Here is a 60,948-nt window from a genome sequence, read left to right on the forward strand (position 1 = left end):
TCTTTGAACTTGAATCCATTGAGGATATAGTTGGGAGGGGAACAGCCTCACAGGTGCCCCATCCCTCGTATAATATACATAAGATGATGTGGAGTGAGGGCAACAGACACATTTGCAGAAAGAAACGTCGCAACCATTTTGAGATGCCAAGAGATCTACTGGACAATGAGCAGAAGAAAGAACTCTCCTTCACTGCAGATCCCTGACGTTTTTGTCATTCTGATGGGGAAGCATAACTTTTAAAAATGTGTGCATGCCTCTGCAAATATGCTTCAGTAATAAATACTCCTATATTGCATCCGCCTCAGTGGCTTCTCTGTCATTTGTGCACCCACTTCAAAGTGCTGGATAAGACCTTTGGCACATTGGCAATATGGTGCCCTGAGGGCAATCAACTCCTCTATAAGCTTTGATGTTCATGGAGGCATCTCGGGGAGTCTCCCCTTCACTTCCTGGTCCAACCAGACTTCTCTGTGACCCTTCCCCTCTGCAGGGAGGTGGGACCAATTCGGATGGTCCGCCCCCACCACTTAATGGATCCAAGTGGTTTCCAGAGAGTGGTAGGTGATGTTTTATCCCATGTTGATGGCCTTTCAGCTGATTCCCTGGTGGCCCGCTGGAATGCAGAGTTAACCAGGGCTATCGACTGTCTGGCTCCGAAGCGCCTTCTCCAATTGCATGGAGCCCAGACAGCCCCATTTTTTTCCCTGGAGCTGAGGGCGATGAAGCAATCGCAGAGATGGCTAGAGCGCCGGTGATGGAAAGCTCATTTTGAATAGGACCAGACACAGGTTAGTGCTCAACTTCGAGCCCACCAAGTGGTGATAGTGATGGCGTAGAGAACTTTCTTAAACTGCTTCTTTTAAAAAACAAAACAAAACCCTCATTAGACCCAGCCTATATGGGCAAGCAGCCCAACTGCTTTTTTTGAAACAGTCAGTATAAAATAATGAAATTGAAGGCTGTTTCTAGGAACATAAATGGATTAAATAATAAAAAGAAAAGAAATAGACTCAGTCATTTATTGAAAAAACAAAATTGGGATGTAATATGTCTCCAAGAAATGCATATTAATAAAAAAAACATGAAAGGATATTAAAAATAATAAATTGGGATTGGAATTCATTGCGGCAGAAGAAAGGAAAAAGAGAGGAGTTTTAATCTATATTAAAGAAAAATGGGAACCAGAATTGGTATGGAGAAATGAGATTATTATTATTATTATTATTATTATTATTATTATTATTATTATGGAAGGAAGCTGTAAAAGAATACTGCCGAAAGATCAGAAAGATCCCACATTCAAAACAACTTCCCCATTCAGTTGATTATTAATGCGACGGATGGGTTTCATGAAGTGATGTAAGTTTCTCATTGTCTGGTTTGAATTCACTAGGCTTCAGTGCTCCCTCCCCCCTTGTTCCTCTTTGTACCCCCAGGTAATCCCACTGCCCACCACAAGGGGTGCTACTGCCCACTTTGGGAATGACTCCTTTGTGGACCAATGACTCCTTTGTGGACCTGGTTCCCTTCGGAGCAACTTGTGAGAGATACTCATCTCTGTGGGTCTGCCTCCAATTAGCTTCCCAGAGTGATAAAAACATCTATTACTTTTATGCAAGAAGTGAAGTATCTCTGCGCTATTTGGACGCTGAAAGGAATGGACATGACAGGAAGCACAAACAAATTTGCATTAAAAAAAACAGAGGTTCTGGTGGAGCATGAATGTATGTAGATAACCTTTTCCACCTTCTATTATATTTCCTAAACATGCACCGAAGCAACTCATGACCCAACCCAGGGTTCCATCAGGTGGGTGGACATCATTGCAATAGTCGTGGTTATCTGCAATCTTTTGTTCATTGCTCAGATACTTTATTCCATAAGGAAAGTTCTCCCTGTACCAGAAGGCAGAAAACAACTTCACAGTCAGATGGCCAGCTTCTCGGAGCAAGCCAAAGAAACACACATTTAATAAACTAGCAGCCTGCAATAATACAGACTGTCTCGGCAGTAGCCTTAAGAAACACCGCAACCTGCCTGTTAGGTTTAATGGAAATATTTCTGATTTGAGTAATGCAGATAATGTTCACAGTAATCTTCTGAGGCTGTTGGAAGAACCAGCATATTCCCCGATGGTGGGAAATGCTGGTGGTGGCAGAAAAATTGTGTGAAAAGCTACTCTGGCAGCTTCTTACTGCTCAGCACAAAATGGACTGTAGAAGTGGACCCAAATTCCGCAGTCTTTTTTTTCGGTCCCACCACCGAAATTCTCCATCTTTTTCTTAAAGCCAAGTGCCCCAGTGTGAAGTAGAGGCTCCCCAAGAGTGTGTCTGACAAGCAGAAGGGCCCTGAGGAAAGTGGGGTGAACATAGATACTGATGGAATCGTAGAATTGTAACATGAGAAAGAACTCCAAAGGTCCTCTAGCCCAACCCCTTGCAATGCAGAAATCACAACTGAAGCATCCAGGACAGGTGGCCATCCAAGCTCGGTTTAAAAAGCTCAAAGGAACGAGAGTCCAACAGGGAGTCTGTTCCATCGTCAAACAGCTCTTACTGCCAGAATTTCTTCCTAATGTTGAGTCAGAATCTCCTTTCTTGTCATTTGAATCTACTGGTTCAGGTCCTCCACTGCAGACCATCTTCCATGTGAGGGCGCTTCAGATTTGTGAAGATGGCTATCTCATTCAAAGCAAAGTGGTTTAGTTGTGTGCAATTAGTTAACGTTTCCAGGAAGTTATTAGCCGAATCCTCTGGAGGATGGAGAAATAATATTTATGTACAAGGAGTACAAGATGTGGTATAGCTTTAACTATACGGACCTGGTACATCCTGCTTATCCATCCTGCTTTCTATATTCTATTAGCTGGTTCAATAGTCCCTCTATCTTTATCTTCAGAATCAAACAATCTCTTTACCTTTATCTTCAGAGTCACATACCATCTGGTTTTGTTCACACTCCAAACATACATATCTCCATTCATACTCTGAGACACTCATAGGCCTCACACAAGTAGGCCACACACAAAAAACAAAGTTTAGTTTCTCAGGTGCACCCTCAATATAGAACAACTGTATGAAAATTAATGAATTCGATTGCTGACTTTCTGAATTGGATAAACACACATCAGTGATTGAGGATTTAGACAGAATGCCTAGTAAGATTTGCAGCCTTCTCTAGATTCAGTTCCAGTCTTTGGCCTTCATTCAGCCCAGTGTTGCCTCCAAGCAGCCGGTCTTGATTCAGATTCATTTCATGGACAATTAGTGGCCCAAAGTCACCCACTGAGCTTCATGGCTGAGTGGGGATTTGGAACATGGGCTCTCCCAGACCCTAGTCCAATGCTTTCTCCATAATTTTCTAACATTATAGAATTTCCTGCACTTTCTGCTGCCTGGATGGCTGCTCATCCATAGAGCTTTGAAAGGAAAGTGGTCTGGGTGTGCTTTTGGCTTGAGTGCATCTGTCTGATTATTACAAACTCATATGCATATGACACGCCCACCCCCCACAATATTATCTATAAAGCCTCTGAAACGATCGCAAACAGGAGAAGTTAAAGTTGACATGATTTTCAGCAACTGAAGCAGAGAAAGAAAGAAAGACAGACAGACAGGTGAGTAGCTTTCCCAGATTGATGTTTAGTTGGCCAGTCCTTGGAGAAGTGCTCAGTGGTACCAGATTCTCACAGCAGTTTTGAAGTGGAACTAAAGGGGTTTAAAAAAAGGTAAAGGACCCCTGGACAGTTAAGTCCAGTCAAAGGCGACTATGGGGTTGTGGCACTCATCCCGCTTTCAGGCCGAGGGAGTCGGTGTTCGTCCACAGACAGCTTTCTGGGTCAGCAGGACTAAACTGCTTCTGCTGCAACGAGACTCTGTGACGGAAACCAGAGTGCACAGAAACGCTGTTTAGCTTCCCACCACAGCAGCACCTATTTATCTACTTGCGCTGGTGTGCTTTCGAACTGCTAGGTTTGCTAGAGCTAAGACAGAGCAATGGGAGCGCACCCTGTTGTGGGGATTTGAACCGCTGACCTTCTGATCGGCAAGCCCAAGAGGCTCAGAGCTTTAGACCATAGCACCATTGCAGAGACTAAGCCAAAAGTCAAAGCTGAGGAGGTGTTTCAGGTGGGGATGGGGTACATTCAACACAGTCATGAACGTTAAATCTCAAACGTTGATGGTACATTTCATGGCAAAGAAATTAAGAGTCAATAAAACACATTCTTTTCAAATGAGAAAAGAAAAATCCCAAACTGTCAATGCAAAGCAAACATCTCTGGACCATCAATTAGATTTTTTAATCTACGAGAGGGGGAAGGGAGGGGGAGAGGGAGAGATGGTGGGGAGGGAAAGGGAGAGAGAGAAGGAAGGAGAGAGAGAGAAGGAATGGAGAGAGAGAGAAGGAATGGAGAGAGAGGGGGGAGAGGGGGAGAGAGGGAAAGAGAGAGAGGAGGGAGGGAGGGAGAAGGAAAAGAGAAAGGGAGAGAAGGAAGGGAGAGAGAGAGGAAGAGAGAGAGAGGAGGGAAGGAGGGAGGGAGGGAAGGGGGAGAGAGAGGAGAGAGGGAAAGGGATGGAGGGAGAAGGAAAAGACAGAGGGAGAGAAGGAAGGAGAGAGAGAGAGAGAAGGAAGGGGGAGAGAAGGGAGGGAGGCAGAAGGAAGGAGAGTGAGAGAGAGAAGGGAGAGAGAGAGAGAGAAGGGAGAGAGGGAGGGAGAGAGAGGGAGTAGGGAGCGATGGAGAGAGAGAGAGAGAGAGGAGGGGAAAGAGAGAAGGAAGGGAGAGGGGAAGGGAGGAAAGGGGGGGAGAGTGTGGAGAAGGGAGGGAGGGAGAAGGAAGGAGAGAGGAGGGGAAAGAGAGAAGGAAGGGAGAGGGGAAGGGAGGAAAGGGGGGGAGAGAGAGAAGGGAGAGAGGGATAAAGAGATAGAAGGGAGGGAGGGAGAGGGATGTACTGTATTAGGAGAATATGTTTGAAGTCTTTTTTCCAGCTTTGTTTCAGCTTGGATCCAGTGCTGAATTATTATTATTATTATTATTATTATTGTTATTATTATTGTTATTATTGTTATTGTTATTATTATTTATTTTATTATACTATCCCCGCACGGCATAGCTCATAGCTGTGGACCCTTTGCTTGGAAATTAAACAAAGGGTCTTCTGGTTTCTCTTTAAGGTTTCCAGACTCAAAAGAGAGCAGGGCAATTAAAGGCACAGAAGTCCTATCCTCGATTGAGTCTGGCAACCCTAACCACATGCCATTGCCCATCTATCAGACTATAAATGACACAAAAGGACCAGCTTCCCACCCAGGTGTAGGTCAACTGGCACACTTGAATAAGGAAGAATGAGAGAGAGAGAGAGAGAGAGAGAGAGAGAAGTTGATAAACCAGGTGAGTTATCTTCCCCCTTCTGATCTCTTTGACTCTCCATGCTGGTCTTTGAATGGCAGCTATATCTCCAAAATGAGCAGCAAACTAACAATGGGGCACCTTTGCATCTCATGAACCAGCTCCCCAACAAATCATAGTTGATAAATCTATAAAGTAAAAATGATTTGGACTTGAGGATTTGTAACTCCTTGCTTTGTTCTATGTGGGTGAGATAATGTGTCTTCTTTCCAATTAGAAAGAAAGAAAATGCCTCGCCTTCTGACCAATGGATACAGGAAACTCAGCCTAGCAATTGTCTGTTTTGTGTTTTCTGTCTCCAGATGCAGCCTTCCTCCGACCCCAGGCTCAGCCTCCTTTGCATCAGCCTTGTTCTGATATGCCAGCTCTCTCTTGGCTTCGCAATGAGAATAAGAAAAGCAGAAAATCCCTATGGTCCATCTGGTAAGGTATCATTTCATCTCGGAGGTGGTTGGTGTTTCCTTGCAGCTTCTGGCATCATTAGAAAGTCCAGTGTAGATCCATTGGCATTTCTGCCCAAACTCTCGTGTGCCGTTTTGGGTTAAAGCATCAGAGCAGGCAATTCCAGCCAGTCTTGGATGATATGTATAAGAGTTTTTTCTGCACTAGTCCAGTAAAACGCTTCTGCTGCGCAGACCAGAAACAAAATAAAAAAATTCCATCAGTAGCACCTTAAAGACCAACTAAGTTTTTATTTTGGTATGAGCTTTCGTGTGCATGCACACTTCGTCAGATACATGCATGCACACGAAAGCTCATACCAAAATAAAAACTTAGTTGGTCTTTAAGGTGCTACTGAAGGATTTTTTTTTATTTTGCTTCGACTCAGACCAACACGGCTACCTACCTGTAACTAGACCAGAAACAGTTCTCTTTGCAGAGAATTAATCAAGCACAGCGGCTGGATTCTTGTTGCGGTAAAAGCCTTGTAGCTTTGCCAGTAACAATCCACGGAAGCCCAACTTTCGAAGACAGTTTTATCGCACACAGATAACACAGACACCTCCAGAGCTTTCAGGCATGGCTGCTCCACACCCCACAGGCAAACCAAACAAATGCTCTATATATACTGAGCATCTTAACAACTTAATGACTTAAAGCCCTAACAGTGTATTGTGTTTAATCAGCTTGCGAGGATAAAAATAGTAGCACCCCTTTCTGAAGAGGTGAATTTTAGCCACTGTGATCCATGTGCTGGTCATGGTCCAGGCTAGACTACTGTAATGTGTCATGTGTGGGTCTGCCTCTGTAGACTGTTTGGTTCAAAATGCAGTAGACAGAATCCTGTTCTGTTTACAGCACGCAGCTTCAATAGCACTTAGATCGTACCAGTTTTAATGTCTCCCAGTGTATTTTAACATGCTGACCTTGAGGCCTCTGAATGGGATGGACCCATGCAAACTGTGGACTTGTTTGTGCCTGTATCCTCTTCCCTGCACACAGATGTTCCATTTGGAAACTTGACTGTCCACCACCTTCATCTGTCCGTAGGTCTTTTCTGTGGTGGCTCCACACCTTTGGACCCCCCCCCCAGTATAGTTGCAGTGAACAGCTACACTTTCTTGGTTTAGTAATATTTATTTCTTCCTGGTTTTTATTATTGGTTGAAATAAGGTTATTTATTGCTGTTAGTCTCGTTAGCTTCTGTTGGCTGGAAAATTGGCAGGTAAATAATTTAATGCAATACAATAAAAATATATTCTGTTATTTGGGCAGAAAAAAGTGGTGGACCCCATAACTAGGCACCTCTTTGTGGCTGCTCAATTTCCCTTTGGCTTTTATGACACCCCAAAGATATTTCTTATTTCCACTGTTTCATATGCTGACACGACCATGTTGAATGCTAATGTTCTCCCTCTCCGTTACCTCAAGGATGCCTGCAGAACTGGATCAGAGATGAGAGAAGCTGCTATCGAGTCTTTTCCAACCCACTGACATGGCACGAGGCAGTGGTAAGAGGGGCCTCCAGGTGCTTTGAGTGGGTCAAGAAAGAGTAAGGACACAAACCACAAGATATGCTTGTGAGTCTCTGCAGAAGACCTGTTATGAATCTCAATCCCATGGCCATGTTTTTCATCTCAAGAGCTGATGAGATGTCATTTATGGATCTGAAGTGAGGTTTTCCTTCAGTAGGCCTTGGGCAACCAGCTCAGTTTATCTGTTTATCTTTCTTCTCAGATTCAGATGAGGCTGAGGAAGCTGTGGAAGCACTAGTGGGCTGGATGAGGGTCACCAGGCTGAAACTCAATTCTGGAAATATGCAGGCTCTGGGGAATAGTGATTGGATAGATACGCTGTTCATAGGCTGGAAGTAGGCAGGTCTTCTTTAAGATGGCTTGAGATGGTGGGCTCATCATCCCAGAAAAGACCCTCTTGCCCCAAAGGTTGGAGCACTTACTCAGGTTTGAAGAAGGCTCCAACATGTTCTGCTTTCAGCTGGGCCCCCAGGGACAGATAGGTTCATAAGCAACATCATTTTATCAGGAACAACTTGGAAAACCCACCATATCTTAGAGACGATGCGAGCAGAATCCACAACCGCCATTGAACACACATTTGAGGAACATGAACTTCCCCTAAGAATCCTGGAAACTGCAGGTTACTGTCCACAGGGCTACAGTCCCCACGTTTTTTGGGTATAACCTACATGCTCTGAATGTTTACTAAAGGTGCTTGAAATGTATGTTGTGGGAGTCACCGAAGCCCACCAGGAAAATAACAGCCGTGTCAGCGCCCTGAGGGATGCACTCTGATGCACCAGCTAGTCTGCTTGCACTGCTCTGAACTCAAGGCTGCCCTGTCGCAAGCCTGCTCTGTCAAATCAACAGCGGAGATGCAGCGGCGGAGCAAGCCAATAGGGTGCCTGGGGCGTAGCACATGCCCTGCGCCCAGGGTCGGGACCAGCTGCCCACGGGACGGGTCCAGACGGGGCAGGACTCTCCGCTGGGCCTCCGAGGAGTCTGCCTGCTTCCTCCCACTTAGCTGCCCTACAGCTGAGGGAGAGGCGGCAGGCGGACCCTTTGGGGCAGCACGGAGCCTGCGGGCAACCAAGCCACCACCTCACTTCCAGGAGAGACGCTTGGCTCTGGTGCGCTGCAGGCGCCAGGGTGAGTGGGGAAGCTATGTATATGGTGGAACTGGAAGAAAATAAAGGAATTTTGGGAGGTAATCTACAATGAGCTCAAAAAGATCTTTAAGATTTCCTTTATTAAAAAACTGGAAGCTTGGGGATATTAGGTTCAGACATACCTAAGAAAGCGAGGTAGATATTCTTGTATGCCACGGTAGCTGCCAGAATGCCATACTGATCAAACATTTATTAAAGATTGGGACATGTACCAAAAATACCTTAAGGGACATTGTAATAACATGATGTCAATGACAGGCCTTGAATGACTTCTGTGGTATGATGGATAATTATAGGAGAAGAAATCATTAATGAAAATTAATAAAAGAGAATGAATAGTATGCTGGATGGATTAAGTGGTAGATACAGGATGGGGTGACGAGAAGTCGACATAGATATAAGAAGAATTTATTCTTATCTGAGGTAACAGTTACTACTATTGTCTCTTTTTTCTGGATAATTTTTTGTTTGTTTGCTGTTTCTTTTTAATTTCAATACAGCATTAAAAAATTAAAAAGAAAATAACAGCCAAAGCTGCAGTATATCAGGGGAAATTGCAAACAAATGTTTTTGTACTGGGGCAATGTCCACTCAAACGCTGCTCAATTTTCCTGAGAACTTTTCTTTTTATAAACAAAATCACAAACTGAAAGTGGTGAATCTAATTTAAAATCAAATAATGAAGAAACTGAGCAAGACACAAAAGGGGATACTGCACCATGCTGGACCTCAGGTGGCCAAACAAAGCTTGCATTTCAATCAGTCACATGTCTGGAGCTGGATTTCCATGTATTGCAATTTCCAATATTCAACCTTGAGGACAATTCAAAGGTAACTCTAGTTCAGGCATCCCCAAACTGTGGCCCTCCAGATATTTTGGCCTACAACTCCCATGATCCCTAGCTAACAGGACCAGTGGTCAGGTATGATGGGAATTGTAGTCCAGAACATCTGGAGGGCTGACGTTTGGGGATGCCTGCTCTAGTTGCATAAAACTCATTCTTTTTTCCACCTCTCAGAAAGCCTGCCGTGTATTTGACAAGACTGCTGAGCTTGCCTCTATCCATGATGAGGACGAACTGGGTTTCTTGGCTGACAACCTTAAACAATCAATGGAACTACGTGTGTGGATTGGCTTGTCAGATGAGGATAAGGTGAGTCTCCTCCTCCTCAGTCAGGACTGTTGGAGCTGATAGTCAATGAATTCAGTGGGAAGATTCTTCTATGGTGCTTCCCCAGCTGATGTCCTTGAAATGTTTTGAGAAGGTTCTCTGGACTCAACATACTGGAGGTGCAAACAGTCTTGGTCGGCTCCTGGCTGATGTCCTGCAGCTCAAATAATGTTGTCTGTGGTTCGTTTGGGTGGAATCATCAAGGAGTGTGTTGTGTCCTTGGAAGTGTCTCCCTGTGATGTGTTCTTTCTAAAGAGCATACCAACTCTCTTGTCCGTACAGGATGGAAACTGGAAGTGGACAGATGACTCTGCAGCTGAGTTCATACCGTGGGCTGAGGGAGAACCTAATGATAAGGACATCAACTCATGTGCCACCTTGTTTCGTGCGGACGGTAAGCATAGCTGCCAAGTCTCCCGTATTCCCCGGGAAATCCCCGTTTTTCCAGCTGTTCCTAGCTGAAAAAATGGATTTTTTTGTTTTTCCCCAGTTTATTCTGGCACGGTGGCCATTTTGGAACTGGGCACAGCAGCATCAAAGGTCACTTCTGAGCATGCTTCGCCCAGTACCAAAATGGCGACAGCGCTACTTCCGGTCTGCTACTTCCACCCGGTCCCTTATTTCTCTGACAGCAACTTGGCAGGTATGACGGTAAGAAGTCTGCTCTCAGAACTGGTACTTTGCAGCAGCTGCACTCCATGCAGTGCGGGTTGCAGTGTTTTCTTAATTTCTACTGTGGCTATGAGATGTGCTTCTTCCCTGCTCTTTGGCCAAGAAGTCGGGAGTGAAGGGCTTCCTTTAGAGCCCGTTCATCTGTTTGGTAGAGGTATTTCCAAGCTGCCTTACAAGAATCTAGCCTTCCCAAAGTGGCTCAGACTGACAGGGAACACCATCCTAATCCACTTTTGCTTTCCACTCAAGGTCCTCCCCATAGATCCCACCACCCGCCTTGGCCAATTTAAAATTGGGTTTCTTTTGAATGGAATAATAAGAAAGGACATTCTTTGTGGCCACCGTGGGGTGGGGAACACATGTATTTTGAGGGTGTGGGGGTCTCACCAGCAGCAGCAGCATGCCTAGGAGCCCCTGATGTCACTCTGCCTAAGCCCATTTTTTCTGTGTTTTTCCAGGTTTTGAGAAATTTAGAGCTGAAACTTGCAAAAATGTAGAGTCCTATGTTTGCAAACATAAGCCAAAATTGCCATCCTCCTGACCTCTTCGCTCTCTCTGGCTGACCCCGTCAAATCTCAGAGGCTTCCATCCAACGCTGTCTTTCTACCTGCACCTATTTCAGAATATGAAAACACCAGAACTGCCCTACTGCCCCATTCCAGTGCCTCATCTATTCCAGCATCCTGCTCTCACTGTAGCCGGCAATATGTACCTAATTGAATCCTGCAAATAGGATGAAGAACCTTCCCTAGGATGAAGAACCTTTGTGGCCTGTCAGGTGTTTCTTGAGGACCACTAGCATCATCCTAGACAACTGGCCATGATCAGCGGGGATGATGAGAGTTGGAGTCCACCAAGGTCAGGAGGACATCAGTCTCCACATCCCTAATAGCCTCAGCCCATTGTGAATTTAAACACTTCCCCCTGAAACAAGAGTCAATTACTTCCCTTTATTACTTTCTGCCCCTCCCAACTCACATGTCTCCAATATCCTGATTCAGATTGCAAGCCATCGAGGACATTTAACTGGTCTCTTTTACTTTGCCAATGCACTTTTATGGCAGTGTCTACTAGAGCCCTGGTAAGGGTGAAAGTCGATTAATGAAAGCAAGCCCTCTGCAGAGGAGAAATGACTGTTTGCAGGTGCGGCTTGAATCCAAACCACACCTGCAAAAAGACAAAATGGGACTAGTAGCCAGCCCCCTTGCAGCTGTGCTCTCAGCGCAAACCAGCTGCTTTTGCTAAAAGGGTGTCTCCAAAGGGGCTTGGGTCCAGCACTAATTAGATGAGAGCAAACACCACCACCACCACCCCGGTGGCAGTAGGATGTTCCCAATGGGACTTGCTCTTAAGCACCAATCAGTGGGGAAGAGGAGGGCCTCTGAGATGCACTTTCCAATCAATTTGGAAGGGAAATCTATTGGGGGGGGAGGAATACCATATGTAATGCAACCAATTCAAGGAGTGCTTGCTGTCCCCATTCCTCTTTGCAGAGGATTAATCAGGAGCTCACTTTCAGCTCCCCGTTGTCCACACCTAATGTTACAAAGAATCATAAAATTGTGGAAGTGGATGGGACCCTGAGGGTATTCTAGCCCAATCCCCCTGCAATGCAGGAATCACAATGAAAACATCCCTGGGAGATGGTCATCCAACCTCTGCTTTCTAAGCTCCAAGGAAGGAGAGTCCACCACCTTCTGAAGGAGTCCATTCCACTGTCCAATAATCCTTACGCTCAGAAAGTTCTTCCTTGTCTGTAGCTGGAATCTCCTTTCTTTGAACTTGAATCCATTGAGGATATAGTTGGGAGGGGAACAGCCTTGCAGGTGCCCCATCCCTCGTATATTATACATAAGATGATGTGGAGTGAGGGCAACAGACCCGCTTGCAGAAAGAAATGTCACAACCATTTTGAGTTTCAGTGCTTTTTTTCTTTAAAAAAATGTTTAGGGGTTCTCTCATTTTCCTACTCATATTGAAATACTTCCCCTCAATGAGGCCACAAAATATTTAGGGGTATTCATCCCCCTGCATCCCTCCAGAAAAAACCCACTGGATCTACTGGACAATGAGCAGAAGAAAAAGCTCTCCTTCACTGCAGATCGCTGACCTATAAGTCATTCTGATAGGGAAGCATAACTGTCTATAATGTGTCATGCCACTACAAATATGCTTCAGAAATAAATACTTCTATATTGCACCTGCCTCGCTGGCTTCTGTGTCATTTGTGTACCCACTTCAAAGTGCTGGTTAGAGCCTTCAACACGTTGGCCTTGAGGGCAATCGACTCCTCTATAAGCCATGAAACTCGTGGAGGCATCTCAGGGAGTCTCCCCTTCAAGAATCCCCAAAATCAGAACTGTATTTGTTTGGGAAGCCAGTGGGGCCATGGGGATAGGCACAGCTCTTCAGCTCTTGGAAGATAGCTATCATCTCTCAGTCTCCTCTTTTCCATGCTAAACATACCCAGCTCCTTCAACCGTTTCTCATAAGGCTTGGTTTGCAGTCAGGTCGTTGTTTATTTCCTTGACATTTGATGGGAGGGCAGAGAGAGAGAGAGAGAGAGAGAGAGAGAGAGAGAGAGAGAGAGAGAGAGAGAACTGGCTGCAGAGGTGCAGAGAAGTGAATTCAAGAATTGAAAAATGAGAAATGCAGAGAACCAAACCATCCCTACCTGAGGGGGCTACCGTACATTTGGGCCTCCCAGCTCCATTCACACATTCATGTTCCCTGCATTCTCAGAATCTTCCTTGAGCACACCTTTCACTCCCTAGTCATCCAAGGATCCAACTACTTCTCTAGCTAGTCCCCTGCTCCTCCTAATGTATTTAAAGGTTGCTTTCGTTTGCGATCTTTTCTGTTTCCAGGAAAGTGCTCCTCAACTTCTATCAGCATCCTTCCTTGTCTGCTTGCATTCCCTTTGCCAGATTCTATGTTCCTTTCTTGTTCTCTTAATTTGGACAAGACTTCACTTTTAAAGAATTTAGGATGAGCCCAGGGCCGTAGCTAGGGGGTAGTGAGGCGGGCCCCCACCAGGGGCGCAGGCAAGGAGGGACGGGTGCAAAATCGGCTTAAAACATGCTCATAAATATGTCTATCAATAAAAATATCAATTATTGCCTCATAAGAAAAGGTTTTTCATAGAGGGTGAATTGAATGGGTGAAGGGGGGGTTGGAGGAGAGGCAGAAAGAAGAGCTAATTTGTTCATGGCTAGGGGGCGCTATCTGGACGGTTCTGCCAGGGGCACAAGATCACCTACCCTGTTTCTCCGAAAATAAGACGTAGCCATAAAATAAGCCATAGCAGGATTTATAAGCATTCAAGGAATATAAGCCATACCCTGAAAATAAGCCATAGTGATAGGCAGTTTAACCTTGTAGGTTAAACTGTACCATACTTAATAAAAAAATAAGACACCCCCTGAAAATAAGCCATAGTGTGTGTTATTTTTAGGAAAAAGAAATATAAGACGGTGTCTTATTTTCGGAGAAAAACAGTAGCTACGGCTCTGGATGAGCCTGCTGGATTAGGCAAATGAACCACCTAGTCTAACATCCTGTTCTGCCAGTGGCTGACCACATGTCCTAATGGGAAGCCTGCAATGGGAAGAATTGTAGAGTCAGAAGGGACCCCAAGGGTCATCCAGTCCAGCCCCCTGCAATGCAGGAATCTCAGCTAAAGCATCCATGACAGATGGCCATCCAACCTCTGCTTAAAAACCTCCAAGGAAGGAGAGTCCACCACCTCCCAAGGGAGACCGTTCCCCTGTCTAACAGCTCTTGCTGTCAGAAAGTTCTTCCTGATTTAATTGGAATCTCAGATGGGAGCAATCTTAGTTGACATGGCCCCAAATTGGACTGCCTGGGAGAAGAGAGAGCATATTTTCTCGGGAAAGTGATCACCGACACATCAGTCGGTGTGTGTCTCCTTCAGACGCACTGGAATGGCGGGAGGGGGAGTGCCCAGTTTCCCCCTCGTTCAATTGGGCAGCATTTGGGAAAGGTCATAGTGTCAGTTTGCATTTCTTAGTGTGGAAAGTATTGATCTGATGTATAGAGATCTTTCCTAGTCTACTTAATTCAAGAGGGTTCTGGAAGCTTCTCTGTGTGAAAGAAACAAGCAGAAGGTTTGTGATATTTGGGTTATTCCTTCAGAGAGTGCAGCTGGCATAAACTGGTCCTGTTATCTCTTTCAGTCAAGGTTAGGCTGACTATAAGAGGCCAGAAGGAGCCTGGGTTTCACTTTCTCTTTCTGTCTCTTTTCCTTCTGGCGTGGTGTTCTGTACATAGTATGCTTAGTGTTAAGGTTTAGTCTTATTATCATCATCAGCCCTAAATGGCCTCGGCCCAGTATACCTGAAGGAGTGTCTCCACCCCCATTGTTCTGCCCGGACACTGAGGTCCAGTACTGAAGGCCTTCTGGCGGTTCCCTCGTTGCGAGAAGCCAAGTTGCAGGGAACCAGGCAGAGGGCCTTCTCGGTGGTGGCACCCACCCTGTGGAACGGCCTCCCATCAGATGTCAAAGAAAAAAACAGCTACCAGATTTTTAGAAGACATCTGAAGGCAGCCCTGTTTAGGGAGGCTTTTAACGTTTAATAGATTATTTTATTTCATTTTTCTGTTGTAAGCCGCCCAGAGTGGCTGGGGAAACCCAGCCAGATGCGTGGGGTATAAATAATAAATTTATATTTATATTTATATTTATCATCATTCTTTATTCGACCGTCAGTCAGAAAAAAACAATTCTCAGTACAAAGTTAAAACATCTAAGACATCTAAAAAACTAAAATATAACATGGGCAGCACTAATAAAGGCTATACAGATAAACTCGCATCAATGCAGTCGATTTTACTCTTACGACGCTTGAGAGCTAGGAAGAGAAATTTGGCCACCAAGAAAGCTGTTTTCCCAGTGGGATTATTCAACAAATGTACAACCCGACTTTCTCTGGATAGACAGCTAAGCTGAGATAGGCATAGGGCTATGAGACATTGTCTTAAATCTACATAGAAAGGGCAACTCAGGAGGATATGTTGGGTGGACTCTACCTCACCCAAGTCACAATGGCAAGTTCTCTGATCGTATGGAACTCCCCTGTACCTTCCCCATAATACCGCGGATTCGAGGACGTTCAGTCTGGCCGCAGTGAGGAGTCTGCGGTATTCCACATAGTGCATTACCGCGAGATAAGGGGCTGGTGTAACCTGATAGATCTGCTCCCCCAGGAACATCCCTGGTTTCATGCAGGCTATGTCCTCTTGTCTAGAGGTATCGCCCAATCTCTGAGCAATCACGGCTCTAGCTTGACTGTATGACATAGACTCCAAATAAAGATGTGACAGTCTAGTCTTATTATAAGGTAAAGGGGAACCTGACCATCAGGTCCAGTCATGTCCGACTCTGGAGTTGCAGCGCTCATCTCGCTCTATAGGCCGAGGGAGCCGGCGTTTGTCCGCAGACAGCTTCCGGGTCATGTGGCCAGCATGACAAAGCTGCTTTGGGCAAACCAGAGCAGCGCACGGAAACGCCGTTTACCTTCCCGCCGGAGCAGTCCCTATTTATCTACTTGCACTTTGATGTGCTTTCGAACTGCTAGGTGGGCAGGAGCTGGGACCGAGCAACGGGAGCTCACCCCATTGCAGGGATTCGAACCGTCGACCTTCTGATCAGCAAGCCACAGCACCACCTGGGTCCCCTTAGTCTTATTATAAACTATTGTAAATTTAAGTTAAGTCTGCTGCAACTGGATTTCTTAAGGCCAGCACCAGTCCTGAATGTATTGGATTTGTGACCATTATGCTCATTTGCCTTCAGTAGCAGTAAAGCTCTGCTGGATGAATTGCAATTGCCTCTGGTCTGTTTTTGGGGATCCTGGCAACGTGTTAAAGTTGTTACTCTACTAACTATACGCCGGAGTTCCGCTCTGGATCTTACTGAGTAGAATTTCAGTGACACATAGCTCAGTGGCCGAGAATCTGCCCTGCACTCAGAAGCTCGCAGGTTCAGTCCCCACAATCTCCCAGCTGCGACTGGGAGAGAATATTGCGTGGAATCCTGGAGAGCCCCTGACAGTCAGCGTAGAGAGTAGTGAGCTTGATAGACCAATGGGTCTGGCTCAGTGCCTGGCAACTTTCTATGGTCCTTCCTACTTGTAGGTGTTCATTTGCAGGCCAGTCCTTTTTCAGGGAAGTGTCATCAGCATGAGGTCACAATGTCACCAAATCACCTCTCCTGGCAAGCAGGCAGGCACAGGCCAGAGTGGACGGGAACAGTCTCTAAACTGAGGTGGGCAACTCTAAGAGCACGCGGCCATCTTCTTTGCTGTGACAGAGGTTGGATTTTTTTTTATAAAAAAAAGATGTTGAAGGTTTCCCCCCTCCCTTTTTAAAAGAAATATTCTAACACAAGCAAGAAAAGGGAAACAAAATATTATGTACAAAAAGGGGGGGTGGGGAAGAGAAAGCTGAATATTTCATACCTGCCAAGTTGCTGTCAGAGAAATAAGGGACTGGGCCGGAAATAGCAGACCAGAAGTAGTGCTGCCGCCATTTTGGAACTGGGCGGAGCATGCTCAGAAGTGACTTTTGATGCTGCTCTGCCCAGTTCCAAAATGGCCTCCACGCCAGAAGTCGCACTGCAGCCATTTTGGAACTGGGCAGAGCAGCATCAAGTCGCTTCTGAGCATGCTCCGCCCAGTTCCAAAATGGCCGTCATGCCAGTATAAACTCGGTGGGGAAAAACAAAAAAAAATCCATTTTTCAGCTAGGAACAGCTGGAAAAACGGGGATTTCCCGGGGAAAATGGGAGACTTGGCAGCTATGATATTTTAACCTTTTGCTTAAACCGGCAATGAAGCCAAAGAGCTTGAAAAGGCGGGCAAAGTGCCCATGTGAATCTCTTCTGAATAACTGGATTTGGAATAAATGTGCAATTAGTTGTTATCGCTTTGGACCCAACTTGCACAGGCATGTGGCTGGCTGGCCCCTGCGAGAATAGGATGTTGGGCTAGGTGGGCCATTGGCCTGATCCAGAAGGCTCTTCTGATGTTCCTCTGTTCTGCACAGAGCAAAACCGAAGTGGAATCCCAGCACTCTGTGGTCCTCTGGCCGATTGGTGGTGTGTGACTCTGGACCACAGCCTAAGCTAAAGATGATTCGCAGATAGCACTACCACCATCCACGTATATGGGACAAATCAAGAAATCCCAAAGGCATGTTTGGAATAAAGATGGGTCCCACCGTCTCTTTCAGCAAGCATTGTTAGTCAAGGCTGTTTCATGAGAGTGTGGCCTGGAGTAGAAACTAGACTGGAAGCAAAATCCAGCTCACCTCCTTTTCCCCATCTCCCTAGCTTGCAGGATGTGATTAATTACTACAACACTCTGGAGACCGTCTTGTTTATCCCCCCCCCCCCGAAAGCTTTTTGAGTTCTGGATCAGCATAATTCAGGACAAGTTGATTTGGGTCCATTCATCCTGCCTTGCAGCAACTGTAGCTGCCTCAGAATGATACGCATTTGACTCAAATTGATCAGATTCAGTTCAGGATTTGCATCCATTAGTTGCACAGCCCTGCTAATCTCCTTTCTCCTTTCAGGGCAAAAAGAATCGTACAAAGCTTTGAACATGTCTGCAGATGTGTGGGTGGGGACCTGGCGCCCTCACCGGCCCAGAGGGCCAATCGCTTCCCTCTACAGCAGCCCCGGACCCAAATATGCTCTCCCAACAAATGTAGGTAAGTGAAAAGCAAGGACTCCAAATACTGGCTCTAGCCCGTTTCTGCAAGAGGTGATATAGTCCAGCATCAAAATCCTAGAATGGGAGAAGTTTGGGTTGCTGCTATGGCAGATAGTAATATTGTGCAGCTTGAAGCAACTGGATGCATTAAAAAACAACTCCTTTGGGGATAAAACATTGTCCACTTTGATTCAAAGCTTTACTTGCAGAAGTTTCTTCCAAACAGATCAAAAAGCAGTAAATGATACACCCAAACAGTTCCTTAATATCAAGAGCAAGTCCAGCACAAGCTCATAATTTTATAAGAAATAACTTTATTTCTTCCAGAAATCAAAATTGTGCCTCTCTCCCGTTCTAGCCTGCATTCACCTGCCTAAGGCTGTGTATCTCCTGGAGAGCTTCATTTTCACATCTTACTCCCACTCTGACTGGGAGAAAAAGCCCAAAGACCAACTCCCCAAGATGCTGATTTGCAATTGAACACTTTAATCACCTGATCTAAGGTTAAACACTCACATGTTAGTTGGCAGAGAGCATTAACAGTTAATTATCAGCCCATCTAGGTGCACAGAGAGCTCTTCTTGCTCTTCTTTTGCTCCAATGGAATCTTCCCGTTAAACCCTTTCAGCAAAACACACAGGCACTCTCCATTTCACTGTAAATTAAACAAATATACTTAACAGCTGCTTCTTTCCCCAGCATCGAATCAACTTGTGGAACTCCTCACCACTGGGTGTTGTGATGAGCAGGGGTGTAGAAGGCTGAACAAAGACTAGAGGGTGGAAAGGTCTACTAATTGCAAAAATGAAAAGATTGTCCCTGCTCTGAGGCAGTATAGCGCTTTTTCATCCATCTCATGGGAGAAAAAAAGGGGGGGGTTGGAAGTTGCCATTTTGCCCCACTTGGTTGCTGCTTAATGGGCAAGATGCTGTGCAAAATGGAATACAGGATCCTATCCATCTCAAGTTATCTTCTTCCCTCTCTGTGCTCGCTCTTCCTTGCAGGCTATCCGCTACACGACCCTTCTCGCTACCGGGCTCCCGCATATAGCTTTGGGATCCGCCGGCCACAAGAGCTAGTGGGCTGCTCCCCCGGGCCAGGCTACCTCATCCCAACCAACATGACCATGAGAGGCAAGGACGGGATTCCGGCATTCTCCATCTACGGACGCCCCAGGGATGTGATGTCTTTTATGACTCCAGGCCCAGGTCAGTCTTGAAATCTGGGCATGAAACGCCTCCCCCGTGGAGCCTGAGACCAGTTATATCTTTTAAATAAAAAAAAACCCCTCAAAAGACGATAAGTGAGTTTTCAGGATTTACTCGAAACGTAGCTAAAGTTGAGGGGCTATCCTGGCTTCACACAGGAGGGAATTCCTTAAATGGGATACACCACACCAAGAAATCCCCGTCTTCTCTCTCTTTCCTAGTCATGCCTCACTAAGGCAGGGACCGGAGTTTGTGGGGAGGGCCAGGGGCATCTTAGCCATAGAGGCTTCTGGCGCAAGGCGCCACGGTGCCAAGTTCTGGAGGGCGCTTTGGAGGGTGCCATGCCGTGCCGTGCCGTGCCCAGAGCCTCCTCCCTGCGGGAGGAGCCGCCCTCAAGCCCTGCCGACAGCACCGCCCTCACCCGCCTCTTCTCCCGTCTTTGGGGCCGGAGGGAAGAGACGGGGGCCGGATTCCCAGGCTGGGGACCTCCTGTTGTGCTCCATTGAGGCGGCGGAAGGAAGGGAAGGGGGGTGCCCGAGGGATCCCTGCACCACAGCGCCAGATAGACTTAAGACGGCCCTGGGGAGGGCACTCCTTCCCCCATGGTGTCATTTCATGAGGGGGAAATGGGGAGAGAGTAACAAGACAACTCCCCAACTGGTCTCCACATTTTCATCTGGGAAAGCAGGGCCATTCCACTTCTAGAACAGTAGGGATGTTGGGGGAAAAAATTAAAGGGGTTCCTAGACTTGACGTATCCCTCCCAGAAACCCCCCCCCCAAAAGGATGCAGGCTCCAAGTGAAAAGAGAGTTCTTTATTGAAACACAAATGTGCATAGGGACAGCCTCAAAAAAGGGGGGGAGGCTGCAAGGAACCACATCCAAAGCCATGTTTTTAATACACTTCCAGATCACACACGTCATTTCCATAGCTGCCAAGTATCCCGTATCTGCCGGGAAAACCCCTTTTTTCTTACCGTTTCCCGGCGGTCTCCCATTTGGTGAAAAATCCCGGTATTGTCCCTTAAATTGGCTTCTGCCCGGCGGCCATATTTCTGGTGCCGCTTTGCCCTTCTATGGGCACCAGAAAATGGCGGCGCCGGCGCCGGAAGTCGCTTCCGCGCATGACCGGAAGTTGCGTGACGCAACTTCCGGTGGCGATTTGCCCTTCTATGGGCATCAGAAAATGGCGCCGGCGGCGCCGGAAGTCGCTTTTACGTGTTTCCGGTCATGCGCGGAAGCGACTTCCGGCACTGGCGCCGCCATTTTTTGGTGCCCATAGAAGGGCGCCGCACCACCGGAAGTTGCATCACGCAACTTCCAGTCATGCGCGCGCTGCCGATCCCGGATCTTTACGACCCGGACTTGGCAGCTATGGTCATTTCATTTGCCCAATCAAAGGACCACAGCAAGCTTAACAATTGCAGCCCAATGTCTTCATCCTGCACCCATCAAAATCATTTATTTCTTCAGTTGCCTCATCATAATCTCATGCGGTTGATTATATATTTTTAAAATTCCAATGTATTTCTTTATTACGACTAATTTTCATATTCATTAATGTCTCCTGATGCCCTGTTTCATCTATCTACAAAACAATTCAAAATTAATCACAATGGCCATGCCAGGGACCAGGTAAGAGCATTCCTCTTCTCCCAGGCCTTGGTCTAATTAAACAATTTATGGCCTTTTAAATATGTTGTACGGGATGCAGGTGGCGCTGTGCTCTAAACCACTGAGCCTCTTGGGCTTGCCGATCAGAAGGTCGGCAGTTTGAATCCCCGCAATGGGGTGAGCTCCCGTTGTTCGGTCCCAGCTCTTGCCAACCTAGCATTTCGAAAGCACATCAAAGTGCAAGTAGATAAATAGGTACCGCTCCGGCAGGAAGGTAAACAGAGTTTCTGTGCACTGCTCTGGTACGCCAGAAGCGGCTTAGTCATGCTGGCCCACATGACCCGGAAAAACTGTCTGTGGACAAACGCCGGCTTGGCCAGTAAATTGAGATGAGCGCCACAAGCCCAGGGCCATTCACGACTGGACTTAGCTGTCAGGGGTCCTTTACCTTTACCTTCTTAAATGTGTTGTGGGGGGAAGTTATTGCTTTGTTCATTGTTATGTTATGCGTGTTTGTGTTTTTGTACTGTAAACTGCCCTGCGATCCTAGGATGAAGAGCGGTGTATAAATGTAATAAAAAATTGTAACAGAAATGCAGGATGGTGTTGTGAATTCAGCCTCCCCCTGTGTGCTTTGCTTTTTGCAGGCCGGTATTCGCCAGAGAAAGCAAAGAATGTGGCCTACCCTTCTGCCCCCAACTACTCTCTCGCTTCCCGGACGAAGAACTTCGATTACGACCAGTCACCAGGTGAGAGAGCAGCACCTGCAGAGAAGCTCCCTCTATCTGGCTGCTGATCTCCTGTTATACTAATATAGGGTGCATGTGCATCAATGATCTATCAATGCATATTCCCTAAGCTTAAAAGAACAAGATCTATTGCAAAACAGCCCCATCTACAGGCTCCAACAAGATCCCTTTGCAAAGGCAATCTGCAAAAGAGCTCAGCTGAGCTGAAACTTACAATGTCTCCACTTATCTGTCAGTCGCTTGCAGATACTGTTAATCCAGTGTTTCCCAACCTTGTGCCTCCAGATGTTTTGGGACTACAACTCCCATCATCCCTAGCTAGCAAGACCAGTGGTCAGGAATGATGGGAATTGTAGTCCGAAAACAGCTAGAGGCACAAGGTTGGGAAACACTTTGTCATACAATCCCTTTTTCTCAATGAAAGGGCCAATTTATCAATAAAACAATACTTTACTCGATTAAAGCAGAAAGCAAGCAAATATACAGATGTACAGCATAGCTTCTAGTTGACCTCAGGAAATTCTTCCTGAGCCTCCCCTCTCTTAAGCTAGTTTAACATGCATCAATAACTATCCAAGCAGACCAGTCTAAAAGGGCAGATCACCGCGTACGAATGAAACCTGTCTTTGTCAACGGATTCTGGAGCCAGGTTGTTCAACATTTCTAAAGGATGTCTGGTGGTGCACCAGCCAGTACTCCCATCACAGGTACCGTTGTGCAAGGTACAGTTGGAGACAGTGGTTCAGTTGACGGACCGAATGCAGGGACTGTTGCGACAGATTCCGCTGGAGACGCGGGCTGGATGCTCCGCGCTGCCCAGAGTACTGCACAGCAGGGAGGAGTTTCAAAGCAAGAGCCTAGGAGCACTCTCACACCTCCAGTGCCAGGCACTGGTAGGCAGGCCAATAGGGACAGGTTGTTCCCGCGCCAAGATTCAGGAGCTCAGAGCAAGCGCAGTAGTTCACGCAATGCATCTTCTGAAGCCAATGGTACTTGAAATGTACTCGGAGTCGAGAGTGAATTTCATGCTCTTTATTCAGCTCATAGTCATCAAGGAGAAGAGGAGAAGAAGAATGGCTCTTTTCCCAAAACCATCTGCTTATATACATTATTTACACAATGGGCCTTGCGTGATTGGCTACTTCAGGGCTACACCTGTGGGCCAATTATATTGTGGATTGACTTCTGCCTGCAGCCTGATTGGCTGCTCCTACAGGCCAATCAGGTAGCAGATTCGCTTCTGCCAGCCGCCTGATTGGCTGCTCCAGCAGGCCAATCAGGTTGCGGATTCACTTCCACCTGGAGTTGGATTGGGTAGCTCCCGCTGATTCTGAATCCTATTGTTCTAGGATTCAGCTCAGTACATAACAGTACTCAAGCAGGTTCCATCGTGACAAGGTCAGGTGGGGATGAGCTATTAACCCTCTCAGCTCACAATAATATCACAAAATACTGTGCAGGCATTCTAGTTCTCTGGAACTCTTCCGGATACAAGATAAACAGAGCAATTTGCAGGGGGTTGTGGAATAGGATAATTCTCCAGTCGGAATGCAGATGCCATATCGCACTGAATCCCTTCTCTCCTATTCAACCTCCCATTTCCCTCCTCTAGGGCCTGCAGCCTACGGCCTCCCTCCCATGCTTGGGCCCAAGGTGATCGGCAAGAGCACCGCCCCCAATTACTCCATTTTTGGACGCAGCATGGTTGGGAGTTTCTATGAGGACCTCAGCAGGGTAAGCAGCATAACAGCCAGGAGTGGGAGATTTAGGAGACCCTGAAACGATTTGATGAAAGCAAAATCAAGAAAACTGGGGGAATTCTTTAAATATGTGCTAAGCCTTCTTCTTCTTCTTCTTCTTCTTCTTCTTCTTCTTCTTCTTCTTCTTCTTCTTCTTCTTCTTCTTCTTCTTCTTCTTCTTCTGCGATCCCTCGTAGCCGAGTATGATTGTCTTCCATAAACACAGTTTTAACAGTGAGTCCGTAAGTGACTGTGGAGGCCAACTCTGGATCCACACGTCCTTCCACAGTGGGGACATTGGTTTCCGGGTGGGAGTTGATCACGGTGTGGATTTGCCAAGTGTGCCTTCCTCTTAGCACATTTCTCCCTTGCGTTCTGAGTTCAAGTGTCTTCAAAGTCCATGATCACGGTGTCTTCAAAGTCCATGATCACGGTGTGGATTTGCCAAGCATGCCTTATACAATCCAGTGTGGAGACTCCAAAAGGTTGCAAGGCCCCTGGCACGCATCCTTCCGGCAACTCTTGCAGCCAAGCTGGGGCCAAACGTCTTCGGACCACATTAGCGAGGCTGAGGGAGGGTCTTGTCGCCTGGGCAGCCCAGGACCTCCAGACACACACCCCAGAGCGGTCCTTTGGGGCTGCTAATGGAGTGGTTCGGCGTTAATGTTTAATAGATTACTGTATTTTATCTTTCTGTTGGAAGCCACCCAGAGTGGCTCAGGAAACCCAGCCAGATGGGCGGGGTATAAAGATATTATTATTATTATTATTATTATTATTATTATTATTATTATTATATACCCTGAAAGGTTCACTCCATTGTCTCTCAAGACAGTTGGATGGCAACTATGATGAGAAGACCCTCCCTCAGGGGTTCTGCTGGATGGCTTTCACATGTCCATAATCAGAGGACAGGGAAGCACCCTAGAAGGGGCTGGAGAGGCGCAGGGTGTGTGCCTGGGACTGTTCTTGGGCATGCCTGGCCTAGTGACCCTTTCCCCCTCCTTGCATGACAGACGCCAGGGCCCTGCAACTACCGCCTGGTGGATCCCAGTGTCTACAAGAACCGCCCACCCCACTTCAGCATGCTGGCCCGCAACATGCCTCCAGGAGACAACACTTTGAAGCCGGGTCCAGGAGCCTACAGCCCAGAGAAGGTGAGGGCAGGTGGTAGCAGAAGGCCTGGTATTGTTCCGGGGCAAGGGGTGCATTGTCCTGCAGTAAAGATATGTGTCTTATAGGATGGTGGGAGAGGTGGATAGCTCTTATCCCAACATTCAAACGGGCAAGGGCAAGGTGATCTTCATTGGCTTCTCCCTCCTTGCAGAAGCCACAATCTCTGCAAGCATGAGCAGGCGTGTTGACAAGCCAACCAGAAATTAAATATACCCTGGGTCACCCTCCTCTGCACATGTTCCAGCTTGTCAACACCCTTCTTAAACTGCGGTGCCCAGAATTGGACACAGTATTCTGGGTGTGGTCTGACCAAGGCAGAACAGGGTGTGATGTGAGATCTTGGCCTGCCAAGAACCTTCCACGCCCCCACCCCTTCCCTTCCGCTGGCGGTGCCTAACCCTGCCCCTCCGTCTCTCCTTCCTCCTGCAGCACACCCCACAACGTGGCTTGACCTTTGGGATCCGCCACTCGGACTACGTGGCTCCTCTCATTGTGGACGTGGCAGATTAAGCTGGCCCCACCGGTGGAGATGGTCTGGACAAGAAATGTTCCTTTGGAAACACGTGAATCTCTCGATGCTCTGTGTTGTTGCTTGAGACTGGTGCCTGGGGAGGGAAGAGGGGTGGGCAGCATCCGAGGCCTGGGAGGGTCCTCACAGCTGGGGGGCTGGGTTTAGTGAGGCGGCTGCACCTTTGGGTCTTCCTGTTCCCAGATTCCTTGGCTGGATTCCCCTGATTGAATCACCCCTTAGTCTATCCAAGGTGTCTTAAGTGTGGGTGAGTTGAAGCAGGGCTGGGAAGTGGGGGTTTTCCCATTTCTGTGTGGTGGGCTTTATAGGGGGCAGGGAGGCAAAGATCTCCATAACTGTAATATTTGCTAATTTCCCTGTTTTGTGAGCTTGAAAGAAAAAAAATCAAAATTCTTTGCCCATAAGGGCGAAATTCTGCAACCTGTATAAATTCTGGAGCCTGAGAAAACTGTACGTACCTTTCCCAGTTTGCATCATGTGCTCTCCTTCTGCCAGTCATACAGGGCCAGATTTTGGTTTGATGACTCCCTAAGATACTGAAGGTAATGGGGCCCTTGATATGTCCAGCTGTCCTTTGTCAACAACAAATGGCCACTGTTTTTTGTCTTGAATATATGCTATATGGTCATTGATGGATGATGGACCTAATAGGTATCTCAAGCCATTTGCCCATGTTGCCATGCAACCAGTCCATGCAGAATGTAGGCACCCCATATATAGAAAGGAGCAAACCAGGGATATTTGAGGGAGCAGGTGAGCAGGCGGGGACCATGACTTACATCCTAGGAGCCGACACAACACAAGACACTGTTGCTGTATGTAGGTTTTATTGTATTTGGTTTTTTTATCTTATATTTTGGAAATGTACATCCAGGTATTTTCCCTTTAAATTTTTTGGGGGCCCCCAAGAGAGTGGGGCCCCTAAGCTATAGCTTGTTTACTTTATACGTAAATCTGGCATTGCAGTCAGATGTCCCGCCCCTCTGACTGCAGGAAGCCTTAATCAGCCAATCCTCTGGCTTCCTACAATGTACTTGCCATGGCTCCAGTGCTCCCAAAAACATCTACACCATCTGGACAAGGCACTCGGGATCATTTCAAAGGGAAAGCAAGTTTCTTAGGAAGCTGAACCATGTGCCTAAGAGCACCATCTGTTCTTTTTGCTCTGTAGAATCTGGGGCCTAGGCGCAACCTTGGCTAGGAAGACCTTTAAAGTGCACAACCAGAATTTGTCAGGATATGACTCATTTCCACCCGCATAATAGCAGAATTCTGAAAGTGCCCCTAATTACGGTTTTCTTAAGCATACACAGCAGAAACTTCTCAGATATTAAATGGACCTGAGTGCCATTCAAGAATGGGCATTATGACAACACAGGGACATGGAAGTATATTGCAAATTTCAAAACATGCAACAAAAATTGCATTGTGCCACTGCTATCAGGGAAGGGGGGGGAGCATTGCAAAACTCACATGTTCTCTTTTTAAAAAAATTTATTCGGTTTTACACTATACATTTGAATTCAAACGGTAATCATAATCCTCAACATTTAGGATTCCCTAGACTTCCCTCCACCCCTCCATGGTTCCCATCATCAAACTTTGTCTGCTGCATCATATAATTTCTCCATTTTTTCTTAAAGTAATCCATTTTTACCTTAGTTTTTTAGTACATTACAAGTATTACTCAAATCCTGCCAAATCAAAACTCACATTCTCTCATCCTGCCATGGGTTCAGTAAATAAAGAAGAAGTTCCCCCATTCCAAGGCTATGGTTGATTCAAGAGCTAACCACAGTGATCATAACGTGATTGGTTCCATGGCCAGTCTCGTCCTGACTTTGTTCAGCCCTCTTGAGTCCTGCTAATCTTTATCTGCCCTGGCCCACTGGCCCTGTGGGAGAATAGTCCTTGCCACCTTTGAACCAGGAACGAAGGGCTCAGAGTCTTCCAGGATCAACGCCTCCTGCAGCTCATGCCGGCCAGCGTCGCCCAGCTCTGGGTTCTCATAATGGACCCGGATCCACGGATCCCCTGGAAGGGAGGGGGAAGAAGCAGTTGTAAGGAAATAAGAGGAGCCTGCTGGATCAGGCCAATGGCCCACCCAGCCCAGCATCCTGTTCCCACTGGGGCCAAACAGATGCCGCAAACAGGATTCGAGCACAAGAGCAAATCTCCTATCCTGAGGTTTCCAACAACAGATGGCAGAGAATAGCAATTGTGGTTCTAACAGCATTGATACCCCTTTCCTCCATGGATTCGTCCAATCCTGTTTTAAAATGTGGTTACCAGACGTCCCCGTTTCCCAGGGACAGTCCCTGAATTTACACATCTGTCCCCGGACAAAAATGTCCCCGGATTTCATTTAATGTCCTCAGATTTATCATATGGGGACTTCCGGTGAGGCAACATGGTGGGCGCCACAGCAGTGAGCAGCACCGGAGGTCCTGGCCATGTCACAGTTCCAGCCAGCCAATCTGCTGGCTGGGGGGGGGGCATTTAAACCGAGGTGCAAGCTGGAGAGCTTCCTTCTGGCTCGCTTCCTCGATCTGCTCGCATCACTTTTCCGCTCCAACAGTGCTTCCTTGGCTGCTGAGTTCCAGGAGAGCACTCAGCTTCGGGGAGAGCCCTGCTTGAATCCGGCACTGCAGCTGGCCCACACTTTGGGGGGAGTGATTTTACACTCTACAGCTGATCGGCCCCATCAGGAAAGCTGTGAGTGACAGGGACTTCCCTTCGTTCTTACACAGGTACATTGGACACTCAGGTTGTGAACATGATCCATAAATTTTCTTTATTTCTTCACATAAAGAAGGCTGATCGCCAAAGAATTGATGCTTTTGAATTATGGTGCTGGAGGAGACTCTTGAGAGTCCCATGGACTGCAAGAAGATCAAACCTATCCATTCTGAAGGAAATCAGCCCTGAGTGCTCACTGGAAGGACAGATCCTGAAGCTGAGGCTCCAATACTTTGGCCACCTCATGAGAAGAGAAGACTCCCTGGAAAAGACCCTGATGTTGGGAAAGATGGAGGGCACAACATTGTTGTTGTTGTTGTTGTTGTTGTTGTTGTACTCATCACCATTAATTACATACCCTTTACCAACATGGAACGTGTCCAGAAGAGGGCAACCAAAATGGTCAAAGGCCTGGAAACGATGCCTTATGAGGAACAGCTTAGGGAGCTGGGTATGTTTAGCCTGGAGAAGAGAGGTTAAGGGGTGATATGATAGCCATGTTCAAATATATGAAAGGATGTCATATGGAGGAGGGAGAAAGATTGTTTTCTGCTGCTCCAGAGAAGCGGACACGGAGGAATGGATTCAAACTTCAAGAAAGAAGATTCCACCTAAACATTAGGAAGAACTTCCTGACAGTAAGAGCTGTTCGGCAGTGGAATTTGCTACCAAGGAGTGTGGTGGAGTCTCCTTCTTTGGAGGTCTTTAAGCAGAGGCTTGACAGGCATATGTCAAGAATGCTTTGATGGTGTTTCCTGCTTGGCAGGGGGTTGGACTGGATGGCCCTTGTGGTCTCTTCCAACTCTATGATTCTATGTCCCAGATTGGGTTACAATTAAAAATTCAAAATTTAAAACAGGTAGCAATCAAAGGAATAGAGTGGGACCTGAAAACACACATCTCAAAGGTGGAGAGGTCCATCTTCATCTTTTGCCAAAAGCTGAATAGTGAAGAAGCCAAACAAATAACTGTGAGGAGGGAATTCCACAATTTAGGGGATTCCACAGAGAATACAATCTGGGCCACCTCCCCCCCAAATTCCGAGGGCTGTGAAACTCCCAAGAGCTTCCCATCTGTGAGGTCTTTCAGCTATGTGAGCCCTAAGTTATTTAGGGCTTAAAACACTAAAGGGAGTACTATAAAGTGAGTACTATAAAATGCAGCTCTTGGAATAGGGCCTACCGTCTATGAGGGCCTGGGGGGGACCCAGAAAAATGGGAGGAAAAACAGTTTTCCCCCCATTTTCCTCCAAAGCAGTTTTTTAGAAGTCCATGAGAAAAATGACAAAAAGGAAGAGGAAGAGAAAATGGAAAATGATAGCAGTAGTTCAGAAAATGAAATAGAATAAACTGCATGTATATGTTGTGTCTTCTGTTTCTTTCTTTTTAAAAACACTACTCAAAGGGTAGACCTTCTATGTAGCTTAAATATTGAAGTGGTGTCAGCTCCCTAAAAAAAAGGTCAACAACTCTGGGGAACCTTTCTTTAAAAAGTCAAAAACTTTGGGGTTCCCCCCCTTAAAAAAGATGACGAGTGGTTGTTTGATCTGGCTTTCCTTCCTGATTTCACAGGTAAACTTAGTGATATGAACCTTGAGCTACAAGGTAAAGGTAAATGCATTGGCGACATGATTAAAATAGTTTCATCCTACAAAACAAAATTTAAGCTAATGATGGCTGACCTTACAATCAAAATTTTTGATTGCTTTCCTAATATGCAGGACCATCTGGGGGGGAAATCCTGACTTTGTTTGTCAAACAAAGAAGTATGTGGCTGAAATTGGTTCTGTTATTCTGGAGTTAGAAAAAAGATTTGGCAACTTCCAAAAAATTGAATTAATTATAGAGTACATGTCATTTCCATTCAAATCTGATTTGGACATTTAAAAAATTGCTGTCACTATCAGTACAAATTACTCATTGTGGAAAATATCTTTGAAAATGAGATATTAACTCTGAAAAATGACATTTTTCTGAGGGCCCGTGCAGAAGAAGAATCATTTTGGAAGTTTGTGCCCAGACAGAAATTTTCAAATTTGAGAAGATGCAGTGAAATTTTACACTCATGTTTTGGTTCTACTTATTTGTGTGAATCTGCATTTTCATATTTAAAAATGACAAAGAGTAAGCAACGTTCAAACATGACAGATGAGCACCGTAAGGATTCCCTGAAGCTGGCCCTGACACAGCACTCATCTGATATCGAACAGTTGGTTACCAAAATGGTGATGCAGGTGTAACACTAACAATGGATGAAGGCATGTATTTTTTAAGAAATCTTGATAGGTAGGTTAATGGAGTGGGTAAAGGAGTTTGTGCGGCGTACAGTTTTGTGAGTGCTTTTATGCAACTCTCTCAAGAAATCTCTAAAAGTTTCTGTTGTCTCCCATAAGAAAAGTATTTGGGCAGTGCTCCCCCCCCCAAAAGGTTACCAAATCTGGTCACACACACCCCTTTCCTTCTCCCTAAAAAAGCTCAACAACTTTGAGCCGAACCCCCAAAAATGGGGGTAGATCACCGCCAGATTTTAATTCTGAAAGTAGATCACAGTCTCTTGGGAGTTTTGGACTACAAATCCCATCATCCCATCATTCCCTACGCACACTGGCTAAGGCTGATGGAAGTTGTGATGCAAAACATTTGGAGGACACCCTATTGGCAGGGCTGGACCAAGAAATTCTGCTGCCTGAATCAAGATGGTGCCTCCCCCGTGTTATGAGAAAAAAATGCTCCTTTTCCCTTATGGGGTATCCAAGAGCCCGTATAGAGTCCTTAAGTGAGTTCCCTATCGGTAGGAGAAAATAACAGAGGCCAACCAGAGAATGTTGAGAAGAAAAGCAGCTAGTGAGCCTGATCTTTATTAAACTGTTGCAACAGGGTCCCCCACTCACCACATGCAGGAGGGAGGAGAACCCCAAACAATGGTGTGCAAGCCCTTATATAGACTTTTGAAATTGCCCACCCTGTAGCCCAAGACCACCCCACGAAACATCATGCATACATCACAAATGGTCTACAGCAGAAATCCTGACATCAGGAACGCACAAGACAGAGAAACCAGTAGGAGAACACTTCAATCTCCCAGGACATTCTATACAAGATCTCAAAGCAGCTGTTTTATTACAGAAAATTTTCAGAAACAGACTGGAAAGAGAAGTTGCTGAATTGGAACTCATTACCAAGCTTAAAACCATCGAACCACCTGAGATGAACAAAGACATTGGATTCTTATCTCATTATGCATGATCAAGCTTTCTTTAGCGCCTCAGCCCTTGCTTTTCCCCCGCAGGACCAATTGCATCAGCAGTCGTTAACAGCCATCAACAGGTTTACCACTCCTACCAGCCCATCACCCATTCCCACCCACCCCCACCACCCTCTGTATATATATAAGGGTCTGGCTCTTCTGTTTCAAGTGTATCTGAAGAAGTGTGCATGCACACAAAAGCTCATACCAAAATAAAAACTTAGTTGGTCTTTAAGGTGCTACTGAAGGATTTTTTTTATTTAGCAGAAATCCTGTTTGTCAGGATACCTGTTAATGGTCACTGATTGCTTTACCTGGGCAGTCTGGCCATTCTTTTGTGATGGTTAATATTTTAGTTCCTGAGTCCAGGTCACAGGCTCACCCTATTTATACACCAATACACCCTTAAGACAGATAAGCAAAAAGACAATGGAGAGGCCTTCCCATTGCCTTCCTCCTTACAGAGAAATATTTTAGGTCAATTTGGGAGAGTCAAAATGGCTTTAGGATTGCTCTCCTGTACGGGTGGCGCTGTGGGTTAAACCACAGAGCCTAGGGCTTGCCGATCAGAAGGTTGGCAGTTCGAATCCCTGCAACGGGGTGAGCTCCAGTTGTTTGGTCCCAGATCCTGCAAACCTAGCAGTTCGATTAGTGCAAATATGTACCGCTCCGGCGGGAAGGTAAACGGAGTTTCCATGTGCTGCTCTGGTTTACCAGAAGCAGCTTTGGCATGCTGGCGACATGACCTGGAAGCTGTACGCCGGCTCCCTCGGCCAGTAAAGCGAGATGAGCGCTGCAACCCCAGAGTCATCTGCAATTGGACCTAATGGTTAGGGGTCCCTTTGCCTTTACCTTTCCTGTTTCAGACGTGTGGTTTATCTGCTTATGTATGTGTTTGCCTTGTACATTTAGGAACGCTTATTTTATATTTGGGACCTTGGAATTCTTATAACACCCGACTGCCCCACCCCATGTACGAAAGCAGACCTAGAAGATGAACATGAGCACTTGGTTCTCTCTCTCTCTCTCTCTCTCTCTCTCACACACACACACACACACACACACACACACCGCTTGAAGTTCTTACCTTTCCTAACTTTCTGCCCCACAGAGACCAGCACCTCAGCTCCCACTCTGTGATTGATCATTTGCCCCTTCTGGCTGCGGCCGCCTCCCAGACCGTGTATTACCCGGGCAATGGGGAGGCCGAGGATCTGCTGGACTGTCCCTGCAGAGGAAAGTCAGGAGGAGGGTTAGCATGGAAGAAGGAGAGCCAGCTTGTTTTCTCCTACTCCGGAAAGCAGGACCTGAACCGATGGATTCAGATTCCAAGACAGGAGATTCCAACAGAAGCAGGGCAGTCTCGAGCAGGTCGGGCGCCCTGGCGCGGAGATTGCTCCGGCGCCCTCGCAGCGTGCAGTATAGCTTCCACGCCACCGGGACTATACCTAGAGCCGGCCCTGAACAGACATTTGGGTAGAACATTCTAAGAGTGAGAGCCATTCGACAGTGGACCAGACCTACAGGGTAGCAGGCTCTCCTTCCTTGGAGGGTTTAAGCAAAGGTTGGATGGCCAGCTGCCAGGGATTTCCCCATTGTAGGGCGTTGGGCTAGTTGATTGTTGGAACCCTTTGCAACTCAAGAGTTCTATTATTCTAAGAGTGGCAAGCAATTGTTTCCTGTGTGGTGCTTGGTATTAGGGCAGAGTTAGCAGGTAGCAGCCACGGCGCTCAATCTAGCTCATGTGCGCTTGACCAGACATGGTGGCATTCTGGCTCAGGCTGATGGGAACTTTAACCCAAACATCTGGAGGTCATCTGGCTGGGGAAGGCTAGGCTCAGCACACTGAAACCCTCAGAAAGTGATCCCCATTTATTATCTCACCATTATTATTATTATTATTATTATTATTATTATTATTATTATTATTATTATACCATTCTTTATCCAAAGATCCCAGGGCAATGTGCAACATAAAAAAAACATATTACATTTTTTATGTAATGCAAAATGAAACATGGAAAGAGAAGAAGGGAAGTCACTGATATTTTAAGGTTGTTTAAATGAATACTCTAAATTGTAAAACAGAAAAACACACACACACACACAGTGCTTTTTTCTTTAAAAATGTCTAGGAGTACTCTCATTTTGACTCCGGAAATTTACCATTTTATAGTTCAAATTGGGAAAAATAAATACATTCTGAGACTCAGGAAATGAGGCCGTCATCGGGGGTAGCAACGGAACTGATGATTCACTGTGCTAGAGAAGCAGCTAAAAAAAAAAAAATTTAGTTCATTCTCCCGTTAGATTCACAAAATGTTTAGGGGTTCACGTCCCCCTGCGTCCGTCCCCCCAGAAAAAAACACTCAGTGTGTGTATGTGTGTAAACACATTACAGAGCATCAATAATAAAAACATAATAAAAAGCATAATAAAATACAGCATAAAAATAAAACAATCCTCACAATAGCAGGTAGGTAGCCGTGTTGGTCTGAGTCGAAGCAAAATAATTTATTTATTTTTATGCTACTGAAGGAATTTTTTTATCTCACAATAGCAGTCATCTCCCCCACACTTTCACAAGCCATAGATTATTTAAGAGCCTGGGTAAAGAGGAATGCTTTTTGCTTGGTGCCTAAAGACATGTAATGATGGCGCCAGCTGAGCCTCTCTGGGGAGAGCATTCCGTGAACGGGGAGCCACCAGAGAAAAGGCCCTGTTCCCTTGTTTTATGGCTAAATACTCCAGTGGAAGTGGAAGGACGACCTGGGAGTTCTGCCCAGGCTCACCCCCATCCTTACCGTCACACAGAGCCCCCAGTTCCTCCTGCGCCCAGGCTTGCCCCAGCACCCGGAAGCGCTGTTCCTGATCCCCGGCACATAGGGCATGGGCCACGCTGGCCTCCACCCCTTGCGCTTCCAGCATGGCTTGGAAAGTCCTCAGGGCAGAGCCATTGTCCAGGGCTTTGGCAATGTGGGCAGCGCCTTGGGAAGCAGAGCTGGCTCTCCCGCACTGCCACAACAAGGTTCCTCCTGGAGAGGTGGAAGGAAAATGGATGAGTTGGGTGGTCCATGGAGAGAGAGGCTTCCCCCCTCCCCCCAAACTCATACCCTCCATGTGTCCTGATTTCCCAGAAATACAGAAGCCATCCCGGTTTCTGATTTGATCCCATAATGTCCTAGCTTTCCTTTTTTTCCTCCCCTCCACAATTAAAAGCGGTGGAAAGAAAAGACCCCCCCCTCCTGTCCTTTTTTGGAAACGGGAGTCTCTGCTGTGTGAGTGTGTGTAGCTGCAAAGACAGAGTCCTGTTTATACTGAAATAAAATCATAGAATCATAGATTCTTAGAGTTGGAATGTACCCAAGGGTCATCTAGTCCAACCCCCTGCAATGCAGGAATTTCAGCTAAAGCATCCATGACAGATGGCCATCCAACCTCTGCTTAAAAACCTCCAAGGAAGGAGAGTCCGCCACCTCTTGTGACAGTCTGTTCCACTGCTGAACAGCTCTTACTGCCAGAAAGTTTTTTCGAATGTTTAGTCGGAATCTCCTTTCTTGCAACTTGAAGCTATGGGTTCGAGTCCTCCCCTCCATAGCAAGAGAAAAACAAGCTTGCTCCGTCCTCCATGTGACAGCCCTTCTGATATTTGAAGATGGCTCTCATATCTCCTCTCAGTGTCTTCTGTTCCAGGCTAAACATACCCAGCTCCTTCAACCATTCCTCATCAGGCTTTGTTTCCAGGTGCTTTGTTTCTTGGTCGCCCTCCTCTGCACACCTTCCAGCTTGTCAACGTCCTTCTTAAATTGTGGTGCCCAGAACTGGACACAGTACTCAGGTGAGGTCTGACCAGAGCAGAGTACAGTGGTACTATTACTTCCCTTGATCTAGATGCTATACTCCTATTGATGCAGCCCAGGAATTGCATTGGCTTTTTTAGCTGCTGCATCACACTGTGGACTCATGTTCAGCTTGTGGTCCACCAAGACCCCGAGATCCTTTTCACGTGTACTGCCAGTAAGCCAGGGGTCCCCCATCCTATATTTGTGCATCTGGTTCTTCCTGCCTAAGGGCAGAACCTGACATTTGTCCCTACTGAAATTCATTGTGTGAGCTTGCACTCAGTTCTCCAGTCTGTCAAGTTCAAAGTAAAAGGCTCTGAGATTATATCCGCAAGCTCCTTTAGTACCCTTGGATCCAGCTCATCAGGCCCTGTTCTCAAAGCTATGAACATGAGTTTGACCAAACTGCGGGAGGCAGTGAAAGACAGGAGTGCCTGGCGTGCTATGGTCCATGGGGTCACGAAGAGTCGGACACGACTAAACGACTAAACAACAACAAGGTATTTCCTTACTACCTCTTTTCCCTCCTTGCATAAATTATTGTTTTATCACCAGGTTGAGCATCACTTTCTTTTTGGGTGAAGACAGAGGCAAAGGAGGTGTTGAGTAGTTCTGTCTTTTCCCTGTCACCCAATAGCATTTCTCCGTGTTCCACGCAGAGGACCTACCACGTGCTTGTTCTTCCTCTTACTTCGAACACAGCAAAAAACAAACAAACCACCCTTTATTATTCTTTTTCACCTCTCTTGCAAGCCTGAGCTCATTCTGAGCTTGAGCCAGCCTGACTTTCCCCCTGCAACTGTTTGCTACTCGTGTATCCTCCTCCCTAGTCATTTCCCCTTTCTTCCATGTCTTACGCATGCCCTTCTTAGCTCTCAGCTCATCTGTAAGCTCCTTATGCAGCCACACCAGTTTCCTTAGATGCCTCCCACTTTTCTTTCTTGGTGGTCTTGTCTGCTTGGGGGCCTTCAATATTTCTCCTTTTAGAAACTCCCATCTTCATCGACTCCCTTCTCAATGAGTATTTCTGACCACAGGATCTCACCCAGGAGCTCCTTAAGCCTTTCGAAATTGGCTTTCTTAAAGTCCAGAGTGGAATTGTGGGTGCTGGTTGAGAGAAACCCCTGCGAGTCAGGGCCCTTGCGGGCTCCACTGGACTTAACCGCAGCAAGTGGGCCTTGGGGTTCATTGCTTCCTTCCCTCCCTCCCTTCCGCTCACACACAACACAGTGAAACGTTTTATAATGCCACTCGTGTGCCCCCCAGTGCAGACCTAGCGTGGTCACCAGCTCACAGAGATCCCCAGGTCCTTGTCCTTCCAAGCACTCCAAGGATTCAAGGACCTCCAAGGAGTGACCCACACGACACCCCAAAGGTCCGTCCATCTTGCTGAGCACCGCCGATGTGCTTATCCCTAGCTGGGTCCCAACAGACACCTGAGAGAGAGAGAGAGAATGAATGAATATGTCTTTGCTCAGAAAACTGCACTTGTTGCCAATTTGCTTCCAGGCCAAGTTTAAGGTGTTATTATCAGTACCGTATTGGCCTGAATATAAGCCCCACTTCCCCCACCCCCAAATTCCTACTGTGAAAAGTTAAGTGCGGCTTATATTTGGAACCGAGCGCTGTGTGCCCGCCTCCTGGCACAACCGCCCTGAATTGGGGGGGGGGGGCTGGCTCCAGCTTGGGGAGGTAGTGCTGGGAGTGCCAGGAGGCATGGGTGCATCGATCTCGGAACCGAGCACCGGCACCGGCCGCCCCCTGTCCCCTTTTCAGGGTGATGCGTATAAAGACCTTCAAGCCAGGCTGCCCTAATCTCGTACCATGAGTTGTTATCTTTGTCTTGCAAAAACACATTCCAAAGTGTGTGCATAAGAAAGGGAGGCGGGCCTTGCTTCATGTCCTAAACTCCCTCAAGGTAACAAAGGGATCACGTGCAGCGAGGTGCTGCTTAGAGCAGTGATGGGCAACCTTTTGAGCTTGGTGTGTCAAAATGCACCAAAAACTAGCATAACTTGGGTGGTGTGTCACTTCGAGGGGGGAAAAACCATAATTTTGCAATATTTATAGTTTAAATAACAAAAATGTATAATTGTAATATATAACTGTATTTAATAAACCAAAAACTAAGTTGCAGGGAACCAAGTTGCCAAGTTGCAGGGAACTAGGCAGAGGGCCTTCTCGGTGGTGGCGCCTGCCCTGTGGAACGCCCTCCCAACAGATGTCAAAGAGGAAAACAACTACCAGACTTTTAGAAGACATCTGAAGGCAGCCCTGTTCAGGGAGGCTTTTAATGTTTAATAAATTACTGTGTTTTATTTTTCTGTTGGAAGCTGCCCAGAGTGGCTGCGGAAATCCAGCCAGATGGGCGGGGTATAAATAATATATTATATTATTATTATTATTTATTATTATTATTATTATTATTATTATTATTATTATATCAAACCAAAAACCCCTTATTTATCACAAAGTGCCCAGAGTTGTTGAGCTTTTTGGGGGAGCTGCTGATCAAAGTTTTGGAGGTTTTTTGGGGGGGTGCAAAAGTTGCTTTGCTTTTGGGGGGGTGCCCCAAAGCTGCTGCACTTTTGGGGGGGGGGGAAGAGAACAGAAATAAATAACGAATAATACCTTTGCTGGAACTAACACGCAGCACCGACATAGTCTGCCAAAGCGCCAGAAAAAAACAGCACAGAAAGGGTTAAAAAACCAATCTCTGGCTACCAGCAACAACAACAACAAGAAAGGATCCGGGTTTTAACAGCGGAGACAAGCTCTAGCGGAGACAAGCTGTAGGAGGAGCGGGAGAACAAATGGGGGGGGGGAACAGCGCGAATGGGCCGATGGGGCGCGTGCCAGCAGTGAGGGCTCTGTGTGTCATGTCTGACACGCGTGTCATAGGTTCGCCATCACTGGCTTAGAGAGAGTTCTTTGTGTGTGTATATGTAATTAAGGAAAGACCGTAAATGGTATGCTAATAGGGGGGTGTAGCCTAGGATAGGAGGAATTTTGCCACAGTCTCTGCATATGTAGTGCCTTACGAGATAACAGAAGTGTATATTAAGGAGATCATCAGGGGGTTTGGACTGGGTGTTCATCAGTATGCGGATGATACCCAGCTCTACCTCTCTTTCAAATCAGAACCAGTGAAGGCGGTGAAGGTCCTGTGTGAGTGCCTGGAGGTGGTTGGAGGATGGATGGCGGTTAACGGATTGAGGTTGAATCCTGACAAGACAGAAGTACTGTTTGTGGGGGACAGGAGGCGGGCAGGTGTGGAGGACTTCCTGGTCCTGAATGGGGTAACTGTGCCCCTGAAGGACCAGGTGCGCAGCCTGGGAGTCATTTTGGACTCACAGCTGTCCATGGAGGCACAGGTTAATTCTGTGTCCAGGGCGGCTGTCTATCTGCCGGTGGACTGTCCCACCAGAGTGGTGCATGCTCTAGTTATCTCCTGCTTGGACTACTGCAATGCGCTCTACGTGGGGCTACCTTTGAAGGTGACCCGGAAACTGCAACTAATCCAGAATGTGGCAGCTGGACTGGTGACTGGGAGCAGCTGCCAGGACCACATAACACTAGTCTTGAAAGATCTACATTGGCTCCCAGTACGTTTCCGAGCACAAGACAAAGTGTTGGTGCTAACCTTTAAAGCCCTAAATGGCCTCGGTCCAGTATACCTGAAGGAGTGTCTCCACGCCCATCGTTCTGCCCGGACACTGAGGTCCAGCTCCGAGGGCCTTCTGGCGGTTCCCTCGTTGCGAGAAACCAAGTTACAGGGAACCAGGCAGAGGGCCTTCTCGGTAGTTGAAGAGAAAAACAACTACCAGACTTTTAGAGGACATCTGAAGGCAGCCCTGTTTAGGGAGGCTTTTAATGTTTAATAGATTATTTTATTTCATTTTTCTGTTGTAAGCCGCCCAGAGTGGCTGGGGAAACCCAGCCAGATGGGCAGGGTATAAATAATATATTTATATTTATATTTATCGTCATTCTTTATTCGACCGTCAGTCAGAAAAGATACAATTCTCAGTACAAAGAAAAAAAACAGCTACCAGATTTTTAGAAGACATCTGAAGGCAGCCCTGTTTAGGGAGGCTTTTAATGTTTAATAAATTATTGTATTTCAATACTTCTGTTGGAGGCCACCCAGAGTGCCTGGGGAAAACCAGCCAGATGGGCAGGGTATAAATATTATTATTATTATTATTATTATTATTATTATTATTATTATTATTATTTCCACATTTTTACAATAATGATTCATATACCCAATCAATTTACTCCAGTCTCTTTGAAACTTTTGGTTCCGGATTCTACCGGTCCAGCTTGGCTAATTCTGCAGAGTCCATCATCTTTGTCCAAAAAAAAATTAAAAAAAATCCTTCCAGTAGCACCTTAGAGACCAACTAAGTTTGTCATAGGTATGAGCTTTCGCATGCATGCACACTTCTTCAGATGCCAAATCCCCATCCCAAGCAGCAGAACCTAAGAAGGGCTTCCTGAATCAGGCCAATGGCCCATCTAGTCCAGGATCCTGTTCTTCTCTCGGTGGCCGACCAAATGCCTGTGGCAAGCCCACAAGCAGGATTCAAGAGCAACTGGGATTCAGAAGCACAGCTGCCTCCGACTATGGTGGCAGAGCAGAGCCACCCTGGCTGGTAGCCCTCGATAGCCCTCTCCTCCATGAAGGAGCTGAAAGCCTCCAGAAGCCTCTGAGGACTCACCAGGCTCTCAGCCAGCTGCTGGGCACTCTCCAGAGTGGGGTAAAGGGCTGCGCTGCCAAACTTCACATCCAGAACCAGGGCAGAGATGTTCTCCGCAGCCTTCTTGCTCAGGATTGAGCCTGTGAGGCAAGAGAGAGGCAGTGTCAAGGGGCTGTCAGGAATGCAGGTGCATCCACAGGTCAGGAAGAGGACTCAAAGTGTGATTGGCTTTTATTCACAAAATCAAAAACTCTTGTGTGTTCACCTAGGCCTGTGTTTCCCAAAGTGGCAATACCGTCTCCTGGGGGCAGGGGGCGCTGGAATGATTCAGGTAGTAGCCTTGGATGCAATTGGGGGGGGGGGTACACGCTAGACCAGTGATGGGCAACCTTTTGAGCTTGATGTGTCAAAATTCACCAAAAAACCAGCATAACTCGGGTGGTGTGTCACTTCGAGGAAAAATCCATAATTGTGTAATAATTATAGTTTAAATAACAAAAATGTATCATTGTAATACATAAAACCAAAATCCTCTGTGACATAATCTAACCTAAAAACCCTTATTTATCACAAAGTCCCAAAGTTGTTGAGCATTTTGGGGGGAGCTGCTGATCAAAGTTTTGGAGGTTTTTTTTGGGGGGGGGTGCAAAAGTTGCTTTGCTTTTGGGGGGGTGCCCCAAAGCTGCTGCGCTTTGGGGGGGAAGAGAACAGAAATAAATAACGAATAATACCTTCCCTGGAACTAACACGCAGCACCGACATAGTCTGCCAAAGCGCCAGAAAAAACAGCACAGAAAGGGTTAAAAACCAACCTCTGGCTACCAGCAACAACAACAACAACAACAACAACAACAAAGGATCCGGGTTTTAACAGTGGAGACAAGCTCTAGTGGAGACAAGCTGTAGGAGGAGCGGGAGAACAAATGGGGGGGGAACAGCGTGAATGGGGCGATGGGGCGCGTGCCAGCAATGAGGGCTCTGCGTGTCACGTCTGACACACGTGTCATAGGTTCGCCATCACTGCGCTAGACAAAGTCATATCTTTGTAGAGTACGATTGGTCCCAAAGCATCATCTATTCCATGGCTAGGCAACCTAAGGCCCGGGGGCCGGATCCGGCCCAATAACCTTCTAAATCTGGCTCGCAGACAGTCCAGGAATCAGTGTGTTTTTACATGAGTAGAATGTGTGTTTTTATTTAAAATGCATCTCTGGGTTATTTGTGGGGCATAGGAATTCGTTCAATTTCCCCCCCATATATATATATATATATATATATATATATATATATATATATATATAGCCCGGCCCCCCCACAAGGTCTGAGGGACAGTGGACCAGCCCCCTGCTGAAAAAGTTTGCTATTCCAACCTCCCACAGAGCAGCATAGTATGTACAAATCAAAAAAGCATTTCAGTAAAACGCTTTGTAAACTTCATTATGGGAAATCATGCTGGCAAAAGACTTCCTGCTGGAGCGATACCTATTTATCTACTTGCACTTGACGTGCTTTCAAACTGCTAGGTTGGCAAAAGCTGGGACCAAGCAACAGGAGCTCACCCCGCCACAGGGATTCGAACCGACGACGGCAAGCTCTAGGCTCTGTGGTTTAACCCACAGTGCCACCCGCCACCCCTGATACCTTTAAGCTATTATTAGGGTCCTCTGCGGGACATACCAGGAGAGGCAGTCCCGTAAGTACGAGGGTCCTAAGCCTGCCTGATTGGAAGGAGCCCACAGCCAGGGCCTCAGCACCGAGATTTCTCCTGTAACTGGATCTCACCCCATACCTGTGATGAGGGGCAAGCTGTCCACTGTGGCTGTTACGTCTCTCAGGGCATAGAGGGCCTTGTCTGCTGGGACCAGCTCCGTACTCTGCTCCACAATGCAGCAACCAACCTTTTCCAGGATCTGCTTCATCTGCAAGAGAACAAGTCCTGGGCTGTCCGCACGGGCCACTCACTTGTCATCAGCTCCACCCAGGAACTCCACTGTCACGGTCCAGTCGGCGGGCGTCAGGACCAGAGGCAAGATGGTGGTGAAGAAGCAGGGTCGAAGGCAGAGGCGAAGGTCCACGGGGCACGAAGCAAGGCGAAGGCAAAGCGAGGGTCCAGGAACAAGAAGCAAGGCGAAGGCGAAGCAATGGTCCAAGGAGCAAGGAGCAAGGCGAAGGATCCAGGAACAAGAAGCAAGGCGAAGGTCCACGGGGCAAGAGCAAGGCGAAGGCGAGGCAGGGGTCCAAGAAGCACGGCAGCAACAAGGCAAGGGTCCAAGGAACAGGAGGCCAGATGCAACCATGCAGGGATAGCGTTGCTGTGGCAAAGAGCTGAAGGGAAATGCTGGGCTTTTATCCCTCCCAGCTCCTGCCACCAGGTGCAGTGAGATCTCAAGTGGCCTCACCTGGGTGATTACTCCTTGCTTCTCCAGCACAAGCTGAGGACTTCACCTGTGTGGCCATGCCTTGCTTCTCCAGCACAAGTTGAGGCATGCCCCAGTCCTGCAAAGCACTACAGGCCCCAGAGCCTGACTCCTGCCCATACTCCTGACATCCACCACCACCTCCCTTTGCTGCCAAGGTAGCTAGTGCAGAGGGAGGAGAGTCTAGCGCAGGGATTTCCAAACTTTTTCAGACCACTGCCCCCTTGGTTTCATAAATTCACCCCACCCTACTCTATCGAAAGCTTTATTCAGGATAATGGTTCACATGACCCACTAGAGAGGTAAGGCAATAAACAAATGTAATAAACAACTGTTTATTAGATTTATTCAAAATCTAATCAAAACCATTTTGTGTAATTGATTCAACAAAAATTGATTAGCTTGGTCCATTGATGCCAGTCATTTACCAAGAATGGGCATCCCTGTTCTATTATATATATATATATATATATATATATATATATATATATATATATATATATATATATATTGTTGTTGTTGTTTAGTCGTTTAGTCGTGTCCGACTCTTCGTGACCCCATGGACCAGAGCACGCCAGGCACTCCTGTCTTGCACTGCCTCCCGCAGTTTGGTCAAACTCATGTTCGTAGCTTCGAGAACACTGTCCAACCATCTTGTCCTCTGTCGTCCCCTTCTCCTAGTGCCCTCAATCTTTCCCAACATCAGGGTCTTTTCCAAGGATTCTTCTCTTCTCATGAGGTGGCCAAAGTATTGGAGCCTCAGCTTCACGATCTGTCCTTCCAGGGAGCACTCAGGGCTGATTTCCTTAAGAATGGATAGGTTTGATCTTCTTGCAGTCCATGGGACTCTCAAGAGTCTCCTCCAGCACCATAATTCAAAAGCATCAATTCTTCGGCGATCAGCCTTCTTTATGGTCCAACTCTCACTTCCATACATCACTACTGGGAAAACCATAGCTTTAACTATACGGACCTTTGTCGGCAAGGTGATGTCTCTGCTTTTTAAGATGCTGTCTAGGTTTGTCATTGCTTTTCTCCCAAGAAGCAGGCGTCTTTTAATTTCGTGACTGCTGTCACCATCTGCAGTGATCAAGGAACCCAAGAAAGTAAAATCTCTCACTGCCTCCATTTCTTCCCCTTCTATTTGCCAGGAGGTGATGGGACCAGTGGCCATGATCTTGGTTTTTTTGATGTTGAGCTTCAGACCATATTTTGCGCTCTCCTCTTTCACCCTCATTAAAAGGTTCTTTAATTCCTCCTCGCTTTCTGCCATCAAGGTTGTGTCATCTGCATATCTGAGGTTGTTGATATTTCTTCCAGCAATCTTAATTCCGGCTTGGGATTCATCTAGTCCAGCCTTTCGCATGATGAATTCTGCATATAAGTTAAATAAGCAGGGAGACAATATACAACCTTGTCGTACTCCTTTCCCAATTTTGAACCAATCAGTTGTTCCATATCCAGTTCTAACTGTAGCTTCTTGTCCCACATAGAGATTTCTCAGGAGACAGATGAGGTGATCAGGCACTCCCATTTCTTTAAGAACTTGCCATAGTTTGCTGTGGTCGACACAGTCAAAGGCTTTTGCATAGTCAATGAAGCAGAAGTAGACGTTTTTCTGGAACTCTCTAGCTTTCTCCATAATCCAGCGCATGTTTGCTATTTGGTCTCTGGTTCCTCTGCCCTTTCGAAATCCAGCTTGCACTTCTGGGAGTTCTCGGTCCACATACTGCCTAAGCCTGCCTTGTAGAATTTTAAGCATAACCTTGCTAGCGTGTGAAATGAGCGCAATTGTGCGGTAGTTGCAGCATTCTTTGGCACTGCCCTTCTTTGGAATTGGGATGTAGACTGATCTTCTCCAATCCTCTGGCCATTGCTGAGTTTTCCAAACTTGCTGGCATATTGGGTGTAGCACCTTAACAGCATCATCTTTTAAAATTTTAAACAGTTCAGCTGGAATATCATCACTTCCACTGGCCTTGTTATTAGCAATGCTTTCTAAGGCCCATTTGACTTCACTCTCCAAGATGTCTGGCTCAAGGTCAGCAACCACACTACCTGAGGTGTACGAGACCTCCATATCTTTCTGGTATAATTCCTCTGTGTATTCTTGCCACCTCTTCTTGATGTCTTCTGCTTCTGTTAGGTCCTTACCACTTTTGTCCTTGATTATGGTAATCTTTGTACGAAATGTTCCTTTCATATCTCCAATTTTCTTGAACAGATCTCTGGTTTTCCCCATTCTATTGTTTTCCTCTATTTCTTTGCATTGCTCATTTAAGAAGACCCTCTTGTCTCTTCTTGCTGTTTTTTGGAAATCTGCATTCAGTTTCCTGTATCTTTCCCTATCTCCCTTGCATTTTGCTTGCCTCCTCTCCTCCGCTATTTGTAAGGCCTCGTTGGACAGCCATTTTGCTTTCTTGCATTTCCTTTTCCTTGGGATGGTTTTCATTGCTGCCTCCTGTATAATGTTACGAGCCTCCATCCATAGTTCTTCAGGCACTCTGTCCACCAAATCTAAATCCTTAAACCTGTTCCTCACTTCCACTGTGTATTCATAAGGGATTTGATTCAGATTGTATCTTACTGGCCCAGTGGTTTTTCCTACTTTCTTCAGTTTAAGCTGGAATTTTGCTATAAGAAGCTGATGATCTGAGTTACAGTCAGCTCCAGGTCTTGTTTTTGCTGACTGTATAGAGCTTCTCCATCTTTGGCTGCAGAGAATATAATCAATCTGATTTTGATGCTGTCCATTTGGTGATATCCATGTGTAGAGTCGTCTCTTGTGTTGTTGGAATAGAGTGTTTGTGATGACCAGCTTGTTCTCTTGACAGAACTCTATTAGCCTTTGCCCTGCTTCATTTTGAACTCCAAGGCCAAACTTGCCAGTTGTTCCTTTTATCTCTTGATTCCCTACTTTAGCATTCCAGTCCCCTGTAATGAGAAGAACATCCTTCTTTGGTGTCATTTCTAGAAGGTGTTGTAGGTCTTCATAGAATTGGTCAATTTCACTTTCTTCAGCACCGGTAGTTGGTGCATAAACTTGGATTACTGTGATGTTAAAAGGTCTGCCTTGGATTCGTATCGAGATCATTCTGTCATTTTTGAGATTGCATCCCATTACAGCTTTTGCCACTCTTTTGTTGACTATGAGGGCCACTCCATTTCTGCTACAGGATTCTTGCCCACAGTAGTAGATATGATAGTCATCCGAACTGAATTCGCCCATTCCCTTCCATTTTAGTTCACTGATGCCCAGGATGTCGATATTTATTCTTGTCATCTCATTTTTGACCACATCCAGCTTACCTCCACTCATGGTTCTTACATTCCAGGTTCCTATGCAATATTTTTCTTTACAGCATCGGAGTTTCCTTTCGCTTCCAGGCATATCCGCAACTGAGCGTCCTTTCGGCTTTGGCCCAGCCGCTTCATCAGCTCTGAATCTACTTGTACTTGTCCTCCGCTCTTCCTCAGTAGCATGTTGGACGCCTTCCGACCTGAGGGGCTCATCTTCCAGCGTCATAACTTTTATATGCCTGTTGTCTTTGTCCATGGAGTTTTCTTGGCAGGGATACTGGAGTGGCTTGCCAGTTCCTTCTCCAGGTGGATCACGTTTAGTCAAAACTCTCCACTATGACCTGTCCATCTTGGGTGGCCCTGCATGGCATAGCTCATAGCTTCTCTGAGTTATTCAAGCCCCTTCGCCACGACAAGGCATTGATACACACACACACACACACACACACACACACACACGAATCATTTTATTAGTTTTTCAAAAATAACATCCAATTAACAAATCCATCAAATCATACTCCAAAAAATTTAATAATAAGTGTTCTCGAAGCTACCAACATGAGTTTGACCAAACTGCGGGAGGCAGTGCAAGACAGGAGTGCCTGGCGTGCTATGGTCCATGGGGTCACGAAGAGTCGGACACGACTAAACGACTAAACAACAAATAATAATAATAATAATAATCAGCCAAATTACAATCTGAATTATTAATTATTATTTTTTCGGGCTTCCCATTGTCTGGACCTCTGAAGTATATCTCCAATATTTTCCTTTCTGCCTTCTTGTTGTTCTCATATTTTCCACATTCCGATCTTAACGCTTTAAAGTTCCCCTTTCCTGGCTGTGCTATTCTCAATCATGTCAGAAATCATATATCCTTTCAACCATCGGGTACAGCTTTATTTGTGTATACTGTATATATTTTTTTCAACTGTCTATTTGCCAGCGCAGCTTTTCCTGACTTCATTCCAATCTTCCAATCTGGGCTGTTGTCCAAGCCTGTCATTCGAATTTTAATGATGCAGTAACTCCCAAGTTGTTAAATTGTTACTGTTCACGATAAATTCCCAATGTTCTGCAAATTCTTAATGTGATGTGTCGGCTTCATGGACTGTCCTCTCCCCATGCTTTTTAACATCTACATGCAGCCGCTGGGAGAGATCATCAGGGGGTTTGGGCTGGGTGTTCATCAGTATGCGGATGATACCCAGCTCTACCTCTCTTTCAAATCAGAACCAGTGAAGGCAGTGAAGGTCCTGTGTGAGTGCCTGGAGGCGGTTGGAGGATGGATGGCAGCTAACAGATTGAGGTTGAATCCTGACAAGACAGAAGTACTGTTTGTGGGGGACAGAAGGCGAGCGGATGTGGAGGACTCCCTGGTCCTGAATGGGGTAACTGTGCCCCTGAAGGACCAGGTGCGCAGCCTGGGAGTCATTCTGGACTCACAGCTGTCCATGGAGGCGCAGGTCAATTCTGTGTCCAGGGCAGTTGTTTATCAGCTCCATCTGGTATGCAGGCTGAGACCCTACCTGCCTGCGGATTGTGTCTCCAGAGTGGTGCATGCTCTAGTTATCTCCTGCTTGGACTACTGCAATGCTGCAAAGTTGGGCTACCTTTCAAGGTGACCCGGAAACTACAACTAATCCAGAATGCGGCAGCTAGACTGGTGACTGGGAGCGGCCGCCGAGACCACATAACACTGGTCTTGAAAGATCTACATTGGCTCCCAGTACGTTTCTGAGCACAGTTCAAAGTGTTGGTGCTGACCTTTAAAGCCCTAAATGGCCTCAATCCAGTATACCTGAAGGAGCGTCTCCACCCCGATCGTTCTGCCTGGACACTGAGGTCCACTGCCGAGGGCCTTCTGAAGGTTCCCTCACTGCAAGAAGCAAAGCTACAGGGAACCAGGCAGAGGGCCTTCTCGGTAGTGGCGCCCGCCCTGTGGAACGCCCTCCCATCAGATGTCAAAGAGAAAAACAGCTACCAGATTTTTTGAAGACATCTGAAGGCAGCCCTGTTTAGGGAGGCTTTTAATGTTTAATAGATTATTTTATTTCATTTTTCTGTTGGAAGCTGCCCAGGGTGGCTGGGGAAACCCAGCCAGATGGGTGGGGTATAAATAAATTATTATTATTATTATTATTATTATTATTATTATTATTATTATACCAGCTTCCCAATCCCTGGCTTAAAATCACTTACAAGGAGTCTTAAATCACCACCTCCAGTGCACCCTGCCAACCTCTTGCCTTTGAGCGCCCCCTAAGTAATCCCACTGCCCCCCAGGGAGCGCTACTCTCCACTTTGGGATCCACTGGACTAGTGTGTGTATTTCTGTGCAAATTACTCGGCTGCAAAACTACATTGTAAAATCTGGATTAGTGCAAATTTTGAAGGATCCCTGTGATTCAGTTCAAATCCGGTGCAAATCCAGTAAATTCATCTACAGCTCTGAACTGAATTGAGTTTCTCCTCCAACCGTAGTCCCAATTAAAGGGACTTTCCTGCAGTTTAGAACAGGCTCTTGCTTCTCTCTTAGGAGAGCAGTACAGTGCCGGAATCCCTTTTGCTAGCATTGTCTCCCTGGCTTATGCCTATTCCCTCCTCCATCCACGCCTACTCTTCCTGGCCGACAGAAACAGACAGCCACATACCCCCAACACCCCCCATAAGCCCCTTTGGCTCCATCACAACCTGGGACACCTCACCTGTTCTGGGCTCTGGGAGACCGTGAAGCCAGGTATGGACTCCAGCTTGTCCAGCGTGCCTCCGGTGTGGCCCAGACCTCGGCCACTGATCATGGGCACCTGTTGAAAGGTAAAGAGGAAAGACTGGGTTGTCTTAGGACTGGTTATGAGTAGCATAGGAAGAGGGCATTTAACCCGCCAATGGAGAGGAGGAGGGTGGTTGGGAAGCTGAGCCGGGGCAGGAATACCAACGCTCCCCCAGCCCACGCAGGCTTCCCTGATCCCCTCGAAGTGAGTGGGTGAGTGGGTGGGTGTGGCGGGACAGCAGCAGATTGGCTGAGATGGTAGGAAGAAGAAGAAGAAGAGTTTGGATTTGATATCCCGCTTTATCACTACCCGAAGGAGTCTCAAAGCGGCTAACATTCTCCTTTCCCTTCCTCCCCCACAACAAACACTCTGTGAGGTGAGTGAGGTTGAGAGACTTCAGAGAAGTGTGACTAGCCGAAGGTCACCCAGCAGCTGCATGTGGAGGAGCGGAGACGCGAACCTGGTTCCCCAGATTACTAGTCTACCGCTCTTAACCACTGCACCACACTGGCTCTCTGATTGGCTTATGCATTTTAAGGCTGTCAAATCCATAATACATTATGCTCATCCAATAACCAAGCTTGGCACCAAAGTCCCCAAGGAGAGTAGATTGCTGTGCCTGCAAGGAATGCAAAAATGCAGGTAGTGTGTGGATCTGGCGCAGCGTACGGCCCGGGGTGTGCATGTGCAGCCCGCTGCATTTTGCAACGCTGCTTAAAGGGAGAAATAAAAGTGCACTTGGGCACAGCTAAGGACAGGTCGGGGGGGGGGGGAGCCAAACGCCTTGGGCAGACGTTGAAATAATTCTTTCAGTCAGAGTTCAGCTTGGTCTCCAGAAAAGAGCATAGATTGAGTTGCAGGGGCAGCAGCCCAAGCAACTTTTTCTGCTCCTGGGTGAGGAGGAGAAGGAGGAGTAGAGTATCTGCAAACGCTTTGGAGTTCCCTTCTGCCCGCTGGGAAGCCCCCACACCAAAAAGGTAGAGGCGGGGTCCTCACTTGCTGGTGGAGAGCTTTGACAGGGAGCTGCTGGGAGAGACTCCAGCTTCCCCGTTGAAACCGTTCCCACCTTTTCGGGGCTCCCTTCCACGCTCCTGCCATGCACAAGAGGCATGGGAGGCAAGCTGCATGCCCGGGCATGCAGGGAAAGGGGAGGTTGCCGGCAAAGCTGCACAGCTCCCCCACTCGCTGGGGCGCCCCTGAGAGGGCAGCGCTGTGGCGCAATGCACCACTCAGTTCTATGGGAAAGACGGCTCTGGGTGTTTCTTTAAGAGCCTCAGAGGAGTCTGCTGAATGGCTGACCTAGTTCATCATCGTGGCTTGAGAACGGGCTGTGGGTCTCTTTAAATTTTGCCCGGGAACCAGAGAGGTTGGAAGAACCTTCTCAACTCACCTTACAGCCACAGGCAGCCAAGGCTGGTGCCAGAGGCAGGCTGACTTTGTCGCCCACTCCCCCAGTGGAGTGCTTGTCCACCAGGAGCCCTTGCCATTTCGCCGGCCATTCAAGGACCCTCCCTGATGTAGCCATTGCCTGCGTCAACACCAGAGTCTCGTCAGGCTCCATGCCCTGTAGTCGGACGGCCATCAGCATCGCTCCTAGAAGACAACAGGTGACACAGGTGAGAGATATTCTGAGAGGGGCTAGCACAAGCCACAGAAATGACCTGGCATGTCACACATGCTGGATTTGGCTCAGTCAGCAAGTTGTGCAGGTTTTTATATTGTTTGTTGGACAGTGTTCTCGAAGGTACGAACCTGAGTTTGACCAAACTGCGGGAGGCAGTGCAAGACAGGAGTGCCTGGCGTGCTCTGGTCCATGGGGTCACGAAGAGTCGGACACAACTAAACGACTAAACAACAACAACAAGAACCTGCCCATACTGTGGAACCTTGACCACTCTGATTCTGAGAACAGCTAAGAGTTGGGTCACTTTATCTTTCTTCTTGTTGTTGTTGTTGTTTAGTCGTTTAGTCGTTTCCGACTCTTCGTGACCCCATGGACCAGAGCACGCCAGGCACTCCTGTCTTCCACTGCCTCCCACAGTTTGGTAAAACTCATGTTGGTAGCTTCGAGAACACTGTCCAACCATCTCGTCCTCTGTCGTCCCCTTCTCCTAGTGCCCTCAATCTTTCCCAACATCAGGGTCTTTTCCAGGGAGTCTTCTCTTCTCATGAGGTGGCCAAAGTATTGGAGCCTCAGCTTCAGGATCTGTCCTTCCAGTGAGCACTCAGGGCTGATTTCCTTCAGAATGGAGAGGTTTGATCTTCTTGCAGTCCATGGGACTCTCAAGAGTCTCCTCCAGCACCACAATTCAAAGCGTCAATTCTTTGGCGTCAATTCTTTTGATCACTAGCAAGGTGATTATTCTAGTCCACAAGAGGGTCTTATGTTGTGGCTGCTCACCCAAAGCTCTATTTGTAAAGATATAGCTAAATAGAGATATTTGTACAGATATGATTGCACAAGTTTTAGGTAGGGTTTTTTTAACCTTTTTTTTAGTTTTAAAGAAATCAATGGATATTCTACTTACAACTACCGTATAATAAAGAAAGGCATGCAAGATTTCAGGAGAATTCTATCCAGCTGCTCAAGATGAAATCAACCAGCTCTTGCCTTCCATAATTCCTTTGAAGTAATTCTTTCCTTTAGAGAGTAGTAGCCATCAGAATTTAGAAGCATGGCACCCTTCAAGTTTGAAGAACAGACAGAGAATCAGCTTAAGAGCCGTGTTCCCCCCCCCCCCCAGTTTCAAACTGGGGAGAGAGAGCTTAAAAGGATTAGATGGAGTGAATTCAACATGGGGTGCAGATTTTGGGGACTGAAAAGATGAATTCCTAGGATCCTGAGGCAGGACCAGTGGTTGTGTTTTCTGCTGCAGGAGTGTCAGTCTGCTTGTGCCAGTGTCTCCTTGTGAGTTAAGCAAACCCTATGAAAACATTCTAAGTCTTTGAACCCTGTAGGATAATTCTTGGAGAGCAGTAAGAATAAGTCCCCTCCCCACATACAAGGAAGTCATGGGAAGGGTTGCCTTGGCTGTGCCTGTTTGCAGAGTTTCCGCCTCATTCTTGAACGCATCCTTCTCTCCGCCCCCCCCCCCCCCGTCCACCCACAATCCCACCCTCCCTGATTCCCCGGCCCCACAACCTTCCTTACCAATTTGCCCTTCCTGCAAGGCCTTGCTGGACACAGCTTGGACAAAGTAGAGGATCTCCTCCTGCTGCAGCTTCTCCCCATCCCGCTTCTTCCGGATTATTTCTGGGAAGCTTAGCATGCTGCCAGAATTGGGGGCTACAGAGACGGAGCTGGTGTTGGGTCCAGAGACTGCAGGGGTATATGCAATAACTGAAATAATGGGCTGATGCTGCCAATTTCTTCAAAAGTCCGATACAATACAAGCAGCACGCAAGGCCACAAGATTCAATCAAGTATCAATCAAGTATTATTAGTACAAAAAGAAAACAATAAGAGAACCATATACAAGTGCTGACACAGAAGCCAAAACCAAACGTCAAGCAGATAGCATATACAAATAAATACCGAAAGGCAAACCAGTCTTTATGGTCTTTGAGGCTATGTAGCGGTCAGCAAAGTGGCAGCAGGTCGAACGAAATGTCTATGATAGACAGGCTGCCGGCGTTTTTCGCCTGTTTCGCGCATATGACGGGCTTCTTCAGTAGTTTCTCCTTCTGCTTTCAGTTATGTTTAATGCATTCAAATTTGTATGAAACCACTTATCTTGGCTTAGGCCACAATGCTCAAGTTCTTTTTCAAAAGGTTCTCTCATGCGGCTTTAATACATTTACATATTCAATTTCTTATATTCAGAGTTTTCTTAGTTTGAGCATGTATTGACTAAGCAATATGCAATTCAGTGGAAACAAGTGTACTGTAAAGTGAGGATTAGAAAATCTTAATTTCACAGATATGCTTGTGGGTCCTGAGCTGGCATTGGTGGACCAGGAATGAGACCTTAGGGGTTTTTTTTGTTTTTGTTTTAATGCATTCTTTCCTGCCAGGGACTCGAGGAGGTTGTAGCGAATAGCTCAATGAAGATATTTCTCCATTGTGTGGCAACCGTGAAAAGGGCAAATTCCATGTTAGGGATTATTAGGAAAGGAATTGAAAATATTAGTGCTGTTCTGCAAATCTATGGTGCAACCCCATCAGGAGTACTGTGTCCAGGTCTGGTTGCCTTGGGTCAAAAGGAATATTGTAGACCCTGGCAGAAGTCCTTATACTGGACGTGTCCTGGAAGGATTCATAGAATCATAGAGTTGGAAATTACCCCCAATGGGTCATCTAGTCCAACCCCCTGCGACGCAGGAATCTCAACTAAAGAATCCTTGACAGAAGGCCGTCTAACCTCTTCTTAAAAACCTCCAAGGAAGGAGAGTCCAAAACCTCACGAGGGAGACCATTCCACGGTTGAACAGCTCTTACTGTCAGAAAGTTCTTCCTGACGTTTAGTCGGAATCTCCTTGCTCCAAGCTTGCTCCATCTTCCATGGGACAGCCCTTTAGATATTTGAAGATGGCACTCACATCTCCCCTCAATTTCCCCTTTTCCAAGTTCTTGCCAGTGGCATAGCGAGGGTTTTCGCCGCCCGGGGCAGTCACTGAGCTTGCCGCCCCTCTCACTGTTCCTCATCCGGGAGCCCCAACCTCTTGCCACAGTCCTCCCCCCTGCTTATTCTTATTACCATTTAAAAATATAGAAATACAAAATACCAGCAAGTCCTCTCCACCACCAGCTTCTGTGCAGCTGAAGCCTGACTTCCACTCAAGACTTCCCCCCCTGCCCCCAAGGAGGTGGAACCACCCAGTTAGGGAACCATTAATCTAGGGATTTTACACTATTCAGAAGTTACGGAGATGAGAAGTTAGTCTTTGGGATGACTAATTTCTTATAAAACCTCTATTCTATTGTTCTGTTGTCTCTTCCTGAAAGTCCCTGCCTGTTTCCTATTCTGTCTACTCTGCTCTACTGGGAGTGGTAAGAGTATAAACCTAGTGAGAAATGACTAATGGTCTCCTTGTCTGTTTCCTGAGTTTAACTCCGGTAGATTCTATTGTATATATGTATATGAAAACTGGTGTAGCAGAAGCAGTGGGGTCGATGGGGGGGGGCAGCTCTGTCATAGGGCTGTTGTGGAGTTTAAATGAGGGGGAGAACCATATTCGCCACCTTGAGCCCCTTGGAGTAAAAAAAAGGTGATGTTCTAAGAAAATTGGAGTTGGCTTTTACAGCCCAACTCCCCATCAAGGGACTTAGAATCCTGTGAGGTCCACTAGGGTTCAGAGATACATACAAATGGAGGCTACCAAGGAAGCAAGGCAACAGCGGCGGATCTTAGGGTCTCAAATTTCAGTGGCACCCTGTGCAATGCCGAAATTCGGCCTCTCCCGCTCCTTTCCAAGTAACCCCAGTGGTGCCCACAAGGCTCCACACCCTGTACAACCGAATCCATACCCTCTAACACTTCACCGATGAAAATAGGGACTTCCTATTCCATAATAATAATTGCATTCTGTATACCTCACCCATCTAACTGGGTTGCCCCAGCCACTCCGCGCATACCCTCCAACTCCCAGATTGAAAAATCCGGGATCAGCAGCGGCGCGGCACCGGAAGTCGCTTCTATGCATGTTCAGACATGCATAGAAGCGACTTCCGGTGCCGCCGCTGCCCGATTTCCAGTGCCCAGACATGGGCAGAGCGGCACCGGAAGTCGCTTCTACGCATGGGCAGAAGCGACTTCCGGTGCCGGGCTGCCCGTGTCTGCATGTCTGGGCACCAGAAATCGCTTCTGCGCATGTCCAGACATGTGCAGACAGCCGGGAGCCAGGACATGGCCACCGGCAGGAGCTAAATCCGGAGGATTTACGGGATATGAATCAATTCGGGATGACAGCAGGAAACGGTAACAAAATACAGGGTTTTCCCACAAAAAAATGGGAGACTTGGCAGCTATGACTCTGGAAAGCTTCCAACATACATAAAAACATAATGAAACATTTTTTCAAAAACTTCTATATACAGGGCTGCCTTCAGATGTCTTCTAAAGCTTGTATATTTACTTATCTCCTTGGCTCAGGGTTCACATAACTCCATACCCTCCAACATTTCTCTGAGGAAAATAGGGGCATCCTAAGGAAAAGCAGGACATTCCAGGATCAAATCAGAAACTGGGATGGCTTCTGTAAATCTGGGACTGTCCCTGGAAAATAGGGACAGTTGGAGGGTCTGTGAATTTACCTCTGAAAGGCAAGCTATTGATCTTTTTTGGTCTGCGGCAACTGAATCTCCCCTGCCCCCCATCCCCACCCTTGTAAAGAGGTGAGGAGTGCCATACAATATCACGCAATAACCTTTAAACCCCCAGCAAGTATCCCCTCTTTGACAGAACACCCGAAAGCGTAACATAAATGTCACCAAAATGTTAAAGAAGGAGGGGTTGACCAGTAGAATCATACCGTAGAATCATAGAATCATAGAGTTGGAAGAGACCACAAGGGCTATCCAGTCCAACCCCCTGCCAAGCAGGAAACACCATCAAAGCATTCCTGACATCTGCCTGTCAAGCCTCTGCTTAAAGACCTCCAAAGAAGGAGACTCCGCCACACTCCTTGGCAGCAAATTCCACTGCCGAACAGCTCTTACTGTCAGGAAGTTCTTTCTAATGTTTAGGTGGAATCTTCTTTCTTGTAGTTTGAATCCATTGCTCCGTGTCCGCTTCTCTGGAGCAGCAGAAAACAACCTTTCTCCCTCCTCTATATGACATCCTTTTATATATTTGAACATGGCTATCATATCACCCCTTAACCTTCTCTTCTCCTGGCTAAACATACCCAGCTCCCTAAGCCGTTCCTCATAAGGCATCGTTTAAAAAAATTGATATGTGGCTTCCAGCCTGTCTACCAGTATACTTGTGATTTGTTTTCCCCCATCTGTCTGGAGCATCTTTACTTTTTTGCTTTCTAGCTAACTCGATCCCTCCTTCCACTCTTGCTCATTCCTCGTCAACCTTGTTCAAACACCCTCCTACTGGCATGCGGGACAACCACCCTTCCTCGGATCTTACTTCCTTTGACGTGACCGGTTGCACCCTTATGGCTCATTCGCCAGTTCCTTAAGGAAGTTCTTGGATACATTTTGGCAGGTCAGGGACATGGTGGCAAGTCAAGGGCAGGTCAGACACTGCTGCCTGGGTCACCCTGGTCCACCCTACTGGGCTTGGGCAGCATTGGGAACAGGCGGGCCAGTTCAGGTGTTAACGGCCAGGGCTGTGGGGTTAGATTCAGGAGGCTTTAAAGTTTGTTGTTTTTATTCGAGAGGCGAACTAGCTGCAAGGTCGCCTTGGGTTCTCTTTATTCCTCCTATTTGTGGTAGAAACCGATTTAAATGTATGCATTCTGTGTTTTTTACTGTATATTCTGATTTTATCCTGTGAACCACCCTGAGACCTGCAGGTGTAGGGCGAAATATACATTTATTACATAATAATAATAATAATAATAATAATAATAATAATAATAATAATAATACATGACTTTGGTTTCATAAAATGCAGAGCGGATGATGTGTATTATTGCAGTACGTGCATTTGTTTTAGGAGACTACAGTTTCTTCTATCAGTGGGATAAAAAGGCAATAAATACATAAGCTTTCTTGAAGGCATTTGGGAAAGTAAAAAGTGGCGGACTGTTTGTCTCTGCCAAAAGGTGGTAAAAAATAAGTGGCCCTCAGTTGTGGAGATATTGAAACAACTCTGTTCACTGCCAAAGGAAGCAGAAAATGAGTCCAATGGTGTGTACAGAATTAGAGTGTGTGCAATGCATCATCATTTTTTCCCCCGTTGCAACAAAAAATGAGCATCCATCTACCTCAAGGGACAATGGAGTATGCCTGCAGGGGTGAAGTTAAACTGCTGTCTTAGGGTTTCCAGCTTTGTCACGAGTCAATGGTGGTTGCTCCTCGCTACCCTCCATGAGCAGCGAGGAGGTTCAGGCAGTGGGAAGCCAGGATTTATGAGGCACAAATCCTGGCAATTTCCCCCAGTGGGGCCCGGGGGGCTCACTGCATCCTGCTGTGCCACTCAAGCCCATGTCTGCCAACCTGGAAGGCAGAGCGGGTATGACCGGGGAGTGCGTCCCTGCCACGGACGAGCCTCTGCCTCTGGCATGATTTTGTGGTTGGTTCCTACATAATTCGGACAATTGGTTATAATCAAGAGGCGCTCCTGGCCAATGGGCTGGAGTTGGTCAGATGCCAAAGGGACTGGGCTTGGCTCTTTGAAGGTATCTGAATGCTTTATTTGAAGCTTGAGAATCCTTACAACAGCCAGGAAAGGAAGGGGGAGAGCCATATCCTTTCATATGGTTTTCAAATGGTCTCCTTTCTTCTTGTCCTCCCCTGCAAAATGAAAGAGATGTGTGTATCTGCTGTTAAGTTATTCTGTTTGTTACCTCGGAAAAGAGGGGGGAGCCTTTTGATTTATGCTCAACAAGGAATTTAACAAGGTTTTATTATGCCCTCCCCCCTCGACCAAGGCTGAATGGACTTTATTCAAAATTATTCTTGGACTGTGTAGTGTGATGGAGCAATGTAGTGGGAGGTGGGGAGGAACTGCTGCCGAACAGATCTGGCAGAGAGGCTGAATTTGAGAGAAGATCTTGTTTTTAACTGTGCGCCGAGGAAGAACTCCAGAGTGCAGTTTTAATGGCAGAGTTTGGATATGCACTCTGTGAGTTATTTATGACTGCGGAAGGAATGGAATGTGACCTTGGACCGTCCAGATAAACACTGCAAAGAACTGAACAAGGGAAGATCGTTATGAAATCTCCCAGCACACCAGGTCTGGAACAACAATGTATATGAAGGACTACACCTGTGGACCTAATAGGTATTTCAAGCCATTTGCATATGTTGCCATGCAACCAGACCACACAGAATGTAGGCACCCTATATATAGAAAGGAGCAAACCAGGGATATTTGAGGGAGCAGGTGGGGCCCATTCCTTGCATCATAGGAGCCTACGCAACACAAAACACTGTTGCTGTATGTAGGTTTTATTTTATTGGTTTTTTATCTTATATTTTGGAAATGTACATCCAGGTTTTTTTTCCTTTAATTTTTTTGGGGGCCCCCAAGAGAGTGGGGCCCTAAGCTATAGCTTGTTTAGCTTATACGTAAATCTGGCATTGATGCACACTGCCATTTAACATGGACAGTAATTTTCTTCCTTGTCCACACGACATCCTCCTCCAAATCACTGCCTTCCCAGGCTTTTCCTGCCCACTTGACCCCTTCGATCGGTAGAACTGGCCCTGTCACAGGTGCTACATAATACCCATTATGCATTTGTAAGAAAATGAATCATAGAATCATAGAGTTGGAAGAGACCACAAGGGCCATCCAGTCCAACCCCCTGCCAAGCAGGAAACACCATCAAAGCATTCCTGACATATGCCTGCCAAGCCTCTGCTTAAAGACCTCCAAAGAAGGAGACTCCACCACACTCCTTGGTAGCAAATTCCACTGCCGAACAGCTCTTACTGTCAGGAAGTTCTTCCTAATGTTTAGGTGGAATCTTCTTTCTTGAAGTTTGAATCCATTGCTCCATGTCCGCTTCTCTGGAGCAGCAGAAAACAACCTTTCTCCCTCCTCCATATGACATCCTTTCATATATTTGAACATGGCTATCATATCACCCCTTAACCTTCTCTTCTCCAGGCTAAACATACCCAGCTCCCTAAGCCGTTCCTCATAGGGAATGATATCTTTTAGTGTAGCAGCACGGAAACTCAAACTCCCTGCCTTATGACATCAAGCAGCCGCCTTCACAGTACATGTTGCAACGCCTGCTAAAAACGTATTTACTTAGACAAGTCTACCAAGGCAATTGGTTCAAAATTGGGAAAGGAGTACGACAAGGTTGTATATTGTCTCCCTGCTTATTTAACTTATATGCAGAATTCATCATGCGAAAGGCTGGACTAGATGAATCCCAAGCCGGAATTAAGATTGCTGGAAGAAATATCAACAACCTCAGATATGCAGATGACACAACCTTGATGGCAGAAAGCGAGGAGGAATTAAAGAACCTTTTAATGAGGGTGAAAGAGGAGAGTGCAAAATATGGTCTGAAGCTCAACATCAAAAAAACCAAGATCATGGCCACTGGTCCCATCACCTCCTGGCAAATAGAAGGGGAAGAAATGGAGGCAGTGAGAGATTTCACCTCCTTGGGCTCCTTGATCACTGCAGATGGTGACAGCAGTCACGAAATTAAAAGATGCCTGCTTCTTGGGAGAAAAGCAATGACAAACCTAGACAGCATCTTAAAAAGCAGAGACATCACCTTGCCGACAAAGGTCCGTATAGTTAAGGCTATGGTTTTCCCAGTAGTGATGTATGGAAGTGAGAGTTGGACCATAAAGAAGGCTGATCGCCGAAGAATTGATGCTTTTGAATTATGGTGCTGGAGGAGACTCTTGAGAGTCCCATGGACTGCAAGAAGATCAAACCTATCCATTCTTAAGGAAATCAGCCCTGAGTGCTCCCTGGAAGGACAGATCGTGAAGCTGAGGCTCCAATACTTTGGCCACCTCATGAGAAGAGAAGAATCCTTGGAAAAGACCCTGATGTTGGGAAAGATGGAGGGCACAAGGAGAAGGGGACGACAGAGGACAAGATGGTTGGACAGTGTTCTCGAAGCTACGAACATGAGTTTGACCAAACTGCGGGAGGCAGTGCGAGACAGGAGTGCCTGGCGTGCTATGGTCCATGGGGTCACGAAGAGTCGGACACGACTAAACGACTAAACAACAACACCCAGGCATGTAGAAGAACACAAATGAGTTTTCAGTATATTGCTGGTTTTATTTTTTGAATATTTTTAGGAGTTGCTTTCCGGATTCTTCCTGACAATTTTTCGATTCCATTCTCTTTGTAAACTGCTTGAAGGGTTTATTTTTTAAACAATCAAGCAGTGCGTAAATGTTATGGAATAAATAAATTCCCGGGGTGGGGTGCTGGGGGTATAAATAACTACCAGGCTTTGAAAAGCTGGTATCACTGGACCAAGTTCATCAGTTTTGTTGAATTAATTAAACTAAAGTTCTGATTGGGTTTGCAACAGATGTGCAACTAATTGTTACTGTTTCGAATTTTATTGTGTTACCTTCCTTGGTGGGTGATGCAAACTATTATTCTGGATAATGCTTTTTTACAGGGTAGAGGGCACTGGGCATGAGTTTGTGGAGCCAAAGGTTTGTGAACCGCTGATCTAGCACACTAGAGAGCATGATCTACTCCCAGTATAAAACAACTGGCAGTGATCTACCCATTGTCATTGGAGGGAGGAGGGAAGCCAAAGTTGTTGAGCTTTTTTAGGGGAGCCCAAAGTTCGTCCATGGGGTCACGAAGAGTCGGACACGACTAAACAACAACAAAGTTGTTGAGCTTTTTGCGAGGGTGACAAAGTTGTCTAGCTTTCTTTGGGGGTGGGGAGGATCATAAGATGCGCAAAACAAACACAGACGATAACAGGCGAATGCGGCAATACCGGAAACTAAATTAGCAATACCGATCGCCCATTTCACGTAACAGATGGGCAGAGCGAGGATGGAGAGGGGCGGAGACATTAAACACAATGTTTTTCCCCAACAAGCAATCGGAAGGGAGATATCACAAGGGAGCCCGCTGTCGGAAGGGAGCCTGCAATCGACTGCAATCTACAGCAAATCACTCAGGGATCGACCAGTAGATCACGATTGACCTGTTGGACATCACTGCTCTAGAGGATACCCCCAGGGCTAAAGTTCCAGGAACTGAGGATACAATCCTTCCCGAAAGTACTCACCAACAAGGGCAGGGTTGCCAGTGAAGCCCAGTCCAAATCCAGCGTGGTCAAGCACAGAGAATCTGTCCGGGTCCGAACAGGGATGAAGCCAGAGACAAACCTTCCAAGATCTAGAACCCGGGGAATTCAGGCAAAAGTGTTTGGGCGCCTAGACTCAGTAGCATTTCCAAGAATGAGAAGTCTCACAAGGGAGACCATATATACTCTGCCGCCCTGAACCACACCCTGACCACAAGTGCTGGCAGGGATTGCTTCCTTGTGAGTATCTCCCTTATGCAGAACCCTGGGTCTGTTGGCACATGCTGTGTGATCGCCCTTCAGCGCCGACCTCAAGCTTCTGGCACCCTCTCGAGGACTGGGTGGTGGCGGCTCCACCTTCTCCAGCAGCTCCACCTCCATAGGTTCTTCACCAGACGTCAGCCCAGAGGGATCCACAGCACTCAATTCAGAGGGCCCTGCCTCCTCCTTCTCCTCAAAGCGCTTGACCTGCGGGGTGCCTGCCTCATCCTCCGAGGTCTCCAGGCCTGGTACCCGTTCAAGACTAGGCACACAGCCTAGAATCACAGCTGCAGAGTCGGAAGGGACTTCCAAGGGTCATCTAGCAATGCGGGAATCCCAGCTGAAGCATCCCTGGTGGCGGGCCATTTGGCCTCTGTTTAAAACACCCCCAATGAAGGGAAGCCCATCACCTTCTGAGAGAGTCCGTTCCCCTGCCAGGGCATGGAGAGGACGGTTCTTGAACTGATTGGTCTTTGCACTTGATTCCACCTGACCTACTTGTTTGCGCAACAGCTGCTTGTTCCACACACAGCCAAGGCGGGTCAGTGTTGTGGCTGGCTCTCCGCCAAGCCTGTCCACTCGGCCGCTACTGGAGCAGGTTCACCCCTTGTGCCGCAAAATGCTAAAGTCTGGACAGAATGAGATTCAAGCCCC

The 60,948-nt window shown here is 46.8% G+C and overlaps 2 protein-coding genes across 2 annotated transcripts; one reads left to right on the plus strand and one right to left on the minus strand.

Annotated features, from left to right (window-relative positions):
- Positions 1–18,006: 18,006 nt before the first annotated feature.
- On the plus strand, positions 18,007–25,244 carry LOC118091448 (ciliary microtubule associated protein 1A-like). Its single transcript, XM_035128468.2, has 6 exons — positions 18,007–18,115; positions 19,122–19,325; positions 21,587–21,688; positions 23,301–23,422; positions 24,444–24,584; positions 25,033–25,244. Exons 1-6 carry the CDS (start codon positions 18,007–18,009, stop codon positions 25,111–25,113), a joined length of 759 nt encoding a protein of 252 aa, XP_034984359.1. The 3' UTR covers positions 25,114–25,244.
- Positions 25,245–26,961: 1,717 nt separating this feature from the next.
- On the minus strand, positions 26,962–60,704 carry TYMP (thymidine phosphorylase). Its single transcript, XM_060279272.1, has 10 exons — positions 60,016–60,704; positions 51,305–51,472; positions 49,544–49,746; positions 48,088–48,186; positions 41,452–41,581; positions 39,684–39,802; positions 36,233–36,395; positions 33,922–34,152; positions 32,205–32,345; positions 26,962–27,166 (listed from the first exon to the last, which is right to left on the minus strand). The coding sequence occupies exons 2-10, from the start codon at positions 51,420–51,422 to the stop codon at positions 26,997–26,999; spliced, it is 1,374 nt and encodes a 457-aa protein (XP_060135255.1). The 5' UTR covers positions 51,423–51,472; positions 60,016–60,704; the 3' UTR covers positions 26,962–26,996.
- Between the last annotated feature and the right edge of the window lie 244 nt (positions 60,705–60,948).

Source organism: Zootoca vivipara, chromosome 10, assembly GCF_963506605.1.
Source record: "Zootoca vivipara chromosome 10, rZooViv1.1, whole genome shotgun sequence".
In the NCBI taxonomy this organism is placed as follows: domain Eukaryota; kingdom Metazoa; phylum Chordata; class Lepidosauria; order Squamata; family Lacertidae; genus Zootoca; species Zootoca vivipara.

What these genes read in the sequence shown, in the direction of transcription:
- TYMP (XM_060279272.1), bottom strand. Translation starts at nt 51,422, where the DNA reads ATGCTAAGCTTCCCAGAAATAATCCGGAAGAAGCGGGATGGGGAGAAG. An exon ending in CTTGCAGGAAGGGCAAATTG is followed by an intron (nt 49,747 to 51,304) that starts GTAAGGAAGGTT and finishes GTTGTCTTCTAG; the next exon opens with GAGCGATGCTGATGGCCGTC. An exon ending in AGCAGCTGGCTGAGAGCCTG is followed by an intron (nt 36,396 to 39,683) that starts GTGAGTCCTCAG and finishes TCTCTCTCTCAG; the next exon opens with GTGTCTGTTGGGACCCAGCT.
- LOC118091448 (XM_035128468.2), top strand. Translation starts at nt 18,007, where the DNA reads ATGTCTGCAGATGTGTGGGTGGGGACCTGGCGCCCTCACCGGCCCAGA. An exon ending in TCTATGAGGACCTCAGCAGG is followed by an intron (nt 23,423 to 24,443) that starts GTAAGCAGCATA and finishes CTTGCATGACAG; the next exon opens with ACGCCAGGGCCCTGCAACTA. An exon ending in GAGCCTACAGCCCAGAGAAG is followed by an intron (nt 24,585 to 25,032) that starts GTGAGGGCAGGT and finishes TTCCTCCTGCAG; the next exon opens with CACACCCCACAACGTGGCTT.